This window comes from Jaculus jaculus, chromosome 12 (genome assembly GCF_020740685.1).
Source record: "Jaculus jaculus isolate mJacJac1 chromosome 12, mJacJac1.mat.Y.cur, whole genome shotgun sequence".
In the NCBI taxonomy this organism is placed as follows: domain Eukaryota; kingdom Metazoa; phylum Chordata; class Mammalia; order Rodentia; family Dipodidae; genus Jaculus; species Jaculus jaculus.
The window spans coordinates 4812054-4883795 of NC_059113.1; the positions used below are offsets into that span (position 1 = coordinate 4812054).

The window sequence follows — 71742 nt, forward strand, 5'->3', positions numbered from 1 at the left end:
GGGGGGGCTGCGTAGGAAAGGGGGCGCTGCGAAAGGACTCGCGATCAGGAGAGGCCCTGCGGGGGAAAGCGGGAAAGCACGTGCGTAAAGCTGTGGGGGGCTGCGTAGGAAAGGGGGGCGCCGCAGAGGACTCGCGATCAGGAGAGGCCCTGCGGGGGAAAGCGGGAAAGCACGTGCGTAAAGCTGTGGGGGGCTGCGTAGGAAAGGGGGCGCTGCAGAGGACTCGCGATCGGGAGAGGCCCTGCGGGGGAAAGCGGGAAAGCACGTGCGTAAAGCTGTGGGGGGCTGCGTAGGAAAGGGGGCGCCGCAGAGGACTCGCGATCAGGAGAGGCCCTGCGGGGGAAAGCGGGAAAGCACGTGCGTAAAGCTGTGGGGGGGCTGCGTAGGAAAGGGGGCGCTGCGAAAGGACTCGCGATCAGGAGAGGCCCTGCGGGGGAAAGCGGGAAAGCACGTGCGTAAAGCTGTGGGGGGCTGCGTAGGAAAGGGGGCGCCGCAGAGGACTCGCGATCAGGAGAGGCCCTGCGGGGGAAAGCGGGAAAGCACGTGCGTAAAGCTGTGGGGGGCTGCGTAGGAAAGGGGGCGCTGCAGAGGACTCGCGATCAGGAGATTCCCTGCGGGGGGAAAGCACGAAAGCACGTGCGAAAAAGCTGTGGGGGGCTGCGTAGGAAAGGGGGCGCTGCAGAGGACTCGCGATCAGGAGATTCCCTGCGGGGGGAAAGCACGAAAGCACGTGCGAAAAAGCTGTGGGGGGCTGCGTAGGAAAGGGGGCGCTGCAGAGGACTCGCGATCGGGAGAGGCCCTGCGGGGGAAAGCGGGAAAGCACGTGCTTAAAGCTGTGGGGGGCTGCGTAGGAAAGGGGGCGCAGCAGAGGACTTGAGATCGGGAGAGGCCCTGCGGGGGAAAGCGGGAAAGCACGTGCTTAAAGCTGTGGGGGGGCTGCGTATGAAAGGGGGCGCTGCAGAGGACTTGAGATCAGGAGAGGCCCTGCAGGGGTAAGCAAGAAAGCACGTGCTTAAAGCTGTGGGGGGGCCTGCGTAGGAAAGGGGGCGCTGCAGAGGACTCGAGATCGGGAGAGGCCCTGCGGGGGGAAAGCGGGAAAGCACGTGCTTAAAGCTATGGGGGGCTGCGTAGGAAAGGGGGCGCTGCAGAGGACTCGCGATCGGGAGAGGCCCTGCGGGGGAAAGCGGGAAAGCACGTGCTTAAAGCTGTGGGGGGCTGCGTAGGAAAGGGGGCGCAGCAGAGGACTTGAGATCGGGAGAGGCCCTGCGGGGGAAAGCGGGAAAGCACGTGCTTAAAGCTGTGGGGGGCTGCGTAGGAAAGGGGGCGCTGCGAAAGGACTCGCGATCAGGAGAGGCCCTGCGGGGAAAGCAGGAAAGCACGTGCTTAAAGCTGTGGGGGGGCTGCGTAGGAAAGGGGGCGCTGCAGAGGACTTGAGATCAGGAGAGGCCCTGCAGGGGTAAGCAGGAAAGCACGTGCTTAAAGCTGTGGGGGGCCTGCGTAGGAAAGGGGGCGCTGCAGAGGACTCGCGATCAGGAGAGGCCCTGCAGGGGTAAGCAGGAAAGCACGTGCTTAAAGCTGTGGGGGGCTGCGTAGGAAAGGGGGCGCTGCAGAGGACTCGAGATCGGGAGAGGCCCTGTGGGGAAAGCAGGAAAGCACGTGCTTAAAGCTGTGGGGGGCTGCGTAGGAAAGGGGGCGCTGCAGAGGACTCGCGATCGGGAGAGGCCCTGCGGGGGAAAGCGGGAAAGCACGTGCGTAAAGCTGTGGGGGGCTGCGTAGGAAAGGGGGCGCTGCAGAGGACTCGCGATCGGGAGAGGCCCTGCGGGGGAAAGCGGGAAAGCACGTGCGTAAAGCTGTGGGGGGCTGCGTAGGAAAGGGGGCGCCGCAGAGGACTCGCGATCGGGAGAGGCCCTGCGGGGGAAAGCGGGAAAGCACGTGCGTAAAGCTGTGGGGGGCTGCGTAGGAAAGGGGGCGCTGCAGAGGACTCGCGATCGGGAGAGGCCCTGCGGGGGGAAAGCGGGAAAGCACGTGCGTAAAGCTGTGGGGGGCTGCGTAGGAAAGGGGGCGCTGCAGAGGACTCGCGATCGGGAGAGGCCCTGCAGGGGGAAAGCGGGAAAGCACGTGCGTAAAGCTGTGGGGGGCTGCGTAGGAAAGGGGGCGCTGCAGAGGACTCGCGATCGGGAGAGGCCCTGCGGGGGAAAGCGGGAAAGCACGTGCGTAAAGCTGTGGGGGGCTGCGTAGGAAAGGGGGCGCTGCAGAGGACTCGCGATCGGGAGAGGCCCTGCGGGAAGGCGCGTGCTTAAAGCTGCGCGGTTCGTTCCGCACGTCGCCCCGCTGCAGTCGTCGTCTCCAGCGTCTTCCCGAGTGGGAACCGGCAAGTCGCACAGCCCGCCCGGCACCTGTGCCTACGGAAAGCTGCGTCCTGGGAAGAAACGGAGCTCCGGCTCGCCTTGCCGCGGTCCGCGTCCTCCCTCCTGGCACACGGGCCCCGCGTCTGCCCCGCGTCTGCCCCGCGCTCCTCTCTCCCGGAGACGCTCAGCACTCCCGCTCACGGCCAGCCCAGAGCCTCCCGTGTTATCCCCACCGTACGTGGGTTTTCTTCCCTCGTGCTAGAAGGGATGTGAAATTGCTTTACCGTTTTCTGGATCTGAGTGCCTCAACTATTTGGAAAATACCATATTTTTTTTTAGTGGAAGTCGGAAATGATTGGCCTAAGGAAAGAAAAAAAAAAAAAAGATAACAACCAGAGCAAGTAACGTGCATGATACTTTTCTTTCTGCTGTGACAGACCACCGGGCAGAAACAAATTATGACGGGAAGAGTTAACTTTGGTTCACAGCTTCAGAGTCTGTCGGGGATGACAGAAATGAGGGTTATCCACCAAGCTGGCAAGAGCCTTTGTGTGTTGTGGATGGCAAGACTGTCTGGGGTGAAGCTACCTAAACATTTGGGAACTCGGATCATGACCGCACGTGCCACCAAGGACAAACACAGACACCAGGACTGAATGTTGGCCTGCCTGGGCTTCGATCTTGCTTCAGTGCCACTTCTGTTTTCTGTGCCCTCTTTTGGAATGGGAACATTTACTCTGTGTCATTGTATCTTCAGAGTATGTAATGCGCTTTTGGATTTTTACGGGAGCACGCAGCTAATAGTTTGCCTGGAGACTCAGAAGTAATTTCGAACTTGAGTCGTATTGGAGCTGTTGTGAGGACTCCAAGAATTGGACTAAGTATAGTTTTCGTCATGAAATGGACATGATCTTTTAGAAGAAAAGAGAAAAATATTATGGCTTGACTATGAAATAGCCCCCACAAGGATCAAGTGTTAAAGCCTAGGTTTCCACCTGGTGGTTCTATTTTGGAAGGTTCTAGAAACTTTAGGAGGTGGGGGCCATCTAGAGGAAGGGGATAGTTAGGGAAATATCTTTTCCCTGGTCATTTCTTGCCTTTTTTCTTGGCTTTCTAGGTACCAAGAATGTAACTGTGCTTCTCTATTAACACCGCCTTGCCTTGCTGGTCTGATGCCTCTGAAACAGTGAGCCAAAATAATCTTTCATTCTTCTTAGTTGCTCTGTCTGCTATTTAGGTCACAGTTGCAATAGTACCTCTCGCAGAGAAATATCTGGAGCATGGACCACTTACGTTTTGTCCCAGTGAAAAGAGAAGTCTTGGCAGTGGGGAGTAGACTGCATGAAGAGGTCACAGGCAGCAGAAGTTTCAAAGAAGGGAAGTACTGAAGGCAAACTTACTGCCTGTTAAATTATCCAACAACAGGTCATGGCCTTTGTTCACCCTAGCCCGGTCCTTTAAGGTAGTTGTGTTGATGTCTCTCTGTGTTTTTAGAACTGTGTGGGGCTGCTTAGGAAGCCCTATCAAAATTCTAATTGTGATTAAAAACATATCTGTACTTTCATAGATGTTTAATTTTCAGTGAATACCTCATTTAGAAGTATGATAGCATTTACCAATTCATATTACAAGTATTCTCAAACTGGGCATGGCGGCACACACCTTTAATCCCAGAAGCAGAGATAGGAGGAACACCTTGAGTTTGAGGCCACCTGAGACTACATAGTGAATTCCAGGTCAGCCTGGGCTAGAGTGAGACCCTACCTTGAAAAAAAAATTACAAGTATTCTCAAAGAGAGAAATATAACTTTTAGTATGGACAAATGAGTGAGACAAGATGATGAGGCTATTAATGACAAAAGTCAGTTACCAAATCGACTACATTTGTACATTTATTACTATTTTTAAATACTTTATTTATTTAAGAGAAAGAGGGGCAGATAGGAAGACAGAGAATGGGCACACCAGGAACTCCAGTCACTGCAAATGAACACTCCACATTGCCTGTGCCACACTGTGCATCTGGCTGACATGGGTACTGGCGAATCGATCCTGGGTCCTTAGGTTTCACAGGCACGTGCCTTAGCCACTGAGCCATGTCTCCAACCCTGTTTATTATTATTTTTAAAACAAGTATATCATGTCAGAATCAGTTCTTTGTTTAAGGATATCAAAGGCAACACTGTCTTAGCAAAACATTGAAAATCTGCAAATTGAATTTAAACACATTGCAAATGGCTATGAAAAGTGTATGATCCAGTGTTTCTTCATTATATGTTCTAGTCACAATATTATCTAGTTGTCTCTTAGTGAAGCAAGCAGTAGATGGGGCCATTCTCCCTTGTGGATTTGAGATTAAGATGAAATTCTGTTGGTCTTACCTCACGGCACATGGGTGTGTTTTGTGTTAGTTGTGTTGTTACCATCGCAAATTACTACAAACTTAGTGGCTTATCCAGCACACATGTTCTTACACATCTGTGAGCTAAGTTCAACCCTGGATTCACTGGACTGAACAAGGTGTTGGGGCTGCATTCGTTCTTTTTCGGTACTTGGGAGAGAATCTGTTTCCTTCTTTATTTCATGTTTTGGGGGTAATTTGGCTCCTTGTAGATGTGGGAATGGGGCTCCAGGTTTTTGGTTTTGTTTCTGGCCATAAGCTGGGGCCCCCTTAGCCACTACGGGCCTTAGTCTTTGCGTATGGCTCCTTACAGCTCAAAACTAGCCATGGGGTATTAAATCCCTTTTATGCTTCATCTATCTCACCCATCTTCTTCTGCATTCTACCTTTGCTATGCTTTTTTGTTTTTATGAGAGAGAGAGAGAGAGAGAATTGGCACACCAGGGCTTCTAGCCACTGCAATCCAATTCCAGACACGTGTGCCACCTTGAGCGCATGTGTGACCTTGTGAGATCATATCACCTTCTACACCTGGGTCACGTAGGACCTGGAGCTGGACATGGCTCCTTAGGCTTCGCAGGCAAGCACCTTTGCTGCTAAGCCATCTCTCCAACCCTCCCTTTGCTATTCGTTTTTATTTTATTTTTTCAGGCAAGCCCAGTAGACTGGCATATTTGGGGTTTTTTTATGTGAGAGAGAGAATTGGCATGCCAGGGCCTCCAGACACTGTAATCAACTCCACACGCATGTGCTACCTTACACACTTGCATCACCTTGTATGTCTGGCTCACATGAGACCTGGAGAGTCAAACATGGGTCCTTAGGCTTCACAGGCAAATGCATTAACCACTAAACCATCTCTCCAGCCCCTTTGCTATTCTTGAGAGGCTTATGTGATTAGACTTATGCCACCAGCATAGTCCAGGGTAATCTTTCCATCTCAGGGTCCATCACCACCTGAGTCACATCTGCAAAGTCCCTCTTGTCATCTCTAAAAGAACATATCCATTGGCTTCAGAGACCAACATGAACTTTTTTTAAAAAAAAAGATTTATTTTTATTTATTTATTATTAGAGAAAGACAAAAAGAATGGGCACACCAGGGCCTCTAGCCACTGCAAGTGAACTCCAGACGTGTGTTCCACCTTGTTCACCTGGCTGATGTGGGACCTGGAGAATCTAACCTGGGTCCTTAGGCTTCACAGGCATATGCCTTAACCACTAAGCCATCTCTGCAGCCCAACAACATGAACATTTTTGAATGTCATTACATTACTTAACACTCGCTACCTAAAAGGTACCTTGACCTGAAACCTCCTCTCATGATGCACAGGCCAGTTCTTACATTCTCACTGACAGATGAGCTTATTATACTCAGGGAAGCTTATCCTTGTATGTCCATTAAGTAGAAATGAAAGGCATTGTCAGACACATAGTGGAATTTGGGGCCCCAGCACTCTCTAACATCTCCATCTTCCTCTTTTACCCAGAAGGATAACAGCTGTAATTTACATCTTCCAAATGCAACCTTAGAGGGACGTCAGAACTGAGTTTACACAGGTGTAGAGAACATAAGATTTTATTATATTTTGTCTTTGAGGGTATCTATTTCAGTATCTTTCTAACAATTTGGAAAAAAAGAAAAAAAAAAAAACTGAGAGAAAAGGTGCACCATCCCGCAATGCCTTAGCAGCTTTCCTGTGATCTCTCTAAACAGCCAATCTGGCCGATGCCGGAAATCCAAGTGGTTTTTGTTTATGCTGCTGCTTCCAAGGGCAGGAAAACCTCATTTTTCATCTCTTGCCATGGAGAGAAGGAGGGCCAACTGTTTGTGTGAGCCAGACACTGAATCAGTATGAAAGTCACAGGGACAAGGGAGGGTGGACTATTGCCAGAGGACATTTGAAAGGACCTCTCAGGACTGGGGAAGGAAAGGGCGGAACTTCCTGCCCCAACATCATATGGGAGTCAAGCCATACTGATTGGTTTTTAGACACAATGCTGTTAATGTTCGAAGCAGACAAATACAGAAAGACCAAGGTCTGTTTTCAGGAGTAGAGGATTTGGGATTTCTATTGTCTCTTCCTTGCTTAACAGCTTTAACTCTCGATAATGGCTGCCCCTCTCTCTCTCTCTCTCTCTTTCTCTCTCTCTCTCTTTCAAATAAAGAGACTCAAACCAATGTTCCTGAAACCAAAGCAACACCACAGAAAACCAGTATGAGGCCTTACCTGGAAATACTATAAAAATCATAAGGCTGGGGCTGGAGGGATGGCTAAGCAATTAAGGCGCTTGCCTATGAAGCCTAAGAACCCAGGTTCAATTCCCCAGTACCCATGTAGGCCAGATGCACAAAGTGGTGCACGTGTCTGGAGTTCATTTGCAGCATCTGGAGGCCCTGGCATGCCCATTCTCTCTCTGTCTGCCTCTCTCTCTCTCCCTCCCTCCCTCCCTCTGAAATAAATAAATAAAATAAAAATATTTTGCAAAAAAAACCCATAAGACTGCCTGAAGAACCCCCATAATGTGGCTAAAAGATTTGCATGTTTATACACGACAGGAGATGCCCCCTTACTGGAACGCAGTGTTTTCTCTTCATCTGGTAGGACATGCTCTGAAACTCTGGTGCAAATTCAACATGTAAATGAACAGCAAGAAATCTGGAGATCCTCCCATAACCTCAGCCAGAGGAAGAGCCAATCACAGTTTGTCCAGTGCTAGACAATGAGTGGAGAAGGACCCCCCCCCCCAGTGCTCTGACGACATCACATCCCACACCAGTAGCTGCCTGGGCTAATGGGGAGTTTCAAGTACCTTCATCGAGGGTCTATTCTTATCATATAGGAGAATATCTACATGAATTGGTTTGGGTTTTGGTTTTTCAAAGTAGGGTCTCACTCTAGCCCAGGCTGACCGGAATTCACCATGTATTCTCAGGGTGACCTCGAACTCAGAGCGATCCTCCCACCTCTGCCCCCCCCCCCAGTGCTGGGATTAAAGGCGTTCACCACCACACTCAGCCTGAGAACTGTTTTAAGGTTAAAACTCGTGACTCATGGAAGTGCCAACCATTACTAAAGAAACTACTTCTTTTTGAGGATTAACAAAGACCCTCACAGCTGTGAACTGTCTGGGGGAGAGAAAGAGAGATCTGGTAAACTCACTTCTATTCATGGGGAGACTTTGATCATTGGTCTTCATCACAGACCAGAATTCAGGGTTGATGTCATCACAACCGAGCTTGCTCCATGTATAATTCCATGACAGCCAGCTGAGAGCCAAATGAGGGCAGGCCCTACGAGGAGTGCCCGGTCAGCAGGTCAGCACCTTGGTGGGTTTCAAGCGGTTGACAGCTCTCCTAGGATGTGATGGCTCCAGGGGGACCCTCTCTCCTCCAACCACTTCGCAAACCCATGGACTTAAGAGACAAGTGACGATGCTTCTGTGAACCTCTTCATGGCTCTGAAGTGTGACTCGTTTCAAAGCTGACACCAAAATTTTGGCTATGTCTCCCCTGAAAACATTCTTTCCAGAATATCACAGCAAAATATCAAATGCATCTATTGAAGCTCCTGACACAATATACTTCAAAGCTTTATTTTCCCCAGTCTAAGGTAAACCCAGAACAGCAGCAGACCCACATGCATGCCAAGACGCTCATCTGCCTCAGGTACTAGATGGTGTGCAAGATTTCCCACACTTGTCGGGTCATTTATGTCAGCATGGGTAATCTTATTAATGATGGTTTCTGTCATAACCAGCAAAAGATACCTGTCCTTGGCTGGCCTCCTTCCTGTTTCTTCACTTAGGCTCAGTGTGCCCGCCAGAGCTAGCTGCTTAGTCTGAATAGCGGCACCACAGTAGGTAAAAGTAGCATAATTTTATCTGCCTGTAAGGCAGAGGTAAGATGAACATAAACACATGCATGTAGAGCACCTAGCACAGGGTCCCGCCACCAGGACACCCAACGCATGTTAGATGCACTCATCGTTTTGGTTAACAAAGCAGAACTAAGCCATTAACAATGGGTCATTAAATGCCAATATTTTCCACAAGATCCTTTTTTGAGGATATCTACATGCCTTATTTTTTTTTGTTGTTTTTTTGTTTTTCAAGGTAGGGTTTCACTCTAGCCCAGGCTGACCTAGAATTCACTCTGTAGTCTCAGGATGGCCTTGAGCTCACAGCGATCCTTCTACCTCTGCCTCCTGAGTGCTGGGGTTAAAGATGTGTGCCACCATGCCCAGCCTACATGCTTTTTTTAAAAGTTCAACCTCTTGCTTCCTTGGAAAAGACAGAAGGAAATAAAACCAGAATGATTAGCCCAGTTACCCTAGCCCAACCCTGGATAATAAATAGATGCATGACCAAAATATTAGGTTGAAGGTATCTGCCTGTAGAATTTGGAGTTGACGGGGCTGTGTAAGGTCACGGATACAATGATTGCAGGAACCCAGTGGATCCAGCATGGCCTTGGAATTGGGCCCTATAAGGAACAAAGATCTCAAGCAAGACTGCTGGGCATCCAGGCAAGCCACACTGCGTGGGGGAGCAGAACTTCCCTGTGAGGAGGAGCAGCGCCCTGGGTCTGGCCTCCTCCCAGGACAGTCCTGCCTGGATGGAAACACGCTGAAGGACTGGGAGCGACACGTTCACAAGCCATGTACTGTACACGGCCTGGGCAGGGAGGCACTGCGTCTCCTGGCAGGCTTTTAGACCTCAACAATGAAACACCTATAAAACTGTGCAAGGGCATAGCAAGCTCTTGCTGGACCCCTACCAGAGGAAGGAGCTAGCCTCCACCCATGTTGACAAATTGGATGGCAGCAGTCTCCTGACACATGAGGCTGGCACTGGCTAGGAACTACCTCTGAATCCTTGCTTGCCTTTGGAAAGGGCCTGTGAGTTTGACATGGGTGCGCTGTTCGACAGTCGCAGCCCCGTTACCCCTGTGTGTGCTGCAGAATGAACCCAGAGAGAAAAGAAGGGTCCCATTCAGTGCAACGGGAACGTGGGCCTGTGTCCCACCGGGCAGACAGGGAGAAATCCAGCCCAGCTCTTCGTGGCACCTCAAGCTGCCGAAGCCTCTACTTGCTGGACAATAGTACTAACTGCCAAGCACAAACCTTGCTCAGGAAAAGAGAAAACTGGCAGCGATCGGCTCAGAAATTTCCTTGAGACAAAAAATGCCAGTTCTGATAAGAAGCAGTCTGCTTGTAATCCGCCCCACTCAAGTGTGAAATGCCCCCCCTGGGCCTGAGCCCCAAGCCCTGCCTTGCGCCCATCCTGCACGCAGCACCACCTCCCCGCCCTGACCGTCAGCTCCAGCTTTTCTGCGCTCTCCCCCACCTCGTTTTTCTCCTTCCCCCACCTCGTTTTTCTCCTTCCCCCTATGCCCCAGTCTTCTTCGAGGGGATTGATTCCTGTAACACTTCAGTGCAGAGGAAAGGGCTTTACTTGGGGGCTTTGGGTTTACAAGATCGCTGGTGGACAATCAGTCTGTCTGGCAGGAAGGTGCGCCCACAAACGTTGCAGGGAACCAGCTGGCTCTGGGCACTAGTCCAAGCAGCTTCGTTTAAAGCATCCAGATCATAGAACCCTTTGGCTGGAAAGTTGGAGAAAAAAAAGAAGGAAGGGGAAAGGGAGGGGAGAAAAAGGTAAAATGGATTAGTTTTCATCCCGGAGAACCATAGTCTACTTTTATATGGAAAGTATTTTCAGGAAATACCTGTTGACTGAGGTTTTTAAGTCAATCATATGACTTTTGCCAAAAGCAAATTAATGAATAATAAATAGGGCTGCCTTATCTTGCAGGAGCTGAGTCACTATCTACAAACCAGAGCTAACTCTGGATTTTAAAGGGGGAAGCCATGCTTCTGCGTGTTAGGACATGCATTCTTCACTAATTATTAACATCTTTGCTTACACACTAATATCTTGCAAGTATAACTTTTGGCTTTCTTTCAATTGGTTCCAATTATAAGTGTACAGGGAAAGAACACACATCTGTGTTTTCCTCTCTGTAATCCGCCAGTGGGATGTTTGTAGACGCTCAGGCTGACAGCTGAGTGTGAATTTAAGAAGACTTGTGTCCTAGAAACTCATCATTTCTTCATAGTCATGAACTCAGAGATTCTTTAAGTAATTAAAGCGAAGACTGCAAATAAAATAATCTGATGGAAAGAAGTGCCCTTACGAAAACAAAACAGCTGAGAAGTGCATTGACCTCTGTTGGCAGAGTGGAGGGAAAGAGGCATGTGGCTTTATTTTAGAGAAACAATGCAGGATTTGGCTTTAATAAGCCTTATTTAAATAGAACACCTTCAGTACATTAAATTGACTATGTCTTAGAGTCACTCAAAACAGGCCCTAAAATGTATGCAGGCACTTAAAAACGTATTGCTTGGTTTTTATCATTGGCACAGAGTATACGACTTCATTAAACACTGGAAAATGCTCACATAATTTCAAGATAATGGCTCACATAACCATAACAAACCTCAGATTCTTAAGATGCCTGCTTCTAATAGGAATTTAAACCCTTCAACAACTTAGAGTTTCTCCTTTACATAAAGCAAGTATCAACTGTATGTATGTGGGCTGTGCTCTTGTGTTTTGAGGGCTTTGAAAACTATAGAGGAAAGAGCATCACTGGCTTTTTTATTTTATTGGTCTTAGGAGTTTTAATACAGATTTTAAAATGCCAGTGTAGACACTGACTCCTTGGAAGGTGACTCATGACATTTCTAAATGCTTTTCAAAGGGCCTTGGCTTTGGATCAGGGCTGAGGATTATGAACCCTGTACCTGCACTGTGTGAGAGAGAATCACAAGGGGAATTGTATTTGCTTAGAGAAGAAGGGCACCTTCAGAGATCAGTATTATGAAGCCAAGAGAAAGACAGTCCAGTTATAGGAGTCTCCTTTTCCCATTGTAAGCATGACAAAGCAGTGACGACCTCTCACTCAAGGCTATCAAAGTCCTTTCTTCTCTCACTACTAGTCTTATTTTTTTTTTATTTATTTATGAGTGAGAGAAATGAATATATATGTGTATATGTATATAATGTGTGTGTTTGTGTGTGTGTGCATGTATAGAAAGAGAGAGAGAAGGAGCACACTAGGTCCTCCAGCCACTGCAACTGAAATCCAGACACATGCGCCACCTTGTGCATCTGGCTTACGTGGGTCCTGAGGAATCAAACCTGGATCCTGTGGCTTTAACCACTAACCCATCTCTCCAGCCCACTACTAGCTTTGTGATGGCTATGATCAATAAGTGACAGAAATTAGAAAGAAAGAACCAGAGTTGTGACAACAAAGGAGAACTTGTAGGAAGACAGTTTCAGTGAAGCAGGCGACCTCTCTTGGGACAAATACTGTGATTTTTAAAAGGAAATGTCTTCATCTAGAGCTCTTTTTTTTTTTTTTAACCTATATGCAAAGTCCCCTCCTTGCTGGAGAATATGAGCAGTTAGGCTTCAACAGCATCTAGAACTTTCTTACGACAATCTAGATTTAAGTCTATTTGTTGTCTTCAGTTCTCCTTGGATTATATCTTTAAGAGTCCTTTGAACTGACATTAAATGGCCTGCACAGAAACTGGTTCCACACGGAAAATGAATTCAAGGATGCTCCTTTTAAAAATCCAAATTTCCCTTTGAAGGAATGAGGAAATCAACTGAGAGAATGTCAATGGTAGAAATATGAGAAGTGAGTCTGAGCTTGCATGGCCAAAATATTCTCTTAATTATTTTTGCATTGAGTCAGCGAAAGGCTCTGACAGTCACATGTGGCAGTGTAGCCCCAGTGGCATTTGGATCGTACATTGCTTTATAAATTATTGATCGCAAAAGATATAAATCTGGACATTTTATACAGATGTCTAGATTTCTGGTTTCGTATGTATTACTGAAAGGTATGGCTGCCTTGGGCTGAATTTCCTAATGACAGCACCAGCTGGACCTGGGCAATTGCTACTTCCTTTAGAGAGACCTGCTGTATTCCAAGTTACCACTGTCCCTACCTTCCCTTTTTTCACACATAAAAAAAGTTTGTTCAATTTTGTAACCTATAAGAATTTGAGTTTGGTATCCCTGCTACGTGAGAATATCGTGACAAATTTATAATTGAAAACAAGGGTCTGTATGTCTCCAAAGGATTTTTAACATTCATCTTTTAAAGTATGACGCTTGATAAAATTTGAAAATAACTTTTGGGAAATACGGTAAATCCCCGCGGGTCCTTCTCAAGAAGACTTGTCAGGACATAGTGTCTTTATGTCTCAGCAACTGCAGACAACACTGAGCAGGCATGGTGGAACTTCGCACTTCTTTTCCAACTTAGGTGCATTCAAGACAGTCACGTCCCCTCGTGTACTCAAGTCTTTTTTTCTAAGAACTCACCGGTAATGGTTCTGACTTCTGGTTTTTTAGGTTCTGGCCTCCTCAGTTCTTTAGGCAACAAGTTGTTTTCGTTATGCCATTTTTTCAGACATTGTGGTTCATGGATACTAATCGATTTTGTTCCATACTCACGACCACAGATGTAACAAACAACTGTTGGTGGACGCCTTATCATTGTGGCTGCAAGTAAAATAAAATATCTATTAGATAGAGTTTAGATGTGGAACTGATATTCAAAATTATATTGCATTCAAAAAGACAGAAAATCGGTGCGGTGTTAAGTAACCACTTCCCCATATCCCTGCTCATCCTACTGGGAGGCACGCTAAGGGAAACAAGCTGATGGCTGGCGCTCCTTGGGGGCAACAAAACAGGACAGAATGTATGTATCTGAGCATCAGCCTGTTTTAACTTTGACTACTGAAATGGAGAAAACACAGAACAAAATCACAATCAGAAGAAAACAAACTTATGATTTCTACCTAACAGAAGTAAAATAAATTCTAGATGCTCAACTCCAAAATGAATACAGACCAATTAAAATTGAAATTGAGCTGGGCGTGGTGGCGCACGCCTTTAATCCCAGCACTCAGGAGGCAGAGGTAGGAGGATCATCGTGAGTTCAAGGCCACCCTGAAACTCCATAGTGAATTCCAGGTCAGCCTAGGCTAAAGTGAGACACTACCTCAAAAAACAAAAAAATGAAAAAACAAAAAAAAATTGAAATTTAAATGTTTTGAATATTGAGATATAATATTTTTTAAAACTTTATTTTTATCTATTTATTTGAGAGAGAGAGAAAGAGGCAGAGAGAGGGAGAGCCTCCAGCCACTGCAAACGAACTCCAGATACATGCACCCCCTTGTGCATCTGACTTACATGGGTTCTGAAGAATGGAACCCAGGTCCTTTGGTTTTGCAGGCAAACAACTTAACCACTAAGCCGTCTCTCCAGCCCCAAGATATAATATTTTTATTCTATACTAAATTATGCTAATGATTATCTATAGTCACCAAAATAATCAAATCGTTGTTTTGCCTTCAAAAGCCATGGAACAGGGTTTATCTAACATCTGAAAAATGACTAAAGGTATTTGGGGAATTCACGATTCAAGAGAAAGTATAAAACACAAGCAATAATTTTCAAGGCAGCCAAAAGCCCCCCTATTCTTTTTTTCATGGTTATTTACTTGAAAAGTGAATTAAATACAGGCTTTAGTTGAAAAATGCAACATTATCCTTTTATTTTGAGGATAATAAATTTATTAAGGTTTCATATGGAAATTCCAAGCCAAAGCCAGCATATAAGCAGAATAAATGCCATGGGTCATAAATGAAGACATTTCCCATCAATTTGTCAGAGTTACACACGCAGGGAAAGTTAGAGGCAAACAGGCAGTCGCAGGTCAGCAGACACTCCTAGAACAACTGAGAAGGATGCAGGAGAAAATTAACGCCACAAGATGGTGACGCCGGTCTACGTTCTATTTTCAGAAGCTTCCCCTGGGCTCTGCGCTGTTTTCCGTGTGGCTGAGCTGAGCTGAGCCTGCAGCCTAGTCCATGTTCTCAGGTTAGGACTGCTGACTGGTTACGCGGCGCTCTGGGGAAGTGCGAGCTCTGGCTGGGGAGAAGAAACAAATCCACCCCGGGATCTGAACAGAGACAAGACTACCGATTTTCATTGACTTCACAATGGTTACTCTGAAACTTTCGGCAACGGCTGGAGCAGCGGGGCTAGTGGTCACTGCCGCTGCCCACCTGCCAGGGACTCAGTTCTTGCCTCGGTGTTTTCAGGCAGAAGCAGCAACGGGGTGGGGGGAGGGATGAAGGGGACAGAAGAGACCCCACGCTGGCAGAGCCAGCACTGCGTGACCTGATGTGTTCTCGGTAACGTGGCATAATAGAGCAAGACAAGAGCAATGGGAAGTTGGCCCTAGGGTTATGTGAGGACAGTTACACCCATGTGGAGTTGCCAGGGCCAGCCAGCTGTGAACATGCCAAATCAAAGGAAGGCAAAGTGGAATTCTGCAACTCTGAACTATCTGCAGAGCAAAGGGTTAGAGCTTCGGTTTTCCTGTAACATTTCTGATCATGTGTGTGGCATGCTTTTTAATATTACTTTCTTTAAAAAAAAAAGTCAATCATTAAGTGTACATAAGCAGCGTTCCAATTTATAGGGGTCAGGGGAATGTCTGCCACGTATATCACATCTACCAGGGCTTATCACAGTTTTCTTCTGTTTCCTGGGCAAGTTAATTCAGGGCTGGATTTAGATAGAGGCACTCAAATACTTTAGGGGAAAGTTTGATATGTGTTCTTTTAACTTGAATCCACTAACTTTTCACGTGGCTTTAATCTTCCACTGGATGCTATTGGAATTATAACATTATTTTTCATAAGCATCTTTTTCTTTTTGTTAATGTCATTTTCAGAAACACCTCAAGTTCAGTGTTTTAGACGAAATCTGGTTAACACAAAGGGAAGTGAACTTTATCAGGTTTTCTAACAGTGTGGATATGAACTGCCATCCATCCATTAGTTTCTACACTGGAAACTCAGTAGCTGAGACAGCACCATGGAAATAAGAGGGAAGGGATGAAGGTGAGGGAAGGTTGGCTTGATGGAAAACCGTAACACAGGCCCTGATAGAAGGGCAATGGACACTTGTTTCAGGAAACCTAGAGAGGATACCCATGTCAAGTTGCTTTGACTATCTCTTGATGAGTCCTTAACAGCTCAGCCCACAGGAACCCATGGTGAAGCATGCAGTTTAATAGCTATAAGAGCATCCGCAGGAGATTTGAGAAAACAAGATCCAAATATGTAACTTCCTGGAGATGTTTTATGAGGTAGAAATTAATAAGTAATGTTTATGAAGTGATGGGCTCCTTTGCAAGTCTGATAAGTTTTATGGTCATTTCTGCAGAGAAATCATGAATTCAGAATTGTGGCTATGATTTCAGTTGATTGGTAGACTGCCTAAAACCCATCCGTCAGCCCCCGGGATTAAGCTACTGGCCCCTGAGATGGAGCCAAATGTTTCCTTCAAACAGATGAATCTTTGCTTCAGAAGCTACTTGCTACCATTTACATATTTCCAGAAGTATTAAGACAAAGCATGCAAAAAGTTAGGAAATAGACCACTTGTGGCTTTAAGGTGATCCTAAGTCCTGATTTGTAAAGAAGAGTCCTTGTTATAACTTTGTCCTGACTAAGTAGTTACAGCTCCTTCTCACACTTGTAAAAGTGTCTCTGTTTAGTCAATGAATTGAATCACCAGGCTAGAGAGATGGCTCAGTGGTTCTGCCTGCAAAGCCTAACAACGCAGGGTTGATTCCCCAGTACCCACATAAAGCCAGATGCACAGTGGTGCATGTGTCTGGAGTTCATTTGCAGAGGTTGGATGCCCTGGCACACCCATTCTCTCTCTCTCTCTCTCTCCTATCTCTCCCTGCTTGCAAATAAATAAATATATTTTAAAAAATAGAATCACCTGGCTAGAGAGATGGCTTAGCAGATAAGGCACTTAACTACAAAGCCTAAGGACCCATGTTCGACTCTCCAGATCCCACCTTAGCCAGACACAAAAAGGTGAGGTAAGCACAAGGTCATACATGCCCACTAGGTGCACAAGTGTCTGGAGTTCAACTGCAGTGGCTGAGGCCCTGGGGTGCCAGTTTTCTCCCCATCCCATCTCTGTCTCTTACTTTCTAATTTTTTTCTAAATAGAATCACCCTAGATCTGACTCTTTTAGAAAACATCAATGAATGAAAGCAATCAAAAGACAAACAATTTTTTAAAAAATCTTAAAAGAATACATGTATGCCAGGCACTGAGGCTCACACCTTTAATCCTAGCTTACAAGAGGCAGAGGTAGGAGGATCACCATGAGCTCAAGGCCAGCCTAAGACTACAGAGTAAGTTCCAGGTTAGCCTGGTCTAGAGTGAGACCCTACCTCAAAAAACAAAACAAACAAACAAAATAAAAAGATTGATATAACTAAAATACTGGCAGCAAATTCATTTAAAAGTAGATACAGCCAGGCATGGTGGTGCACGCCTTTAATCCCAGCATTAAGGAGGCAGAGGTAGGAGGATCGCCATGAGTTTGAGGCCACCTCAGGTCAGCCTGAGCTAAAGTGAGACCCTACCTTGAAAAACCAAAAACTAAAAAAAAGAAAAAAAAAATGTCAGCTTAGACAGGAAAAACTAAAAAGACTCCTGCATCTCAAATGTAAGTGTGCACTGTCAAAACCTTGTTAAGTACTGTGCATTACGTGTCCTCTGCGTTTTGTCTTTTTACCATATACAACTACATGAATAAAGTTATAAAACTAGTCATAAATTCAACTGACAACTTACAAATTCTTACAGAAGCCCTTTCCTCAATGCAATTGCTTGTAGATTATTACTGCCAAGTCTCTCTACACTTCTGAGTTCTAACTCTAAAGTGGAACTTTTTCTTTCCTCTTTTCTCTGTGCTTGAGATAATGGCCAAACTACTTAGCTAGCATGTTTTCCTTGACGGTCTAGACATTCTCTTTCTCTGGGGACAATACCCTTGCTGCTCTGTACAGACCTCCATTTTTGAACTTACCTCTTTATCCTTGGACCATAACTCAAAATGTGTGACTTTAGTGATTAAGGCGCTTGCCAGCAAAGGCAAAGGACCCAGGTTTAATTCCCCAGTACCCACATAAAGCCTGCTGCACAGGGTGGTGCATGAGTGTGGAGTTCATTTACAGTGACTAAAAGGCCTGGCGCACCCATTTTCTCTCTATATATATGCCTCTCTCTTTCTCTTTCTCAAATAATAATAAACAAAATATTTCATTAAAAATTCATGACAGCCAGATGAGGTGGTGCACTCCTTTAATCCTAGCACTCGAGAGGGAGAGGTAGGAAGATCACTGAGCTCAAAGCCACCCTGAGACTACCTGCCTCTCTCTCACTCTCTCTCTTAAATAGAAAGAAATAAAGAAGAAAGAGAGAGAGAGAAAGGAGGGAGGGAAGAAGGAAGAAAGGAAGGAAGAAGAGTGGGAAGGAAAGAGGGATAGAAAGGAAGGAAGGGAGAAAATATTTTTTGAAAGTTAGCTGAGTGGCATCCTCAGGGCTGTGGGTGGGACAAAGGAAAACAGGGAACTTAGAGGGATGGTGAGAATGTTCTCTATGTTATCATAGTGCTGGTACCACTGGTCTATCAAACCACTCTGAATTGTAATGTACACGGATACATCCCGCTGTGCTCAGTGTCTCTCAAGAGCGCTGGCGTAAGAGCGTCCGTGCTGGTGGAGCACCGGCGTATTGCGTTCGTGCGCTCATGCAGGCAGCCAGCAGCGCAACGCGCATCAAGTTCCAAAATCGATACTGCGTTTCAGAACCACTGTGCCAGGAATTAGGAGATATTTTAAAGGATGTAGATTCTACACTCCAGTTTGTCTCCCAAGAAGTTCTCTAGCTCACCAAACTTAAACACACACAGTTTAAAGAGGAAAAGACCTAGAGAAAATTAGAAAATAATGGTATTTTTCACAAGAAAGAGCACCTGTAACAAATGCCATTTACATATAATTTGACCAAGAAAAGCCAGATTTAGATGTGTTCCCTAAGTCAGCGAGGAATACCATGAAAACAGGACACACCGTGTCTCCTCTGCTGAAAATTCACTGACTGTTTTCTTGTCTTTCAGTATAAGGAGCTGTAATCTCTCTTCCCCCCACCCCTTTTTCTTTCTTTATTTGTGTGTGTGCGCACGTGTGTGTCTGCATGCACACGTTTTGTAAAAACAAAGTCAGTCTGTCACCAATTCAGTTAACTTTAGGAACTTAGAAAGGTTTGTCCCTTTGCTATAAACTATCCATTCCTTTACATTTTCCTTGTGTGTGTCTCTCCACCTCAAATTCTCTTCTTCAAGGTCAATTAGCTCAGGAAGAGAGAGCAGAGAACTTTGGCTCAGGAAAGTCACAGGAACAATGATCTATCCACAACCAGGGCATAAAAGAAGCCTCTCTCATACATACATGGCTTCTTATTACTAAATATGCATTCAATATTAAATGAAATGCCTGGTTTCTTCCCCTAGTATGCTTTATATGTTACTTGGAAATATTTGTAAAAATTTAAAATATTGGTCTGGAGAGATTGCTTAGTAGTTAAAGGCATTTGCTTGCAAATCCTGGTACCTGGGTTTGATTCTCCAATACACACATAAATCCGGGTATACAAAGTGGCACATGCATCTGGAGTTTATTGGCAGTGGCAAGAGGCCTTGGTGTGCCCACTATCAATTCTCTCTCCCTCTCTTCTCTTCCTTCTCTTCTCTCTACTAGCAAATAAATAAAAATATTTTTTAAATGCAAAAAGTTTTGTTTTTTTGTTGTTTGCATCTCAACTCCCTGTATCAAAACAGCCTCATTCCCTTTGTTCATGTGAGGTCATTCACCACCTCATAAATCAGACAGAGGGGCTGGAGAGATGGCTTAGAGATTAAGGTGCCTGCCTGCAAAGCCTAAGGACCCAAGTTCTATTCTCCAGATCCCATATAAGCCAGATGCACAAAGGTGAAGCAAGCGCAAGGTCAAATGTGCCCACAAGGTGGCACAAGCATCTGGAGTTCGATTTTAGTGGCTGAGGTCCTGGGGCCAATTCCCTCTATCTCTGTCTGTCTCTTGCTCTCTCTAAAATAAAAAAGTAGGGCTAGAGAGATGGTTTAGTGGTTAAGGTGCTTGCCTACAAAGCCAAAAGACCTCTGTTTGATTCCCCAGGACCCACATAAGCAAAATGCACAAGATGTTGCATGTGTCTGGAGTTAGTTGTGGCTTGAGGCCCTGGCGCACCCATTCTCTCTCTCTCCTTCTGTCTCTTTCTGTCAGACTCTGACTCTCTCAAATAAATAAATAAATAAAAATAAAATATTTTTAAGAGTAAAATAAAATAAAAATATTTTTAAAAGTCAGAGAGGACTCAGAGAATCCCAATGTGAAAAAGCATCTGAAAAAAGAAGCAGCCCATTGGCCTAAACCACAACTTCTAGCAAATTTGAAAACCAGCACACCCACTTTCTGATATTATAATCATTGATCTGTAATGACACCAGTCACAACATGTAAGTTTTAAAAATAAGTGGTGGCCATGGGAGAGGCAGACATGGCATTCCTTACCCTGTCTCACAAGTGGGCTGAGAACTGACACCCTATGTGAGTGTATGTTTTGTCTGTCAAATGGAGCAGGAACTGGTCATGGGCACAGCTAGTCTATGACTATGTGGGCCTAACCAGGTATTTTTCAGAAAGACAGTGGGGTTCTGGATGCAGCTGCGTTGTGAGCAGACACACAGCAGAGGCATCTGATGAAAGCACAGTGGAGGCCTGCACTAAAGCAAGCACGTCTCGAGTCCAGCGCCATCCCCCGGTGGGTGACTCCAGCGCAACTGAGAAGCTGTTGATCTGGAAGCGTGTTCTGATCAGTACCAGGCTATGTGCCAGGCGCTATTCTAGGGACAGAACCAAGAAGGAGCCCAGACACTGGCAATGGTTGCACACAACTCATCACCTTTATCTGGGACATATTTTAAAAGTTCTGTCTCTGGGAAAATAGCAGGCTGACAGGTCCCTACTTGGCATGTGCAGACAGAGCCCATGTCACATGGAATTATTCGTGAGGTTTAGGGAGCCAAGGATGAGACCAGGGACTGTTGGATGGAGGAAGCAGCTTCCTGACTTGTCTATCCATGACTGTGTAAACTCCAACTATTTATTTTGAGACCCATGTGCCATGGCCCAAGACTCTTCCTAAGATGTTGAAATTTTATGACTCTTTTAAAATTTCTCAAAAGATTTGGCTCCCAGCTTTCTGACTCACAAGAATGATTTCATGCTCTAGAGATTCCCATAGGTGATCCAAATAGTAGATGACAGCAAATGAGTCCCCTTCCCCCTGCACACACCCATGTGAACCCCGAGTCCATCAGTGTGCACAGTCAACTTCTCGGGACCCAGGCTGACCTCTCTGCAGCATCTCATCCTGGAGACCCTGTGGTGGGTTGGACATAAAACGTCTCCATGGCCTCCTGTGTTTATGATTGAGTGTCTCAATGACTACCACCTGCTGGAGTCTTGCTGGCGAAGGTGTGTCAGTGGGGCCGGGCTTGGGACCTTATAGTTCAGCATCTCGCCAGTGCCAGTGAGCTCACTCTTGCCGCTGACTCTCTGAAACTGTGGCAAGACACGGGGTGCTGGTTCCGCCATATTCTCCCTGCAGTGACAAAATGTCCCCTTGACACTGTAAGCCAGAATAAACCCTTCCCCGTGGGCTGCTGCTGGCCAGGTATCGTGTCCCAGCAATGGCGTGACAACTGCTACGGTCCTCGTAGAACGGCCTCCTCTAGGCCTCTTAGCCTGGACCGGAGGTTGTAAACTGATGAACCAGCACACAGTCCTTTCAGAGAGCAGCGTGTTTTTAGGTTTGGGGGCGGGGGGCCGGATTCTTGTCGGGGGTTTTGCTTGTTGGTTTGTTTTTCTTTTGATTTTTGAGGTAGGGCCTTGTTCTAGCCTAGGCTGACCTGGAATTCACCACGTAATCTCAGTGTTCCCGAACGTTTCACACATGAGAATCTGCAGGTTTCCCAGATGCCACAGGTTCCGATTCTCATCATTGCTCTCCAGCTGCTCCCCCACCCCCAAGTGTATGAGGCTTCAAGCCCTCCAGAGCCCTAAGATGTCTGCTTTACAGCTCATTTCTACATGAGCCATCACTTTAATGTTGCACTGGCTTTACAAGGCTGTTACTTGAGGCTGGGGAGATGGCTCGGTGGTTAAGGAGCTTTCCTGCAAAGCCTAAGGACCCAGGTTCAATTCCACAGTACCCAGGTTAACCCAGATGCACAAAGTGATGCATGCATATGCATTTGGAGTTCATTGGCAGTGACTGGAGGCCCTGGTGTACCCATCCTTTCTGTCTCTTTTCTCCCTCTCTCTCTCTCTCTCTCTCTCTCCCCCCTACAAATAAATAAATATTTTTTTAAGTTTGTTTCTTGTCAAGTGATCTATACCTTACCCAGAACCTCATATTGTCGGGCTTTAATTCAAACGACCAGGTCTCTGACTATAGGATTAAGACAACAAACAAGCCAAAGCAACACAGCAAACTCCAAAGTTTGCCAGGTAGAAGAGGAGACATGTCAGAGCGGAAATGGGCCAGTGACACTTTCGAGATCAACGTGCTGGCTCGCCCACTCTCTGAATTTAATGTGAGTATAATCATAATGGATGATGATGGAGGTTTGAAAGCCGATCACTGCGCAAAGGGAGCTGCAGCATGGACGGGGGGCGAGTTCCCAAGTCCACGTGCTCACACTGACCACAGGTCAAGCCATTGACTTTCTGAGGATTTTTGTTTGCTCCATTCCCAGCTGGATCCCAGGCTGTCAAAAACAGGGCACATCTTGCCAAGGTCCGAGCAACTTGTGTGATTGTGCAGCTATTTGAATGAATGTCATTCCATTAATGAGTGTTTCTCTGTCTGCATGACAAAATTCAACATAAAGGATGTGGGTCTTAGCCACTGGTTTAGATTTTCCACACTTCGGATCCTTTCCATGAGGCCAAGTAATTGAGCTGTCTGTTGTAAGTACACAGGATACAGTCATTGTAGCATGCAAAGAGTTTGGAGGAAATAAAGTAAGAGGGAAAGTCCCACCTGACTGCTCCCCCCCCCAAGCTCCTGCCATCTAAGAAAGAATAAATGAGGAAAACCTTTTTGGGGATATCCTAGTGTGTATTGCAATATTAAAAATATCTAAGTATAGCTGGAGAGGTGGCTTAGTGGTTAAGGCACTTGCCTTGTAAAGCCTAAGGACCCAGGTTCAATTCTCCAGGTCCCACATAAGCCAGATGCACAAGGTGGCCCATGGGTCTGGAGTTCATTTGCAGTGGTTAGAGGCCCTGGCATGCCCATTTTCTCCTTCTCTCTCTCTCTCTCCTCCCCCATCCTTAATTAATTAATTAAAATTAAAAACGTATCTAAGTGGCATAAAAGAAGTCAACAATTAGCAAGATTTACCAAACAACAGACCTGGTCCTCTGCATTTTAGATGTTTTATTCATTTGTTCTTGTAACAACCCTCTGGACAAGACTGAGTACCCATGCTTTGTAAGTCAGGAAAAGGAAGCCCATAGTGGCTGGCTTTCCTCCAGACTTTGAGTTTTTCTGGCCCTGACGTCATGCATACTACACTGTGGAGGGAGGTGGGAGCCGATGGAAGACCCTGCCAGGAACCATCAAGGTCCTTTGCAGGCATCTGTCACGTGGGCTTCTCACAGGAGGGGAATTCAATACTGAGCTCAAAGGCAAGGGATTTTGTTGAGCATCTGAGCTCCAAATCCAAGTGTGATCTCACTGTCAGCGGTCAGGAGAGTAGCACACTCTGCCTTCTGTGGCCACTGAGCCAGTCAGGCTTTGAGAGAACCCAGCAAAACACCTGCTTTCACAGCTGCCTCAAAAGTTTATTCCTAGGCCGGGCGTGGTGGCGCACGCCTTTAATCCCAGCATTCGGGAGGCAGAGGTAGGTGGATTGCCGTGAGTTCAAGGCCACCCTGAGACTACATAGTGAATTCCAGGTCAGCCTGGACTAGAGTGAGACCTTACCTCAAAAAACCTAAAAAAACAAAATTTTTTAAAACAGTTTATTTCTCCAGGCTAAATATTGCTTGCTCCCAGGTCACCTTTCAGAATGCAAAGTCTTAAGACAGACTTTTTTTTTTTTTTTATCGGATTCCATCAGCCACCCTTCCCAGAATCGTGGTGGAACGGTGGCAGGGTTGGTAGGCTGCAGGAGGCACTGGGTGAAGCGACAACTGAGGCCAGGGCACCATGACTCCTCTCCCAGAGTCAGAATTTTTTACCTGATGCCACTTACAATAGTGAGACGGGGTATGCACAGTGAAGTTTCCATTTCTCCCAGTGTGCCTTACACATGTGGACAAAATGCTAAAAGTACTTTGATATACAGGGGTAACACATATAGATCAGTTCAGACCTCAACTAATGTAGAATTTGGTTGTCTACAAACAACTTGTATTTCACACTCAATTCTGGAGTTTTCAAAGAATTCTACCCAAATGTCACATCTGGAAGGATCGTTATTTGAAATTACATTGTTTTTGGAAATCACTGAATTCCACATAAAGGAATTTTCCAATCTAGACTGTTAGCCAGCTATAAGAGAGTCTGTTCCTTATAATTTAGAGTTTTGCTTCTTTTAACAAGAAGGCTTTACCTGTTCATTTGGAAATATTAATACTAAAGCATAGGCATGTGTTTAATTTTTTAAGGAAAATAAACATTGGAATGTTGGATACATATTTGACATTTTAGTCACTTTTCCTGAGATATAAATATGAAAAAAAATACAACTGAAAGAACTAACTCCAAATTTAAGCTCATGTTCCTAAAAGGAATTGTTTCTTAGTTGATTTTTTTCCATTTTTTTTCTTTTTTCATTTGTGATAAAACTGCATTGGCTGATTAAATTTCAAACCAAATTCTTGACAAAAAATAATGACTTTCCATGAAGAAAATGGATAGAAGCTGGGCATGGGGGTGCACGCCTTTAATCCTAGCACTCAGGAGACAGAGGTAGGAGGATCACCATGAGTTCAAGGCCACCCTGAGACTACATAGTGAATTCCAGGTCAGCCTGGGCTAGAGTGAGACCCTACCTTGAAAAAAATAAAACAGATAGAGTTACTCGTGTTTGGTTCCTGTACTCATCAGTTAGACCATAGGCCTGACCCTATAGTCAGGTGGCTTCTAGGTCACAGAGAAAAGTGACCAAAGAGCAGTGGGAATGACAAGAAAAATTGTGGACTGAGACCGCCACATGGCTTAGCCAGAGTCCACAGTGGAAACAAGCAAAGCCCAGGCAATGTCACCAAACTTAGGGCATTAGGCTGTAAGTTCTGAGCTTGATTTGTCTGTGGTGCAGATGGCTAAAGTGCCCCCAAACACAGCTCAAGCGTGAAGTTCAAGGACTGGAGTCGTCCATGAAAAAATGAAGGCTATTGTGTCCTGTCCTATTTGACCTCAGGACCTCCTCAGTTTTGCTCTGTAACTTATGCCTTCTTTTTCCCAAAGTTCAAACTCTGGACCAATGAAAGCCTTTTGTTTTTAATTTCTTTTTTTTTTTTAAGAGAGAGAGAGAGAGAATTGCCACACCAGGGCATAAGCCACTGCAATTGAACACTTGGTCCACGTAGAGGGCCTGGGCGACCTTGAGCTTGCCTCACCTTTGTGTGTCTGGCTTTTGTGTATTGGGAGAGCTGAACATGGGTCCTTAGGCTTTGTAGGCAAGCAGTAATTGCCAAGCCATCTCTCCAGCCAGAAAGCTTTTTTTTTTAATTTTTATTTATTTTTTTATTTAACTTTCTCTGCTTAAAAGTAGCCTGAAATGTGTGAACTGCTTTGGGACTGTAAGACGCGATCATGGCAATTGGGGAGGGTGCTTGGAGCATAGTTCCTGTGTTTATTGGGTTCCTCTTCCGTTTGCAGGGCATTTTGTTATGTAAGACAACATGATAGAAGCAAACGCAAGGCAGGGCTATGTGGAGAAGAGGAGGAAGCACTCTATGGCATCAACGGAGATTAAGAGACGAGGTCTCAAGTTCTCTAAGTTCCCCCAGCCTAGTCAATATAAATAAATAAATGCCCCACTTTGATTCATGACATTTACTTACTTTTATATTTGCATGTGTGAGTATGTGTACACATGAACACACACACACGTGCATGGGCATGCCAGTGCCCCCTCCCCCCCGCTGCAGATGAATGTCAGCCATTTGTGCCACCCTTTGCACCCTGCCTACGTGAGGAATTTGGGGACTGACCCAGGGCTGGCAGGCCCCTCAAGCAAGCATCCCCAGCCACTGAGCAATCCTCCCAGCCCTTGATTAATGACAGTTTTTGTTCACTAGAAAATCACCCAAGTTTTAATAAGGACTCCTTCCAGGTTAAGTTAAACTGCTTTTGCTGAAGTTCTAAGAATTTGGGGGAGGGTGTTAGGGCTGATGGTGGAGTTGGGATTTGCAGAAAGCATTTGTGCAGCCATTAGTCATTGGCGGTTCACCAGGGTCTCTCTTTGGGAAATACAAATGAAAGTTTTGGAACTGGAAGTGGGGAGATGAGGTTGATAGAGAGAAATGGGATTTTTGAAAACATATAAAATCATCTAAGATAAACTAACTTTTAAAGTTACATTCATATTATAGTTTGGTTGATTTTGTGCCTGAATAATATTTGGTTTGTAAAAATGACCCTTCCCTCTCACAGAGCTTACGACTAATATGTGTCTTTCTCTAGAAACAGAGTGCCACATTTGTAAGACCAGTGCAAAATTCTGAAAGAGATTCAAAATATTTATCATAATCTCTCTAACCCCTGGTATTTGCTGTATAATTATAATTTGAGGCAGAATGTTTTAAAAAAAATAGCTATATCAGGTTGCCATTCATACAGTTATTATCCTAAATTTTATATAAAAGCATTATATACTGGGTTTGAGAAATGGCTCAGTAGTTAAGGCACTTGCCTGCAAAGCCCAATGACCTATGTTCAACTCCCCAGATCCCACATTAGCCAGGCATACAAAGGTGAGGCAAGTGCAAGATAGCTCATGCCCACTGAGTGGCACAAGCATCTTGAGTTTGATTTCAGGGGCAGAGGCCCTGGCACAGCAATTCTCTGTTTGTGTGTATCTCTCTCTCTCCCTCACTCTCTGTAACTATCTCTCTAAAATTAAAAAAACATACCAATTACACTGTTGATGCTATTCTAAAATGTATAAACTCCTCCTATCCCCCACATACTTCTTACCACAGACCCGCAGAGCTGGCTTTTAGGGCCAGTAGTATAAAAAAGGATTTATATTGCTACCTTACTATTGCTGGAACACCTGAGAGCCACGGAATCCTAGAATGCTGCCCTGATATTCAGGCATGGTTGGCCCCAAGGAAAGATGAAATAAATGGCACATGGACTTGGACATGGGTGGCCCAGCTGGCAGCATCATCAAAGAGCATTTGTGAGGTCAAGCTGGTTTCATGACATCAGCACGGCTGAGCAGATGAATGAGGGCCACTGCACGTGATTCAGAGGGTAAGAACCACAAGTAGGATCCCACTGGATGTTTTATCCACCATTTCTACAAAGCCCCAAGTTACTCCTGAATTCTGGGGATCATAGAACAAACTGTTGCAACAGTTTGGTCTCCCAAAAAAAAAAGAAGAAGAGGAGGAGGAGCCAGGTGTGGTGGTGCACGCCTTTACTCCCAGCACCGGGGAAGCAGAGGTAGGAGGATCGCCGTGAGTTCAAGGCCACCCTGAGACTACATAGTGAATTCCAGGTCAGCCTGAGCTAGAGTGAAACCCTACCTCAAAAAAAAAAAAAAAAAAAAAAGTTTGGTCTTGACTTTAGCAAGTCATTTTAACAGAAGGCATGAAGAGAGGAAGGATTCAGAAGACTGAAAATTCACCTGCTCTTTCTCACAGGCTTGATAACAGAATAAACTTGCCTCATATTCCATTGAGTAAATGTAGGAGGTAAACTGATTACAGCTCCTACATCTTGCGACTGCCAATGTACAAACTTGGTATCTGTGTCCAACGTCCCCCTGAGGTAGAAGGGTGCCCTCCCACCAGAGCTTTCCCTACACACAGTGAGGCTTCTCTCAGTGGTGCCAGCTGCCCCCTCCAGATTTGTTAACCTTCCCTGATTACTTCTGATGTTCACTGGACCCCCTCTGTACCTACTCATTCAAATATAGAAACCTTGTAAATCAAAATCTCTACTTCTAATCGAGCCACTGTTTCTCTCCCGGGCTACAGAGTAAATTCACCGCGTAATGCGCTGCAGCCGCGCCTTCTGCCCGAGGTTAGCACCTAGATCCACATGGCCAAATCAAATGTTTTGCAGACCTCACTCAACTCAGACTCTGGTATGCCACACTGATGGCCCCAGTCTCTAGGACGGCCTCATCTCAAGTTCCACAGCAGCACTTCTCTCGTGTGGCCAGATGCTCAACCTCCAGCCTTGGGGGGATAAGCCTGGGCCTGTTTTTCCTAATCCCATACTCACGCTAACATCTTTATGAATGTGGCCATGAGCCACAAAGGGGCATCTCAGCCCAATCTTCCCTTCTTAGTTTGACATTCACATAGCCCAGCCTAACATGTAAAAGAAGCACTTTGAAAGCCGAGCGTGGTGGTGCACGCCTTTAATCCCAGCACTCGGGAGGCATAGGTAGGAGGATAGCAGTGAGTTCAAGGCCAGCCTGAGACTACATAGTGAATTCCAGGTCAGCCTGGGCTAGGGCAAGGCCCTACCTTGAAAAACCAACCAAAAAAGAACAAGAAGGAGGAGGAGGAGGAAGAAGAAGGGCAAAGGAGAAGGAGAAGAAAGAAGCACCTCGAATATGACATTTGCAGAGTGGAGCCATTGGCCCTAGTGCCACAGGGCCTCCCATTCTCTCTTAGGAAACGGCCCAGTGGGAGCCGTTGCTCAAGCTAGAAATCTGCTCAGTTTTGGTCTCCTTCCTCTCACCACTCCACATCCCAGCTACCTCCAAGACTGCCCATCACACTTCATGTCCGCCTCTGCCGTCCACACCTTGGGCCAAGTCACCCTCAGCTTTCACTGGGTTCCTGAAACAACCTAACAACTGGTGTCCTGTTCTTTAGATTAACAATCCTGCTCCTGGTGCCACCCCTGCAGCCTTTCACCCCCATTAGGCGCTGACCACGTCCTTCTCGCCACAGGGGACATGATGCCCTTGGTCTGAATGTCTGTCCTTCTTATTACCCCCTCCCCACAACACCTCTTGCTAAAGCTCTCATACCTTCCATGTCTCTGCTGGAATTTCTCCTTCTTTGATGTTTTCTCCAGCCAAGATACAAAGGTTACCTCCTGCCATCACACACTGTTGTATCAAAATGTAAAACTGGGAACTTAGTGGTTAAGGTGCTTGTCTGCAAAGCCAAAGGACCTAGGTTCAATTCCCCAGGACCCACGTAAGCCAGATGCACAAGGTAACATCTGCATCTGGAGTTCATTTGCAGTGGCTAAAGGCCCTGGCATACCCATTTTCTATCTGCCATCTCTCTTTCTCTCTCTCAAGAAAATAAATGAATAATAAAAATTTTAAATGTAAAATTAGGGGCCAGAGATATGGTCAAGGTGCTTGCCTGTGAAGCCTAAGAACACTTATTCGAGTCTCCAGGTCCCCCATATAGCCAGATGGAGAAGTGATGCAAGTGTGCAATGTCAACATGTGCACAAGAGGGCACACACATCTGGAGTTCGTTCACAGTGGCTGAAAGGCCCTGCACACCCATTCTCTCTGGGTCTTTCTCTGTGTCTCTCTCTCAAAAAATTAAAAAAGAAAGTAAAATTGTAGGTTTCTATTTCTTATCATTTCCTCCATGACATTAAAAATTATATGCAGCCAAGAACCATGTGTGATTTTTAAGGACTATGTGTTTAGTTCTTAGGCCAGTGACTCATGACAAACACTGGTGAACAAACGTCTTTCCTCTTTGCATTATCTAACAAGTTTGTCAAGGCAGCCATGCATCCTCTAGGTGCTGGTAATGGAGCCCAGGGCCTCACACCCACAGGTGCTCTACCATTGAGCTACATCCCCATCCCTCAATATCCTTTCTTAAATATTCTTATGTGTCTTTAACAGTGGCATTAAAAGATGTGAGCCTTGGGCTAGAGAGATGGTTTAGTGGTTAAGGTGCTTACCTGTGAAGCCTAAGGACCCAGGTTCAATTCCCCAGTACCCATATAAGTCAGGTTCACAAGGTGGTTCATGAGTCTGGAGTTTGTTTGCAGTGGCTAGCCGACCTGGTGTGCTCATTCTCTCTCTCCTTTTCTCTCCCTCCCTTCCTCTTTCTCTCTCTCTCTATCTCTGCCTCTCATAAATAAATAGATAAGTATAAAAATATTTTTAAAAAGAGATGTGAGCCTTTAGATTTACACCTGGCTCTAACACTCACTTTTGAACTCACTGTGTAACTTTGGGTAATACCTTAACCTCAATCTTCTCACTGGAAATTTGGAAGGAAAATAGTTATCTGTTTTTAAGTTTTTATTTTTATTTATGAAAGAGAGAAAGCAGCAGATAAAGAATAGGTGTACCAAGGCCTTCAGCCACTGTAAACGAACTCCAGACACATGCACCACCTTGTGCATCTGGTTTACATGCATCCTGGAAAATTGAACCTGGGTCAGTTGGCTTCACAGGCAAGTGCCTTAACCACTAAGCCATCTCTCCAGCCCAGAAATATTTATCTTGTGGCATTATTATGAAGATTAGTGTTAGATTACACATAAAGTCATGGTGTAGATGATTATGTCCCCTCCAAAATTCATATTGAAATTGGGTGTGGTGGCACATGCCTCTAATCCCAGCACTTGGGAGGCAGAGATAGGAGAACTGCCATGAGTTCAAGGCCACCCTGAGACTACATAGTGAATTCCAGGTCACCCTGGGATAGAGCAAGACCCTACTTCGAAAAACTAAAATAAATAAATAAATAAATACTACAAAATTCATGTTGAAACTCAATCCCCAATGCAGGAAGATTTATTAAAAAGTTAAAGCCTTTGGAGGGGTGCAGAGATTGCTCAGTGGTTAGGATGCTTGCCAGAAAAGCCTAACAACCCGGGATTGAGTCCCCAGTAATCACATAAAGCTAGATGCACAAAGTGTCGCGTGCATTTGGAGTTCATTTGCAGCAGCTAGAAACCCTGGTGTGCCCTTTCTGTCTGTCTCTCTTCTCTGTCTCTGCTTGCAAATAAAGGCTCAAGCCTTTGTAAGGTGATTAAGCCTTGATGACTCCTCCCTAGTATAGAATTAGCTGCCTAGAAAAGGGTTCAGAGGAGAAGGGATCGCTTTCTTGCTCTTCTGTCTCTTCTGCCTGTGAGGTCAAGCTTTAATCCCCTCCAGAGGATGCAGCCAAAAAGTCTCATCTTGTACACAATGACCAGTTTCCTCTAAACACCAGTCTTGTTGGTACCTTGATCTTGAACTTTCTAACTTCAATAACTGTATGATATGAATCATCATTCTTTTAAATTACCTTGTCTCAGGCACATTGTTATAGCAAAACAAAGGCATAAAGGTGCTCAATAAAAAAATAATTCCTTTTCTTTCATTCCTTGCCTTAAAAAGTACAAATTCCTTTCACTTAACAAATATACTGTGCGCACACACACACAGACTATGAAAATATAAGAATATCTGTTCTACCTGATTGTGACCTTCCTACTGAAGGTTTTGCCTTCAAAGACTTAGATATTTCCCCAGAAAACAACATGTATGGGTCTAACTCAAATCTATAACTGTAATCCTAAACAACTGGGGTTTGTATTATAAAAAGCACCTTTTAAAACATTTAGGGCATAGAGAAAGGCTTGATCGTGTAGGAGGCTTTAAAGCAAACAGCAGATGGCAGCACTAGATGCCAGAGATGTTTCTGAGAGACTTAGTACAGGCCTGGACATCAGAGCTGCCAATAGGGTCTTAATGCTGCATTCAGAGAGACAGTCATTTGTAGAAAAGATAGCGTCCATTGGGGAAAATAAAGTCTATTTTACAGCATAGGACAGGAATTTTAGAGACTGTTTTTTATATGCTGCCAGCACATTAGAAAAAGGCTCTGGTTTGGTTTAAAATTTGTCCTAAAGTATGTTGCTATCAGCTTCTAGAAAACAGCCAAACAATTAAGTTATTCATTCATCTTAAAATATGGAATAATATTGACCTCGATAGTATCCCTCAGCAGATAGTTTAGAAAATTATTTACTGAAGAACATCAAACAATTTCACTGAAGATGAGGGGACATAGCTCAGTGAGGAAAGCGCTTGCTGTACAAGCCTGGGGACCCTGTGCTTGGAGTCCCAGCATCCACGTCAAATGCCAGGCATGGTGGTGTGTGTCTGCAGTCCCAGCTCAGGGGGAAAAGATGCCTGATGACTAGGGCTTGCTTGTGTGGCCACGGTTAATGAGGTCTGTCGTCTCAAAGAATAAGTTGGAGAGAAATGGAGAAACACACCTGACATCAGAAATACACCTGACATCTACCACTGGCATACACACTCATACATGACCATTCCCACATGTGCACACCCACACATGAATAAGCACACACACACACACACACACCATAATTTTTAATTTTTTTCATTTTGTTTTTTGAGGTAGGGTCTCACTCTAGCCCAGGCTGACCTGGAATTCACTACATAGTCTCAGGGTGGCCTCGAACTCCCTACCTCTGCCTCCCGAGTGCTGGGATTAAAAGTGTGCGCCATCACGCTCAGCTGATGCAATATTAAAATCTAAAATATTCTCTGATATTTCCATATTGCTCATCACAGTTTTATATGAAGTAATACCAGTATTTAAATCTTTCTAAGTTGGACGTGTCTCACCCAGATTTTTCTTCTTTTGCACGAAAGAAGCCCAGTGCTGCTCACTACATCTCACAGCGGCCGAGGAGCAGCCCCGGTTTGCACACCCTTAAAGGCACCACCACTCTGCAGTTCTATTCTTCTGAAATACTGCCAGCGCTTAGCACAACTTTCCCGCGAGATCAGAAACAGTAGATCCGGTACTACATTTCAACTCATAAGCAGCAGGACATGTTAAACCCATATTCGAGAGCAAGGCAAAGTGCCCCACTTAGATCTTGGAGGAGAACCTGCCTTTTTCTGGTGTTTAGTTATGTTCTATTTGATGGAAGAACAAAGGGAGCATCTATGCCATGAGAAAACTGAACTAATATGTGTTAGTGGAACATTCGGAGACAAGGGGGAGGCACTTTGCCTGCAGAGCCGTCCTTGTCACCCAAGTGGAGTGAACTGTGTCCAAGGACACAACTGTAATTGTGAAAATAACTCCCTCCCTGGAATTCAGGTTGACCATCTTGAGTACATCATGCAAGATAGCTGATTCTAATCCGCAGCCAGATCGAGAATGGGAAAAGCCAGCTGCTCTAACCGATAGGAGAAATGAAGCAGACATCTGAGTGGTAAAAGGAATGGGTGTGCACCCCAGTCAGCCAAAAGTCAGCCGTCACAGGCAGACACACTTCTGAAAGCTAATAATGTGTAGGACAGTGCTCTTTATGAAAACAAGTGATTCACTTCTGTAAGTGATATGAAGAAGGAAAGAACTTTGACAGGATCAAAACATAGTTAAACATGAAAACTCTACCAGAAAGAAAGGTTTTCTACCGAAACCACTGTGAAATGACAAATGCCTGATTGAGAGTGGGGATCAAGCCCAGTGCTTCAAAAGAACTTTTGCTTTACTGAGGCCCAGAACTGGTTCCATTAAAATTAACCCAAGCTTGTTTTCAATTTGGCAACTAATCCTGTGTTGGATGACCTTTCTATGCCCCCACTGCAGCCTGAATATTTCCCAAATGGGACAGCATACATCTAACCATGGTGGGTGCCAGTTTCCCACTGACACATGACAGCGGAGGCCTGAGAAAGGGCTGAGATACACTCTGACAAAGTCCCGTTCCCTAGGTGGCCTCCATGGAGTCATTAAGGGGCCACATGGGCCTCTCCCAACAAGTTTCCCCTCCAGACAACAGGGTGAGTCAGGAAGATGTCTTTCTGTGACACACTGGGTCCAGCCAGTCTCTTAGCAATCGTGACTGAGAGAACACGCTGCACCCAGCCTGCTGGCTCCAGTCTTGGAGCACAAAGTATGTGTTACCACAACAAGCTCAAGAATCCTGACCACACTCCTCCCTATCTCCAGATCTGCAATGAGAACATTTGAGGTAAATGCATACAATCAAGAAATGGGGCTGTAAGTCAGAAAGCTACAGGGGTTGCTGGTCTGTGGCCCCCCAGACACAGATCCTTTTACTCTGATTCCAGACCCCATACATTTTAGAAGAAAAGTGACAGCCAGAAGACGCAAAAACACAGTGTGTTTATGAGACCATGTTGGAGCCCATGCCACACCTAAGAGTCTGAGTTTTCATTAGGCAAAGAAATTAGCCACTTTTTTTTCTTCCATGTCCATTGGTAAACTTGCCCAGCATCTGTTAGTTTGACTCTTTGGGTATAGAAGCATTGTCTTTGAATCTTCAAACCCAGTAAGTCCATATTCATTTCATTTTAAACATGAAGTTTGGAAACAAGGACCAGACAGTTCCAAGTATTTTAAAAAAGGGATCAGAATAAAGGGTGTTCCCCTGTCTCTCTTTAATCTTTTACAATAGTTTGAGTAACCTTTGTTTCCCTAAAATAGTCCACTGAGAGACACACTATCTGCCTGAAGACTATGAGACCTTCTGCTTCCAAGAGGCTGTGGTTCGGGGGATTCCAGCAGGCTGAGAATCCAAGGAGCAAGGCTTAGGGTAAAAACCACCTCCTCATTCTCACAAGCTAGCATTCTGTAGGGTGCAGCAGGATGGTGTCTTAATTTAACGGCAGCAGGGCAATGAGCATGTGCCCAATCCTGGCTGACAGTGAGACCTTGAGTAAAAAGCCCAATAACTCTTTACCCTGAGAAACTGGTGACAGCTGAGTTCATGCTTGTTTAAAATGACTGAACTGGGGGGGAATGGCCCCATGAATGGATATCCCCATAAAGAGTGCGGACAAGCAGTAGGTTGAACACTTCCCCAGAGCGTTCCTGCACATCTAGTTGCTTCAGCTCCCATACAGGGGTTAATCCTCCACTTGTAATCATGCATGTTAAATGAAAGTATGCTGTGTGCACAGCGTGTGTATTTTCTGTTCCAGTGTTTAATTATTGCTAAAGTCATTTGGGGTTTTTGACATAGATTCTATTTTAGTAGGATAAACTCAGCCGAGGCCAGCATTGCCAAAAATGAATTCCTAAGGTAGATGACTAAAATAAACCAGCAATAAATATTGGCTGTTGGAATGAGAATTATATGTCTGTAACATAGACACAGCACTAATGATTCATTTTAGAGTAACAGTCTCTCCCAGGGTGTGAGAGATCAGGGGGCAAAAAACGAAGTACATGTCTTTTAGGCAGCAGGATTGAAGAGGAATAAGAACCCTCAAGACAAGAATGTTGTCAGATCCAGTTGGCCAAGCAAGACTGGGATTAGCAGAAGTAAGGCGTTGAAAGAAAGCAGCTCGGGGCCGAGCTGGTTCTGGGACCCGATCTCACTCCCCTGCAGCGATATTGGACCCCCCAGTCCACCTATTACACCTTGGCAGGAGTCGCCGTATCCGCGACACCAGGGGCTGCCCTGTCCCTTTGCAGCTTGGGGTCGGTGGATGGGTGTAGGCCGCCTTTCCTTCCTAAATTCGGATTGGGAGCCTCACAATTTCTCTGGAGAAGCAAAAGGCCATCAGGGGCACAGTGCCTGCTACAATTTGGGCAAGGCACACACGGAGCTTGCCTCGCCCCTTCTGGGCCCAGCCGTCCAGCCGGGAGGGGCTGTGGTCTCCGTGGAAGCGGCCGTCGGAGCTCCCCGGGGAGCTGTTCGGCCTCGACTCTCCACTTCTCCAGACATTCGAGCTCGTGCACAGGAAGGGACAGGGCGTCAAATTCTCCAGCACACAAACAGCAGACCAGAGTCCTTGGCCGAGCTGGGATGCCCCGGACAGCTTTCTTGAGCCCGCTGGCCGCGCTCGGCGCCGGGGGAGCGTCGTCAGCCTCGGGCCCGCAGCCGCTCCGGGGCGCGAACGCGCGCCCGCGGGAGTCCCGGGGCCGCGCCTGCGCCTGCGCGCTCCGAGGCGCCGTCTCATTGGCTGCCTGGCGCGCGGGGCCGCCGGCGCCCCCTAGCGGCGGAGGCCGGGAAGGCTCGGGCCTCCGCAGGCGCCGGGGCAGGTGGCTGTTGCGCACGCGCCACTTCTCCAGGCACTGGGGCTCGTGAATGGCGAGGGACCGGGACCCGAACTCGCGGCCGCAGATGTAGCATATCCGGAACCCCGGCCTGCGAGACGGGATCACGGGGGGCCTGGGCTGGCCCTCCGACGTGACGCGACTGGACCCTTCTGACAGTATCACTGTTCCGGGCCTGCTTTTCTGACCGCCTTTGTGTCCGGCGACATTGCCACGCGGGAGGGTCGACGGGGAGGCGCTAGGCGCGAGGGCCTGATCGATCAGGAAGGTAGGTTCTTTGGAGTGGTGGAAAGTTTGCTGCACCTGACTGGAAACCTTGTCCTTTCTCCCTTCCATGAACAGCGAAAAGCTTCCTGCAGCGCTTGCTCGGATCTCAGGCCAGGCTCATTCCGGGCTCCTGCGTAGAGCGAAGGGCAGTTAGCAAGGTTGGCCGTCCTGGGCTCCACATGGCTGCCAGGGCTTCAGGTCCAGAGACCAGTGACTCAGAGCTTCGTCGGAGAGAGCAGTCTGGAATGTTGGAAAGTCCCTGCGAAGCCTCAGATGTCTCCCAGATCTGTGCACGTGTGGAGACATAAATCAAGAAGTTACTAGACACACACCTTAGATAATAAACATTAAAAGCAGTATTCTTTAATTGGCCTCGTAGTCTTTTTGGCCAGCTTAGTAATCAGCACATCTGATATATTCAATAAACATTAGTATAGATATGAAAACTTCATTTATGAAGTGCAGTGTACTGGAATTAGTAGAGCCAAGTAATGTTCTGTTCAAAGAAAGACTGGCATTGCATCACAGCATAGACATGGGAGACACAGCTTAAGAGGCTGGGTACAGACGGTGGCACCATGCAAGAGAAAACTGAAAATTATTGAAACCAACAGATCATGTAAAAAGACTTGGAAACTTCCTACTTCAAAGATTCTTAACTCTTTTGAGCCATAGATCCCTTTGATAGTTCTGCAAAATCTATGGAAACCTCTATTTTTTTATTTTTTATTTATTTTTTTTTTTGAGAGCGACAGACACAGAGAGAAAGACAGATAGAGGGAGAGAGAGAGAATGGGCGCGCCAGGGCTTCCAGCCTCTGTAAACGAACTCCAGACGCGTGCGCCCCCTTGTGCATCTGGCTAACGTGGGACCTGGTTTACTGAGCCTCGAACCGGGGTCCTTATGCTTCACAGGCAAGCGCTTAACCGCTAAGCCCTCTCCAACCTGGATCCCTCTATTCTTAAAAACAAAATGAAATGTTCTAGGTGAAACAAATTTTGTTGGACTATGTCAGACATGTGTTGTCTCACTGTGCACTTTCTTTGAGATATAGTAGACTCATTGGCTGCTCGAGGATCTATGCACCGGAAAGAGCCTTAATGAGTTTTCTTCACATCTAGCCTGAGACTAACATGCTAAATGTTACTTGAAGCTTTTCTATTGGACATCATATTTATTTTCATATTTTATATATGGATGTTTACCAAATGCTTTTTATTTTAAAATATGTTTGTTGGTTTCCTCATATCAGAAGAAAGCACTGATAAAATGACTAAACTTTCTTTTGGGGGGGGGAGTTGTGGTTTTTCAAGGTAGGGTCTCACTCTAGCCCAGGCTGATCTGGAATTCACTATGGAGTCTCAGGGTGGCCTCAAACTCACGTGATCCTCCTACCACTGCCTCCTGAGTACTGGGGTTAAAGGCGTGCACTACCACACCCAAATTTTCAAGGCCTCATTTTGATCAGAGGCCTATGGGGTTTTTATCTTGGGGAAAATCATGAGCTTGTTTTACCATGGGTAAACAATCTACCCCATAAAAGATCATTTTCAAAAGCCTTGGAGTAGCTGGAGAGATGGCTTAGCAGTTAAGGTGCTTGCCTGTGAAGCCCAAGGACCCAGTTCCATTCCCCAGGACCCACGTAATTTGGAGTTTGTTTGCAGTGGCTAGAGACCCTGGCACCTGTTTTCTCTCTATCTCATAAATAAATAAAATATTTTTTAAAAAGCCTTGGAACTTTGTTGTTTCCCTGGGTGACCAGGCTGGGCTGGAGCCCTGAAGGCATCCATATAAACCCTAGTGGGAGACTCCACTCAGCCACTTTGGCAAACACTTGCGGTCAGGCAGAGCAAGGGCAGCCTTGCTGGTGATAAGGAAACGCCCACCGGGTGTGGGTTTATAAGGGACATAAAGAGCTGTGAGATCTGAGCTCAGTTCCGGAAGTTGGGGATCTTTGCATTTTAGAATGCCACATCGGGTCTGGCACGAAGAAATAGGGTTATTCTTCACTCTGACAGGTCCTGAGACAGCGATGTTAACGCGCGGCAGAAAGAATGTGTTGGCCTTAAGCAGAGCAGCCAGCACAGAAAATGAAACTCGGAAAAATTTATCACTTGATTTGTACGATACAGAAGAGAAAGTGGATCAGAGAACACAAGGAATAAGGTCAATATGTATATAATTTCACTAGGTTTTTGTCAGCACATGGGTACGATCACCTCCCAGCCTCTCTGAGTTCTAGCTTATGAATGACCTGACTTGGTGCTTCATTGTCCCTGAAGTTACAGACACTAAAAAGTAGGGTGGGGGAACTAGAAAAACCAATGCAATCAAATAACTCCCCTTTCCTTAAACTACCTCTCTGATTGTTTCTGTCTTTTACACACACACACACACACACACACACACACACACTCAATCCTGTTACCAGAAGACTTGTCCAAACAACTCCTTCATCTCCCTTCTCATGAAGTAAGAGAGTAAGTTTTAGTGAATGCCAATTATGTGCCCGATGCTGCACTAATGTCCACGTTCGGTTTTCTGAAATGATGATGAGGCAGATATTATTTCAATCTTATAAACAAACTGTGACCCAGAAACGACAAATAACTTGCCCAAGACAGTTTCCAAATGACAGAACTGGGACTCGTTGCCAGTTCCCCTTGGCTGCAGCGTGCAGCGTGGCCATCTTCATTCTGTCTGAATTCCCCCAACGGCGCCGCATTGGCTTCGCCTAGGCTTGAGTGTAGCGTTAGTGTGCCTCCTGGGAAAGCCACAAGTTCTCACCAGCCTTCACACTCCCTTCAGGGGAAGGAAGAGAGGAGAGGAGGGGGAGAAGGAACAGATGCAAAAAGCAGACGGGGTAGATTGGGATCCTGAAGGCAAGACATTTCCTTATGTGTTTCTGGAAGTTTCTTGTGAATGCAATATGGACCATTCATCTGATCTTACATCTATAGAACCAAGCAGAGGAGAGACTGGGCGAGGGACAAGGAGAGGCTCAGAAATGACATGTTTAGTCTGTCTTTACCACAGACAAGGCTACCTAAGAGGCCAGATAGTGGTCAGCCAGAAGCTGGTTCCCTATTTAAAATCCAATCACAAAGGATTGGGCATAGCAGATGCATTCTCTACAGCAAACATGATCCAATGTCTTAAATATCCCATTGGAATCTTCAGCTTTGTCACTTTCTGCCTGAAATTTCTTATCATGCATGAAGGTATCAAAGTGAGTGAAATTTTGTGGAGCTGAGGAGTTTATGATGTTCCTGCCCGTTAAAGGCAGTGTGCCAGGGCACAGCGTGCTTGGTTACTCTGCTCTATGAGTTAGGTTTAAAAAAAAATCAAGAGTGCTGTGAAATACTAAATATATACACTTAAGTTAAATCACTTAATAAATTATCCTGTTGCCCAGATACAACAAAAAGCAATTGTGGGGGCTGAAGAGATGGCTTAGCAGTTAAGCACTTGCCTGTGAAGCCTAAGGACCGCAGTTCAAGGCTCAATTTCCCCAGGACCTACGTAAACCAGATGCATAAGGGGGCACATGCATCTGGAGTTCATTTGCAGTGGCTGGAGGCCTTGATGCACCCATTTTCATCCATTTCTCTCTCTCTCTCTCTCTCTCTCTCTCTCTCCCTCCCTCTCTCTCTCTCTCTCTCTCTCTCTCTCTGCCTCTTTCTGTCTCTGTCGCTCTCAAATAAATAAAAATAAAACATTAAAAAAAAAAAAAAGCAATTGTGGGGCTGGAAAGATGGCTTAGCAGTTAAGGCACTTGCCTACAAAGCCAAAGGACCCAGGTTTAATTCCTCAGGACCCACGTAAACCAGATGCACAAGGTGGTAATGCATATGGAGTTTGTTTTTAGTAGCTGAATCCCCTGGCACACCCATCCTCCCTCCCCTTCCTCCCTCCTTCCCTCCCTCTCTTTGTCTCTTTCTCTCTTTCTCTCTCTCTCAAATAAATAAAAATAAAATATTTATTTTAAAAAGCAATGGTAGCCGGGCATGGTAGCACACACTTTTATCCCAACACTCAGGAAGCAGAGGCTGGAGGATTGTCATCAGTTCAAAGCCACCCTGAGACTACATAGTGAGTTCCACGTCAGCCTGAGCTAAAGCAAGACCCTACCTCAAAAAAAAAAAAAAAAAAAAAAAAAAGAAAGAAAGCAATGGTGCTAGTTTACAAAGAGAACTGCTTCTCAAAGCCAGCCAACCTCAACCCAGGTAACTGTGGAGGAATGTTCACTCGTGAATACTGAGCAGATTTACACATTGGACGTTCACAAATGTCTTAGACAGCTCACATTTTAACAACATAATGGCCCCTCTTCCCCTTGCCTATGGGGTTCACGAAAGGGAGAAGCAAGCAAAAATTATGAATGCAGTGACTGGAGATCCAGAACCCATTCTGACTTAAAAGGGGGTTCTCTAAAAAAAAAGGGCAAAGAATACAAGCAAGTGTGACCACATATTGCAAAATGTTGAGTCATTTGAAATGAAATAAAATCAATTAGGTAGAATAGAATCCAAATTCTTCACACGAACAAAAGCAGAGATAAGAAGGCATGGAGGCTGGTGCTGACTCAGAGCAACATTTCAACATGGGGAAGAAGGTTGAGTTTCCATTTCCTTCAGATGTCCCATTCAGCAGCCTCCACTTTCTTTAGCCTCATATATGAAAACAGCCTCCACACACGGTCTCTGACCTTTCTGACCACTGAAATCTTGCTTTCAGAAAGGACTAGATAGATGCACTCACACCAAGCGTTATGACAAGTGAGGTAAACTCCCTCCCAGAGTCTGGCAGAGATGGTTGCTTACTAATAGACATGTTGCTCAACTTCTAATTTTTAGCTGGGCACATGTTTCTCAGCTAAAAGTCTATGAGTTTCTTTGTAGCTAGTGGAAGTATTGATGGGAATTCTTTTTTTTTTTTCTTTTTCTGTTTTTTTTTTTTTTTTTAATTTTGAGGGAAGGTCTAACTCTAATCTAGTCTAAGGTAGAACTCACTCTGTAGCCCAGGCTGGCCTTGAACTCATGGTGATCTTGCTACTCCAGCTTCCCAAGTGCTGAGATTACAGGCATGAGCCACCATGCCCAGGTTCTTAAAAAAAAAAAAAATCAGGGTTTCAGTATGTAGCCCAGGATGAAGTCATAACTCTCCTGAGGTCTGGGACTATAGGAATGAGTCACTGATGCTTAGAACACAAATCTTGAGGCAGTTTAGAGGTGGTGAGGCACCAGAAGCTGAAGTAAAAGTGGCTTTAGAAGAGGAATGCCTTGAACCTGCAGGGGGAGACACTGACTGGGTCATCTTGTCTTTCTGTCTAAAGGAGTCTTGTAGCCTCCACTTGGCTGGAGGCCAGAAACGTCTGTCTGCTCTGTCCTAAAGGAGTGCCCCCCTTTCCTAGAAGAGACAACCAGCCCCTTCCAAGAAGAGCAGTTCCCTTGCCTGGAAATGTAAATGGATTGTTTTCCCTTTCCTGGAAACCTGGCAAATGCCTGGACTCCTGAGATGGGGGCTGGACTGGCCTACTCAGCTCCCATCCAGTAAACTCCCACAGGAGACTCCAACCAGGGTCTCCAGGTGAGCTTTCCCGCTTCAGGAGCCCCCCTCTTGGGATCTCTACCTGATTTTCTTTTCTTAAGCTCAATAATAAAATCTTGCTAAATTTTATCCTCTGCTCTGTGGACTTCGTTCATCAAAATTCATGAGACAAGAAGCCAGAGGCCCCTGACGCAGTGGAAACGTGTCTCTGTGAACATCTTAATCTTAACTCCTGAGTTACTGCCCAGCTAAGAGCTGAGAAAGGTTCATTGCTTTCAATTCAGAATTTGAAGCCCCACTGTCATTTTGAGGTTTGGAACCCAAGCAACCGTCTTCGACTAGCTTACATCTATGAAATGCCTGGTGTGATGGAACAGAAACCTGGATAAAGTTCTGCCCCTGGTAAATATAGTCCCACTACATAAGCTAAATTTCTAAGTTTTCACACTTCTGCTTCTTCCCTTTGACTGCCCAGTCCTAAGAATGGTATCTGTCGCCTGCCTTAGACTTTATGCACATGATACAAATACCTCTTTGTATTTTAGCTACTTATGAAAGCTAAGTAGTAATTGAGATTAATCAGTATTGTAACCATGGCCTCACCTTAGCCTTAGTACAAAATGAATCCTAATAGTGATGCTTAAAATTTCAAGATGTGAGAAGCCAGACATGGTGGCACACACCTTTAATCCCAGCACTCGGGAGGCAGAGGTAGGAGGATCACCAAGAGTTCGAGGCTACCCTGAGACTGCATAGAGAATTCCAGGTCAGCCTGGGCTAGAGCAAGACCTTACCTCAAAAATTTTTTTTTTTAATTTCAAGATCTTCCTTCTTAATAAGAAAATTCCTTTTGTGAGGTGGCGCCTGTCCAGGAAAAAGCTGACTTACTAAAATACATACGTTTTCCTGAATATCAGATATAAACTACTCAGAAGTATGAATACCATCTCAATGATTCAAAAAACAAAAAATCACATTGCTGCTTTTCCCAGAAAAATTTTTTAAAGTTTTAATGCCATATTTTTCTTCAAGAAAATAAGCTTATTTTTTTCCATGAGCGTTTTAGAGAATAATGAGGGGCAATTAACGTGCCACTCGTGGCCGTATCAGCTGTGCTCCCTACTCGGCTGAGCCGCCGCTGCGGCGGGACGAGCAGGCGCTGCGCTGCCGGGGAGAAGGCCCGGCTGCGGGAGGAAGAGCGGGCTCGCTCCGGGATGGCTTCTCATCTGCGGAGGACAACGCCGCAGCCGCGGTGGATCCACTTCAACCTTTCCGCCAGCGTGCACTTCCTCCTTGGACATAGGGCTGTCAGCTCCCTGGGCACCACTAAGTCTCTTACGTTCCCGTAACTTAGGTCTCTCTTCCCTGCGGTCCTCCTTGTCAGCACCCTTATTTTGTTCCTTTGTGCTGTTACTTAGGAAATGACCTCATGCTTAGTTATAACACTCAATATTCTCTCTGTTTCAGTAATCAGCGTGGTTTCAGTCTCCCCGTGGGTACAGCTATACTCAGAATATACTAATAAAAAATTGGTGTTATTCGAGACACATACCATTTTACTACTGCAAGTAATATAAATGAAGAGGAATTCTTTTATAATATGTTAGCAAATACGATGCCTACCTTAACATTGAAACTCATTTCAGATACAAAAAGTGTATTTTTATAATTGTAATATCATCGCCATACTTTAAGAGCTAGAAAACATTGCCTCGCCACTTGTCACTTAGAGAATTAAATCATAAGGGAAATCTGTCACTGTAGTTCTATTTTCTTCAGCTTTATGACACTCTTTCCCATGAGCCACCCAACCATAGGCCACTGCTGCCACAAGAAGCCAAAGTGAAGCCATTCCACTCAGGGACAAGGAGCAGCAGGAGGGCAGGCGGGAGCCGGCCTGGCTCAGATCCTTCTTCAGCAGGCCGCTGGTGCCTGAGCAGAGCTGCTGTGTGTGAACAAAACCCGCCGAGAGCCGGAAGCGGAGGTGCTGTGCTCTGAGGCATACAGGGACGGTATTTGGAATGGGAAAACTAGGAACACTTCAAGGAGAGCCACTGAGCCTTAGGCAGGGCTTTGAAGGAATATTGGCATTTCCAGACTGGACTTAAATCCCTATTTTTTTTTTCTTTTTCCTTGTCTTTCCTTCATTATGAAATTGAACCCAAAAGTTACTTTACTTTCATTTAATCTGACTATCAGGTATAGACGTAATACTGTGGGGAATTAGAAAACCTAGGATGAAGGGGGAGAAAAAGACTTTTTACGCCTCTAAGTAGAACCTTCTGCATGGACACTTTATGCTATCAAGGCTCATAATGTCACCCTGTGAAAGCTATTATTAGATCCAGTCTGTACTTTATGGTCTAAATTGAGTATCCAAATCACAGAGTACAGGGCCATGAACGCCACACAGGTACGACCATGCAATTGTAATACTAACATTTGGAGTGGTAAAGAACAGGCTATGGAAACCATCGGTGTAATCACATTAGAGGCCTATAATGTCTAAAACTCCACAGATAGGGACAAGAAAAAGAGAGAGAAGATGTGGGAGCCATTAGTGATTTAGGTATGTCCCTTGCATGAATTTGTTTGCTTTCTCATGAAGTAGCGGCGTATCTGACCACAGAGAGGCCCGTTCCGTGTGCTCAGCACCAGGAGAAGCTGTGGGAAGGCTGCGCTCACAGGTCACAGGGCCAGGCTTCCCTCTCCCAAAGTTCTCACTGTGTTAATTTATAATTTATGCTTCCTCCTCAGGGCATTTGACTTTGTGAGACTGTTTTTGACCCTGGCTTGGCCATGTCCCTTTCTCACATTTTTTCCTCGTAATTAGATATTTGAAAACCACTTCAAGGAACTGGAAATCCCACCCTTCAGAAACGAGGAATCCAGTTGAAGATATCTTATCTTTTCTGGAAGATGTTAGTACTAACCCCATGAAATGCTTATTAATAAAAATGTATGAGGAGGGCTGGGGAGATGGCTTGGTGGTTTAAGGTGTTTGCCTGCAAAGCCAAAGGACCCAGGTTTGATTCCCCAGGACCCGCGTAAGCGAGACGCACAAGGGGGCGCACGCGTCTGGAGTTCATTTGCAGTGGCTGGAGGCCCTGGCGTGCCCACTCTCTCTCTCTCCCTCTCTCTCTCTCTGTCTCTCTCATAAATGAATAAATAAGATATATATATCTTCCAAATTAAAATAGATTAAAGATGAAGTGCATGGTTTGAGGAGTGAGGGGACAATTCAAGGAGAAAAGAAAAAACAAGACAGTAATCTAAGAAGAAATGTTCACAAGTTACTAGTGTGTCATAAGAAATGTGTGTCATTCCAAAGAGAAAGAAAAAGGACAAGTGACCAATGTTTAGAACATCTATAGCAGGGAGAATAGAAGAGAGAAAGGGGGAAACACTAACAGACTAAAAAAAAGGAAAGAGAAAAATGTGTTTTCTGGATCATCTGAGTGTTGTGAAACCATTGCCACAATTCTAAATTGATAAAGAGCTACTTTTCTATTTCAGCCAGTGGACCTTGCTTTCTAGCTCAGGGTTTTTCCTTTATCCTTAGTTTTAGAAGGAATCAGTCAATAAAAGAATCACAAACAGGGCTGGGGAGGTGTCTGAGTGGTTAAGGAGCTTGCCTGAAAAGCCTATGACCCAGGTTCAATTCCCCAGTACCCATGTTAAGCCAGATGCACATGGTGGAGCATGCATCTGGAGTTCCTTTGCAGTGGCTAGAGGCCCTGGCGTGCTCATTTTCTCTCTACCTGCCTTTCTCTCAAATAAATAACCAAAAAAAAAAAATCTTGTTTAAAAAAAAGCACAGGGCTAGAGGGATAGCTTAGCGGTTAAGCACTTGCCTGTGAAGCCTAAGGACCCTGGTTCGAGGCTCGATTCCCCAGGACCCACGTTAGCCAGATGCACAAAGGGGCACACACGTCTGGAGTTCGTTTACAGTGGCTAGAAGCCCTGGCGCGCCCATTCTCTCTCTTGCTTTCTGCCTCTTTCTCTCTCTCTCTGTCACTCTCAAATAAATAAAAATAAACAAACAAAAAAGATTTTTTAAACTAGCCTCCATTTGTGAACAATAGCTGACAGTATAAGCTACTGCTGGATTCTCAGTAGTTTGTCTGGAAATATTTTACTAGCAAATGTTGGTTCTTTGAGAGTATTGTGGAATCTGGTATCTCTTTCCTTTTGCCAAGCTGAACATGATGTCATCAAATACCTATAAATTCATGTGAACTGGAAATGTGTAAGAACAGTAAAGTAATTCCTTCTAAACCTAGAAGGAACTCTCTTAAATCTATCAAGTATCTAAAATTGATTATGACCACAAAAGGGAAAAGCAGATGCTCACAGTTAAGCACTTCAAATCAGCGCGTGTGTGTACTAGCCCCATTACGGGACGTGCTTGACAGAGCTCCACTGTTGTCGCTCTCCTGATGCCCTGTCACTCAGTGCAACTTTTCAGCGCTGACTGCCAAGCCGCAGCGTGCCAGCAGCGGGAGGGGCTGCCACTGGACTAGTGTGTCCAGGTAAAAAGCAACACAATCAGGAATGCAGCTGCCCTTGGCCAGGACGGACGGGGAAGAAAGATGGCTCTCACTGGATCCTGGAGGAACTCTAACCACATCCCCCACTGCTCCAATAACAATCGCAGACTTGTGCCTCAGCTCAATCTTCCTCAGGGAGGTCAGCGCCTCCCAGAGCCTGGCTAACTCTTACAGTGATCATTAGTCCTGTTCGTTGCAGTCACCAGCCCCGTCGTTAACAATGCTCTCTTTACACAAACCTGAGGAAAGTCCCCGGGCAGAAAGTCAAGAACACAGTGCTCACAGTGCAAGCTGGGTTTCTCCTGTGCGAAGCGGCCTCTAGGTCTGCTGTGCTCACCATGCGTCCATGGGCAATGACTAGAGCCCTGGTGCCTGAGTGTGCCCACAAGCTGAATGCCCGCTCTCAGCATGGTTTTCTTTGTTGCTGTTGTCCCTGTAGCTCTGATCCTGCTATGTAAACCGGTCATCAAAAAGTGAATGCTACTGGGCGTGGGGGCGCATGCCTTGAATCCCAGCCCTAGGGAGGCAGAGGGAGGAGAATAGCCATGAGGTCGAGGCCACCCTGAGACTACACAGTGAATTCCAGGTCAGCCTGAGCTAGAGTGAGACCCGACCCTGAAAACAACAACAACAACAAAAAGTGAATGTTACCCAGGTGTGGTGGCACACGCCTTTAATCCCAGCACTCAGGAGGCCAAGATAGGAAGACCACTGTGAGTTTGAGGCCACCCTAAGACTGCATAGTGAATTCCAGGTCAGCCTGGGCTAGAGCGAGATCTACCTTTAAAAAAAAAAAAAAAAAAAAAAAAAAAAAAAAAAAACCACCATCAACAACAATAAAAGATTCAAAAGGTGGCCAGGAATGGTGGCACACACCTTTAATCCCAGCACTTGGGAGGCCAAGATAGGGGGATCGCCATGAGTTTGAGGCCACCCCGAGACTCCATAGTGAACGATTCCCAGGGCTTTGCTCAGTTTTGTTCAGTCACTCTTCTTAAAACTTCCTACGTAGCCGGGAGTGGTGGTGCACGCCTTTAATCCCAGCATTAAGGAGGCAGAGGTAGGAGGATCTCCATGAGTTTGAGGCCACCCTGAGACTCCATAGTGAATTCCAGGTCAGCCTGGGCTAGAGCAAGACCCTACCTCAAAAAAGAAAAAAAAAAATTTAAGATTAAAAAAATGAATGTCAGACTAGAGAAATGGCTTTGTGGTTAAGGTGTTTGCCTGCAGAGCCAAAGAACTCAGATTCAATATCCCAGAACCCACATAAGCCATACAAGGTGGCACAGGCATCTGGAGTTCATTTGTGTGGCTGGAGGCCCTGGCATGCCCATTCTCTCTATCTGCCTCTTTCACTCTCTATCACTAATAAACAAATAAAAATAATTTTTTAAGTGAAAGTTAGTCTTTGTCAACAGTGGATCCTGCAAACAAGGCATTCTTTCACAGGCCATGGGGTTAGGCTCACTGATGACTCAGAATGCTCCACTTAACACCTTTTACCTTCTTAGGGAAACACACAGGAAGGTTCTCTGTTGGAGAAAATCACTTAGAATGAATCCCCTGGGGAACAGAAGGAGCTCATTCATCCTGTGTCCCAAGAGCCCAAGCAAAGCTTAAAATGTGTGGTCAGCTCTTAAAAACTTCATAGCTGAAAGTTTAAATTCTTTGTGATTTAAAAGTTACTGAAAGCTTCCTTCCACAAACACCGTGGGTACTAGTGAGAATGTCACCTGTCTTGTTCTGTTTTCCTGCAGTACACAAGGGAAGAGCTATGTATACATTTTAAATTCCACATAAATTTAGAAAGTGTGAGAGCTGGAGAGATGGCTCAACAGTTAAGCTGCTTGCTTGCAAAGCCTGGTGACCTGGGTTTGATTTCCCAGGACCCACATAGAGCCAGATGCACAAAACGTACATTCTTCTAGAGTTTGTAGTATCAAGAGGTCCTGGTGAGCCCAGTCATTGCTCACTCCCTCTTTCTCTCTGTCTGTCTCTGTCTCTGTGTCTCTCTCCCTCTCCCCCCCATCCTGTCCCCTTGAAAATAAACAAAAATAATTTTTTAATAATTCACATTGTTCTAACATGAGGTTTTTTTAAACTTTATCTTTTTAATTTATTTATTTGAGAAAGATGTAGAGGCAGAGAGAGAGAAAATGGGTGTTCCAGGGCCTCCAGCCACTGCAAACAAACTGCAGATGCATGCACCCCCTTGTGCATCTGGCTTACGTCGGTCCTGGGGAATGGAACTGAGTCCTTTGGCTTTGCAAGCAAACGCCTTAACCACTAAGCCATCTCTCCAGCCCCAATAAAAATATTTTTTAAAAGTTTTGGAAAGGCTGGGATGTTTGGAAGAATTCAGCTACCCATCAGCTTTAAGAATAACAATTTTCCCACCTTTCTTGTGTTTTCTGCAGGCTTTTCCTACCTGTTCTGTTTGCTGTCACTTTGTTTTATTGTTTCTCTACTGTCGCTCTCCACTACAAGTCTGGGACCACGTAACACAGTAAGAGCAAGAAGGAGAAAATGAGGCATCCTGTGGCTGATCCCATCACTAACGTGTTCTGGATTTTCCATTTGGCTCAAGGGGCAAAGGCAGTGCTCACCAGGTCACAAGCAGAAACGTGTGGTTTGTGTTTTGACTCAAGTATGTTCTAAAGAAAGCAAAATGTCGCATATTAGAGGCGATGGGTTCAAATCCAGTCACAAGTGTAGGCAGCTTTGCCCTGGCATACCCATTCTCATTCTATCTGCCTCTTTTTTCTCTCTCACTCTCTTTCTCAAATAAATAAATAAAATATTTTTTAAAGATTATTCAATTGTGAATATGCTACAAAGAAACCTATTTTATTTAGGCAAGGAATGGATAGTATCCATTTAATTAATTCTAATTTAAAGCATCACACTATTATTTATCACTATGTTTCTCCAAGAAGTCTCTGTGGGCAATGTTATTTGGGAACTTATCACCCAGACATGCCCCAATAGTTAGGATAATTAAATTCCTCTTGATATGATATTTTACATAGAAAGGCTGACTGATGAGGAAAATGTGGTTTGAATTTTTGTTTATTGAATGTCATGTGTTTCATATATAAGATAGTTCACTTGGAAATACACAGATAATGCGATTCAAGATTTATGCATCTATAATGCTACATAATCACTTTTTTCAAGAAAATGCCATGAACTAATTTAAGCAATATGTTAGCTTTTTATGACATATTAGAATGAATAGTCTTTTACTATGTATGTGTGTATTTATGTCTTCTAATGAATACATATGACTAAGCAATAAAGTAGAATTTTACCAGTTATATTTCTTATATCTCACCGTGCACTTCATTGTCTTTCCCTAAATACATACACACATACATACATATATGTACATATTCGCATGAATACACATGCACATCCATACCTCTCTTTGCATACTTCTAAGTGAAGGGAATAATCCTCATAATCTTCATTTACCAATTCACCCACTCCAGGATGCCTCTTGATCTAACTCTTCTTTGGCCATGATATGCCAGATTGTAATAGGACAGTGTGGTGCTAATGAGGACAACCGCTGGATGAAAATCTAACTGAAAATTGAGTTCAGGGCTTTTTTTTCCCAATTCCCTTGTCTGTGTACCTCCAGCCCTTGCTATCTCCCATTTTCTTTGTGCATTTCACAAGCATTTACTAAGCCATCCTTTTGACCATATCTTTGAACTTGACAGAAGATGCTTTCCTTTGCCCTTGCTCTCCAACTAGATTCCCAGAATTCTAGTAGCTTGCATATGAGATGGAGGGACAAGAAGAACAAAGGAGAAAAAATTAAAGGCATTACACCTTCCATAAATATGTACTAGACCCTGTGATACCTGCTAAGCTCACAGAGAAGAGAATATCATAACTTACTGTAGTTACATTTTTTTCATGTACTTTCTGTCTCCTTTCTAGTATTCTGTTCTTCCTGAATTAAAAATATATATTTGAGCTGGGTATGGTGGTGCATGCCTTTAATCCCAGCACTCGGGAGGCAGAGGTAGAAGGATTACTGTGAGCTCAAGGCCACCCTGAGACTACAGAGTGAATTCCAGGTCAGTGTGGGCTAGAGTGAAACCCTATCTCAAAAAAAAAGAGCCAGATGTGGTGGCACACACCTTTAATCCCAGCACTCAGGAGGTCGAAGGGACAGTGGAGGAGATTATGATCATGGAATATTGTCCTTCCTTATGGAAGTTTTCAATAAAAGCATATATGTACACACACACCAAAGGCTGGAGGGTATATGTTAGACTTCAAATTGTAGGGAGATAAGGGAGATTATGCAGTATTTGTCTTTCTGTGTCTGGCTTCACTTAGCATAATGTCTTCTAGGTTCATCCTACTGCCACAAATGGCAGGATTCCTTGATTTTGAAAACTGAACAATATTTCTTTATATACCATACATAATGTTTATATATTATATATTATATTCCATAGTTACTCTATCCATTCATCTGTTAATGGACACTAAGGTTGGTTTCTGTTTTGGCTATTGAGTAATACTGCACTGACTATGGGAATGCAACACACTGATTGAAATTCCTTTGGTTAATATAAGAAATTGGATTTCTGGTTTTGTAGTGTTTTCTTCCCCCACCCTCCAGAAATGTACATATACTTTTCCATAATGGCTACAAAAATTCACAGTCTCACTAACAGTGTGCAAGAATTCCCTTGCCATCTTTTTGATAATAGCCATTCTAGCATATATGAGGTAGCTTTGATCTACATCTCCTTGATGACTAGTGATGTTGACCTCTTTTCATGTATCTTCACCGTTTAAACAGAATGGAAGTTACCAGTGACTGAACCTGAGGGTAAAGTGAAAATAAGGATTAGAATATCCAAACATGTAGCTACAAAATAATTATTGGAGATCATATATTCACTATGGTGGCAAATGTTAATAATAATGTCATTTTTAATTTTTTAATATTTTATTTATTTATAGGCAAAGAGAGAGAGAAAATGAGCATGCCAGTGCTTCTTACAACTGCAAACAAACTCCAGTTGCATGCACTATTTTGTGTAACTGACTCTTCATGGGTACTGGGGAATTGAACCTGGGCTCTCAGACTTTTCTAGCAAGTTCCTTAAGTGCTGAACCATCTCTTTGGCCCCAATAATGTAGTTTTTACTTTAATTTTCTAAGATAGGAAACACTGGTGGTCTAACTGCAAAAAATAATAATAATGATGATAAAAACAAAGTAGCTGTATAAGGTGATGATTACTTGGATTAGCTTGACTGTGGTAATCAATTCAATCTATACAAACATAAAACATTTTGCTCTAAATTTATGGATATTTCCTCAGTTGAACTCAGTAAAACTGGAAAAATTAAACAACAAATTGGGGAATAGAAAAGACTTGTGCAAAAGTGTTTACAATTGCTTAGCTACAGAAAGTCCAAACTGGAAAGAAACCAAACACCAAGCAACAGATTAGCTAAAGAAATACAAAACAATCACAAGATGCCATTATGCTCACATGAAAGCACAGAACCACTGAGGTACCAAGGAACAACCTAGAAAGCATTCCTCCCAGCCAGTCAGAAACAATGATGTGCAGTGCATGGTGCTGGAGGTGTGAAGTCAGAAACTGGGGCGTGCAGTGCATGGCACTGGAGGTGTGAAGTCAGAAACTGGGGCGTGCAGTGCATGGCGCCGGAGGTGTGAAGTCAGAAATGGGTGTGCAGTGTATGGCACCGGAGGTGTGAAGTCAGAAACTGGAGTGTGCAGTACATGGCGCCGGAGGTGTAAAGTCAGAAACTGGGGCGTGCAGTGCACAGTACTGGAGGTGTAAAGTCAGAAACTGGGGCATGCAGTGCACAGTGCTGGAGGTGTAAAGTCAGAAACTGGGGCGTGCAGTGCACAGTGCTGGAGGTGTGAAGTGAGAAACAGGAACGTGCAATGCACGGTGCCTGAGGTGTGAAGTCAGGAAACAGGGATGTGCAGTGCACAGTGCCTGAGGTGTGAAGTTGGGAAACAGGGATGTGCAGTGCCCGGCGCCAGACATGCAGTGCATGGTGCTGTGTGTGTAAAGTCCATGGAGGGCCAAAATATGTTTTGGTTGACTGAAATCAGCACAGTGGAGGGAAGACAGACAGGAAGGGGGTGATGAAATTAATTTTCTAGAGCTGTAGAAATGACCTCATCTACATGAAGAGGATTGTTATATTGTTGAATATATGTGCTAAACTTAATTATTTTAGGAAGTTGAAATCTAGAACTCAGATTTGGTTACATTTCACTCTTTGTAGATTTTTCTATCAATTAAAAAAATCCATAAATTCACTGAGTAACTATGGCTTTCATTGCCCTGTTTCATTTATGGATAATTAGACTAAATACATAACACTAGGTAAATGTTAAAAACATGTTTTAGTGCCAGGTATAGTGGTGCATGCCTTTAGTCCCAGAACTTGGGAAGCTGAAGTAGGAGGATCACTGTGAGCTTGAGGTCAGCCTGAGACTAGTGAATTCCAGGTCAGCCTGGGCTAGAACATGACCATACCTTGAAAAAAAAAATTCTATAATTTGAAAATATTTAAAATAGTTTCTCTTTAGATGAAATTTGGTTGTCTTTTAGCCATCACAATATTGAATTCAGTGCTGGAGAGATGGCTCAGATAAGATGCTTACCTGCAATGCCTAACAACCTGGGTTCAATTCCCCAGTACCCACATAAAGCCAGATGCACAAGGTAGCTCATGCATTTGGAGTTTGTTTGCAGTGGCTGGAGGCCCTGGTGTGCCCATTCTCTCTCTCTCTCTCTCTCTCTCTCTCTCTCTCTCTCTCTCTCTCTCTCTTCTCTCTCTCTCTCTCTCTTTCTCTCTCTCTCTTTTTCTCTTAATCCTTTTCCCTTCTCCCTCTCCTTCTCCCCCCCTGCCTCTTTCTCTCTCTCTAGCTTCCTCTTTCTCACTCTCTCTCTTCAATAAATAAATAAACAACACTTAATTCATAGTTCATCACCAACATTACCTAATGAAAGAATGAGAGAAAACATTATTTTGAACTATATTATTATTGAAGACTATTTTTATTGGGATTTCTATAATCAGCAATCTTTCATAGCATACTGATGAAAAGAAAGTGGAAGAAACAAAAACTATCTAAACTAAGGCATGGCTAGTTGAAAGGAAAGGTGTGAGATTAAGGTGCTATTAGACAAGAATAAAAGCACACCCTCTGAGAGCCTTACCTTGCAATATTTCTTCTTTATCTTGCTGTTTCGGCCTTTGCTATGGCTTGCCAAGCCCCTTTGAGAATCCAAGGAGGAAGGTGGTAAGCATGAGTGCCACAATTCACATGCCTTCTTGGGGTGTTTATGTTAGCAGGTGAGGTTGCTGGGCAAGAACTCCAGCTTTTGTTGCCTGGATATATCCTGGCAACCACCAACAAAAGGGATGGGACTGAGTTCTCTAGTAACCAATCAGAAAACAGTGAAAAGCAAGGTGTGAAGGAAGCAGAAGTAGACAGGAAAGTTGGTAGGGAAAGACAGATGACTTAGCTGTGGTTCTCCTGGGTGTGGAAATACACCCTACTTCTTTTTTTTTTATTATTTTTTGGTTTATTTTTATTTACTTATTTGAGAGCGACAGACAGAGAAAGAGGCAGAGAGAATGGGCGCGCCAGGGCCTCCAGCCACTGCAGATGAATTCCAGATGCGTGCGCCCCCTTGTGCATCTAGCTAACGTGGGACCTGGGGAATCAAGCCTCGAACCGGGGTCCTTAGACTTCACAGGCCAGCGCTTAACCACTAAGCCATCTCTCCAGCCCTACACCCTACTTCTTAAGGGATTTAAAAAAAAAAAAAAAAACTATCACTTCCTAGTTATACTGTTCATCTTTTCTGCTAGGAGCTTTAAAAAGTGTTCTCTAGAGTTTTTTTTTTATGTTTTTCTATAATAGGAGTAGCATGCTGTGTCTGGCTCTCAAAGGATGTTCCATGCTTCAGGTCTGAAAGTTTCCCAGAACCCACATAAAGCCAGATGCACAACGTGGCACATGCATCTGGAGTTCATTTACAGCGGCTGGAAGTCCTGGTGCGCCCATTCTCTCTATCTGTCTCTCTTCTCTCTATCTCTCCATGCTTGCAAATAACTGAATAAATAAAATATATATATGAAGTGATTATTTTGAAATTATATATATATGCTTTGAGCCATTGAGATAATTGTGGTACAGATTGTGCAGTGCTCTGCCGGCATTAGCTCATGAGGCAGACGTTTATTACCATGGGAGAAAGTTCTGACATTGCTGAAGACTGTGTGTGCATGCATGTTCTTGTGTGTGCATGAGCAGGTGGATGCACGCACACACTTAATTCAAATACACGTGCCAACGTGTCAGTACTGGTTGCTGTTAGTGGCAAGATAAAGGGATATATTATTGTTTCATGGGTTTAGAGGTTAGGAAATAAACTCTTAATCTCTTCTACTCCAAATCCCTGCCTCTGCCCCCTAGATAACTGAATTAGAGTAATAATGATTGGGAGCCACGTATCTCAAATTGTAGGCAATTGAGTCATGGTCACAGGCCCTTAGGGAGAGACATGGTTCTGCTACACACCTGACACTGACTTGTCAGGACACCAGCTGACCACCTGCTCTTGCCTGTTCTTCCCATTTGCCTGCACCCACTTCCTTAGAATTTTGGCAGGCTCCCTTTGAGCCAGGGCAATGTCATCTTCCCTCTTGACCAGAGATTCCCCAGATGCATCTGTGTAGACCTATCATGATCTGCACCCGTCCAATGCCTAATTTCCGTAGAGTCGTCGCTCTGCCTCATTTTAAACCTATAAAAGCTACTGTAGTCCCAAGTGCTGATGGCAACTTTGCGTCCCCTCCCTGTCTCTTCCTGGAGCGTTGCCCTATCTCTTCAGGTGATCTGGCTTGCACACCCTTCTTTGCATGCCCTCCTGTGCCCCTGATCGTCTTGCTATGTGGTTGGGAAACAAAGCACTTGAGAGCCACTGGCTTGGAGGAATTTTAGTGCCCAGCGCTCACACCTAAGCCACTCCCACCGAGATCCAAGAGAGGCCCTGATGCTATCAATGCCCAGAACAAGAGTGTTTCTGTGACTCAGGACTCTTCATTCATTCTGTGGAAGTGACTTCAGACTGTGCGGGTTCTCCACATCTAACCTTATGCATTGCTACAAACGCGAGCAGAGACAGCCTCCACAGTTAGTTAAATTGATTCACCTGCACTATCACCTAATGTACCTAATTTGGGAGCTTTTGTCTTAAATCATCTGTAAGATGCCACATAAAAATGACAATGCAGGCCAGAAATGAGGTAAAATCTGCTAAGGTGTTAGTGACTAAATGCTAGGATGGATAGGAAAACAGCCTTCTATTTAGCATTTTACTGATTTGTGGGTACTTAACATATTTCACACATTACACAGAGCACATGCTATTATTGGCCGTATTATGACCTAAATGAGATCTCTAAAGAAATCACCCAATAAAACACATACCATGCTAAGTGCATCGGAGAACCCTGTTCTATGGATGTCTACAGCAGAAACAGGATACGCTAGCCCACGACACCAGGATGACCTCCAGAAACATGACAAGAGCTGACAAAGAATAACGAGTTCTTTAGCCTGATGGGGGGCGGGCACCATTCTCCAGAGACCGGAGGGTCAAAGCCTCTGGCTGCAGGTAGCTGAGTGGCCAACTGTGTTCCCGCCCTCTCCTCCCTGATGTGGTTGAAGGAGCTGCTACGTGCTTTTGGTGTGTGCACTGAAACTGCTTTTGAAACTGTATGGAGAAGAGCCTGTGCTTTCTATCCAAGTTTTGGACTCATTTGACATTCTTGGGTTTGTAGTTTCAGCTGAAATTGAACTTTCTGGTGTTCAAGTTTGTTTCATCTTGGCACAACAGGCCTTTCCAGGTTCTTTTCCCCTCACCCTCTCCCTCATTTTCTCTCTTTCTTTGGGGTCTTTTTTAAAGAGACCAAAGCCTTTGAGTTACTTACAATTGGGGGGAGGGAGGACAAGCAGATTCAAAAGGCATCTTGGACACCAAACAGCTCTTACAACACACAGCCTTTGGATTACTTAAGTGTAAGTGAAGCAGAAACATATGGATTCTATTTCACATAAATCACATACAGTTCTAGAAAGCATCAGTGGAGAATGTGCTCACATGATGTGCTCTGTTTGGGTGAACTCAAAACATCTGAGGAGTACTTGGAGGCTGATGAATCCAAAATATTTACCCGTTCCTGTTTATAACATTGGCTCGTGGGGGAGGGGAAAGCCTTTGATTGATGGCGACAGTTAAACTGCTCACATCTGCGGAGTGGGGGGACCAGCAACCAGCGTGAGCGTCAAGATAACAGGGTTCCTTCTTCTGCCCCAGTCCCAGGTACTGAACGTGAGCTCAGGTCAAAGTCACTAATGCTTTCAAACAGAACTATTTGGTTTATTACTGCTTGATAATTTCTAACCCCCAAAAAACTTTTGTTATCTCAGTTTACCTGATAATCATGTTTGTGTCAATGTGGGACGATGCCAACCTCCACCAATAATCTAGATCTGACCTCTTGTGGTAACAACCCTGCCATAAGGAATGCTGGCTCATGTGCCCCTCATAAGCCAAGCTGTTGTGCCTTCACATGCCTGACTTCCTCATTAAAAGAATAAATCAAAAAAAATCAAAAAAAAAAGAAGGAATCATGGTGATTTTTATAGAACAGGGGAAATGCTTCTTGCTGGTATTTCTGCCCATCTCCTTGTATTTTCATTGATGTGAACCCTGAATTTTATTTGGGAAAACTATTGATAAGTCTTGTACATTTGTTTACATTTAACAGGCTATATTCTACATGTGAGGATTGTTTTTATAATGGCTGCATCAGGAATGCAAACAGGATGTTTGTGAAGTCTGGAAAATTAGTTCCACTGGGTGTCTTGCTGTAGTCTGTCCAACTACATTTTCTTTCCTCTACTTCCTCCTTCTCCTGCTCTCCCTCCTTTTTGAGATAGAACCCTGCTCTGTATCCCGGGCTGGCCTCAAACTCATGGTAATCCTCCTGTCTCAGCCTCTCATTTGTTTCATTTTTATAGCTTAACTCAAAACACTAAGTACCAGTCCCCTCACATCCATTGTCAAAAATCCTATACCAACCCACAAGGATAGGCTTTAGTAACTGTGGGGGCTTGAATTAGCTCTCCCCCCATAAACACATATGAAACATGCTGAAGGAAGTGTGTTGTTGGAGGCGGGCTTAAGGGTATTATAGCCAGTTCCCTCTTTCTAGAGCTCTGCTCACTCTTCTGCTACTGTTTTCCACCTGCTGTTGGCAAGATTATGTCCAACCTTTGCTCATGCCATACTTTCCCCTGCCATCATGGAGCTTCCACTCAGGACTGCAAGCCAAAATAAATACTTCCCTCCCATCAGCTGCTTTTGGTAACCACAACAGAAAATTGGTATAAGAGGAGGAGAATCATTACTGCTAGAACCCTGACTGTGTGGCTTTTGGCCTTTTGGGATTTATTTGCAGGAAGAATATGGAAGGATTTGAAACCTTGGCCTAAGAAATGCCTTGCAGTGCTATAAGCAGAGTCTGATGAACAATTTTGGTCAGAATTTGACAGACCTAAATGAAGTGAAAAACCATGGAGTGTGAGGTTTGGCTTATGAGGGGAAGAAAGCTTTGTCTAGACTAGACTAGAGGCAGTTTGTATGAGAGGCTTACTGCATTCTTCCCATATCCTGGGAACTTGTGCAGGGTTACATTGCTTAAAAATGGACAGGTGTGAGCAACACAATTTGACATAGAAAGTAATGAAAATTTGAGCGGAAGACTACAGCTATTTCAACTGCAGTTTAAGAGATTACCACCATTTAGATTGGGACAGCTGTTCTGCATTGGGACAACAGAAAAAATGCTACCTTTTAAAAGTAGAGAGCCTGAATCCTGAAAGAGTGCCATGCTCTTCAAAGTGGTCTTTATCCCCCCCTCCCCGATTAACAAATTTGGTAGCCCACCTGGTACTATGGAGTATAATAAATGCAAGAAACTACCACTGAGCGATGTGAAACAGACTTATTGGAGTTCCTGCATAGAGGCTGGAGAGATGGCTCAGCAGTTAAAAGCACTTGTTTGCAAAGCCTGGGTTCAATTCCCCAGTACCCATGTAAAGCCAGACGTGTAAAATGGCATATGTGTCTGGAATTCATTTGCAGTGGAATCCCTATATGGAAGCCCAATGGAGCCATGAGGATGAACCATGGGTTGCAGTGGAGTCCCTTGGACTTTTAAAAAATATTTGTTTGTTTGTTTGTTTGTTTGTCTGTTTAAGAGAGAGGGAGAGTGGGCACAGCAGGGCGTCTAACTACTGCAAACAGACTCCAGATGCATGCACCACCATGTACATCTGGCTTACATAGGTTCTAATGAGTTGAACCTAGGTCCTTGGCTTCACAGGAAAGTGCCTTAACCACTACGCCATCTCTCCAGCCTGACCCTTGTACTTTTTAAGATGCCAATACTGTGGGGCGGCTACCGAGGAGAGCTGTCAGCTCAGGATGGATTTCCCCTAGGCTGTGTGCAGCGCAGCTGGAGCGCAGACTTGACACTCTAGAGACGTCGTCCCTGGTTACGGATGTCAGACTTGGAGCTGGACTTGATGTTTTCCCTGCTTGTTTTAGATCTTGCACTGATTGGATTTTTTTGGGGGGGGGGGCAATGTCATTTTTTGTAGCATGAATGTTTACTCTATGCCATTATTTGTTTTTGGTTTCATAGCTCACAGCTAAGAGAACTTGCACTTTGGGGGGGGGGTGTTTGAACAGTGTTGGGATTGCTAAAGATTATGGGGACTTTTAAAGTTGAACTAAAAGCATTGTATTTTAGATCATGGATGATCTGCCAGGGGTAGAATGTTGTGGTTTGAATTAGACGTCTCCCATAAACTCATGTGATTTGAAGGCTTGATTCCCAGCAGATGGAAATTTGGGAAGTGGGGTCTTGCTGGAGGAGGTATGTTGTTGGGGGCTGGCTTAGGGGTGTTGTAGCCAGTGCCCCCTTGCCAGAGCTCAGCTCACTTTCCTGCTGCTGCTTTCAGTGCTGTGGCAGAGGCAATGCCCACTCTCTCTGTTCATGCCATGTTTTCCCTGCCATCATGAAGCTTCCCATCAAGGCTGTAAGCCAAAACAAACAACTTTCCTCCCATCAGCTGCTTTTGTTCAGGTGTTTGTCCCAGCAATGCAAAAGTAGCAACAACAGTATCCACACTTAATGAATGAAGACACTGGTGTTCTCGAGTGATAACAAGCATTCCACTGACTACATCAGGGATGGCATGTGAGTCTTTCTCTAACATGCTGACTTCCCTTCCACAGCCTCCCACAAGATTTCAAGCTGTCACATAGGGTGGTGGTTGGATTCAGGTGTCCCCCATAAACTTAGGTGTTCTAAATGCTAGGTTCCCAGCTGATGGAGATTTGGGAATTGACACCTCCTGGAGGGAGTGTATTGTTGGCGACGGGCTTATGGGTATTATAGCCAGTTTCCCCTTGCTAGTGTTTGGCACACTTTCCTGTTGCTATTGTCCCCCTGATGTTGGCCAGGGGGTGATGTCCACCCTCTGCTAATGCCATTGTTTTCCTTGCCATCATGGAGCTTCCCCTCAAGCCTGTAAGCCAAAATAAACCCTTTTTTCCCAAAAGCTGCTCTTGGTCAGGTGATTTCTGCCAACAGTGCGAACCTGACTGCAACAGATAGCTACATAGAAAACTCTGACCTAACAGGGAAAGGTGGTTTTGCCAAAAATGTTTTTGTTATAAGAGCATATCTTAAATATCTTGAGTTTTAGATACTACGTTGAATTTGAAAAATATCTAAATTTAAATGTCCTGGGATTGGAGACAGTTAAGAGGGGTTATATCAGTGGTTAAAGGCACTTGCTTGCTAAGTCTGTTGGCCTATGTTCAATTCCCCAGCCACACACACACATACACATACACATACACGCAAATTTTTTAATTTTTTTAAAAATTTAATAAATAAATGAATTTAAATGTCCTCTGGTAGGTTAGAAGAGTAGGAAAGGATACACTTTAAATAGAAATTTCTAAAAACATAATTATATTTGTGACATCAGAATACTGCCTCACATAACCTAGGGCCTTGAGGAGTCCTTTCCATAGAGTGATGTGTCTCAACTTTGCTTTTGATTATTGTCCCTGCTCTCCAGGAAACATTAGTTTTTAATATTTTATATTTATTTTATTATTTATTTGAGGGAGGCAAAAAGGCAGAGTGAGAGAGAGAAAAGAGAAAGAAAAATGGGCACACCAGGGCTTCCAGCCACTGCAAATGCATACGTCACCTTGGGCATCTGGCTTAAGTGGCTCCTGGGGAATTGAACCAAGGTCCTTTGGCTTTTCAGGCAAGCACCTTAACTGCTAAGCCATCTCTCCAGCCCCGAGACATATTGAATTTTTTTATTAATCTTCCTGTCCCCATCATAGAATTTTAATAGTACAGATTTGCTTCATATCTGTTTATGCGCTGTGGCGCATTAATGAGCCACAAACTAATACCATATCCATGAGTACATCACACATCCCTACAGGGAGCGCATGCAGCTGTGGCTCGATTGTGAAACACCCCTAGATGTTCATGTGTTCATGTGCTTGAATACTTCATCCATAGCTAGTGGTACTCTTTGGGAAGGTTGTGGAATCTTTGGGAGAAAGAACTTTCTGGAGGAAGCGGGTCACCAGGAGTGGGCCTTGGGGCTTTATAGCTCAGCCCTACTTTTTGCTGTTTGCTCTCTGCTTCTGACTGTAGTCGCAATGTACCCAGCTGGCCTTCTGCTTCTGCTGCCACGTCTTACCTGCTAAGATGAACTGCATCCCCCAGGACTTTAAATTTAAATAAACCCTTCCTTCCTCCTTACACTAGCTATTATAAGATATTTGGCTACAGTAATGACTAAAGTAACTAATACAGAAAATTCAGACTAAGAAGTGGGGCTGTGGCTGTCATGAACTCGACCATGTGGCGTGAAGGTTTGTGGGAAGAATGGGGAAAGAGTTTGAAACTTTGGGCTAGAAACACCAGAGTGCTGTAATCAGAGCCCAGTGAGTCATTCTGGTGGGAGTTTGGAAGACCAAACTGTCAAGAAAAATGCGGACTGTGTCAGTCTAGTCGTTGACAGGAACAAGGACTCTATAGGAAATTGTGCTAGAGGCTTATATTCTGGCAAAGAATATGTCTGCATTCTGTCCCTGTCCTCAGAAATTGAGCAAGGCTAAATTTAAAAGCAACGGGCTAATGTGTTTGCCAGAGGAAATTTCAAGGCAGGATGACATTGAGTCTGTGTTGTGGTTATTACTCACTGCTCTTATTCAGGCCTACGGGGAAAGAGAGCAAAAAGGTATGAAAAAAAAAAGTGAAGTTTAGAGTGGGAAGGATTCTGAGCAAGTTTAAAGTTCTGGACAAGCAGACTGCAGCTAACAAAAACACGTGTGACTGTTACAAAGATTAAAGAGACTGGTAAGATTAAAGAGAAACCTCAGTCTTTTTACTGGAGCAGTGGGAAAGGTGTTCAGAGGGCATGACCGTGTCCACTAAAGACTCTCCCTTGTAAGAATACAAACTCTTTTGAAAGGAGAAAGCCTGAAGAGAATGTCACAGAAGGGATTCCCTACTCAAAAACAACTGCCTAAGAAAGTGTTTCTATAGACTCAGCAACCAAGGCACACAGAAGTCATTTCAGCTTTGATCCAAGGTGGGCCAAGGTTCAAAAGGAGCTACAAATTGGCAGCATTGTCTAAACGGTACTGGTTTTGTGGGCATGAACAGTACAAGATTAAGGGCATTGTGGTATCTTCCTCTAAGCTTTCAGGGCCCCAGAGGCTGAGCAATGTGAGTACGTGAGGGCCTTGCAAGAAGGCCCTGAGAGGCCCGCATGCGAAGGGGTGAAGATGAGGTACAAGTTGGAATGGAGAGTCCTCTCCCCTCTGCCCACCCCACACCAGGATGTTGGAGATGCCAGGCCTGTGGTACCCTTCCCCTTGTCTAGTCTTTGTGTGCTTCTCTCACTGAAGTATCTACTTCCTCATCAGTGACTTCCAGCCCGTCTGTCCACGAGTTTTTCCCACAATGGCTTTGCTAGACTTACTGCTCTGACCCACTAGAAATAATCTCTCCCATTGACTACCCCACTGTGGGAGCCTGAGGAAGGAGTAATAATTCTTCAGATCAGATTTAATTCAAGACTTGATAAATGCGTGATCCGTCCAAGAAGTAAGAAATTCGAGTGAGTGCCGCAGGGTCAGTGGGTTAGTTGGGAATGCTATTTTCTGAGACCTGGAGACAGAAGACAGGTTTTTGTTCATTTGCTATGAAGTCATGTGCCAGGCAATATGCTACCGGGATCTCCCTTTTCTATGACAGGATTTGTTTTTTTTTTTTCACTTTCTGATTTCCCACAGGCCTTTGCTAAGTTAGAAACTAGGTCACGGTGGATCACATATGAAAGTTTACCAAAGAGAAAGTCAACACCAGCAAGAGTAAGCTTGCCTCAGACTCCAGCCTACACTGCCTGTGTGTGCACCACGGCGAGGCTTTAGGAAAATCACCCTCTGGATCAGCTGTTCTCAAGCGGTGGCTTCTCAACCTTCAGAGCCATTTGGCAATGACTAGAGGCATTTTGTATTATATATCACAGAGGCGAGTGTGACTCAGGGGCCAAGTCCAAAGATGTTGCTAAACCGTCTTAAAAGTACAATTTACCCTTGAACAAGTGATTTTTCCAGTCTGTGGTGACAAGGGGGGCCAAGGCTGAACCTCTGTGCTCTGCAGTTCTATGGAATGGGCCGTGAGCGAGGAAGCTTTGTTTCTAGAATAAGGCGAGCCAAACAGATTCATCCCAAGCTCACGGTGCTTAAGTCAGAGCTGCCATTGCAAATGAAGCAGCAGCAGTTAAGCAACTTGCCCGAATGTCTGGGCCAGCCTGACCGTGGAAGGAAAGCCCTGGGGCTCTGGTTACACCGCCCTCCCCGGGCAGTTGTGGGTGCGTGACAGCCCATCACTCTGCGTCACGAAAGTCGGGTAGAGGAAGCGCAGGGACAGAAACCGAAACCAAGGCCCCCTCGCGAGAGCCACGGTGGGCAGGAACGGAGGTGGGGGCTCCGGGTGAGAATCGCAGACTCCCGCGAGTCACAGCCGAGCGGCGGCGCGGGAAAGCGGGAGCGCGGGTCCGCCGCACGCACGCAGGGCCGCCGCGCGCAGGTCAGCCAGCATCTACCCAAAGCCCAGACGGGCAGGGCCGCTGTATGTGGGCACTAGCGCAGCCCTGTGCACCTGGTCTTCACAGAATCCAGCCCTGCACGTGCCTTAGTTACCGTCTCTCTGGGCTTTGGATGTCTCAGCCCTGCAGGTTTCTCATCCCCTTCCTTTCCCCTAATGCTCCTTTCCATAGCAGCTATCTAGCCAGGCGTTGGTGGCTCACGTCTTTAATCCCAGCACTCAGGAGGCACAGGTAGGGGGATTGCCGTGAGTTCGAGGCCACCATGAGACTCCATAGTGAATTCCAGGTCAGCCTGAGCTAGAGTGAGACCCTATCTTGAAAGAAAAAAAAAAATCATAGCAGCTATCCAATAAAAAGCCATAGGATTTTTAACATGTTGGCTAGTAAGATTCTATTTATACTTCCCACTGTTATTAGTAATGATATCTTCCCAGTGTCAGACTCAGAATAAATAAGATTGATTACTATAATTACAGTTTCTGTTTTAAGAAATGCTAGCTCTTAAGGGAGGGAGGAGAGGGGAGGACTTAAGGGGATGGTATTGCGCATATGTAAAAGGATGAACAGATTACTGTGGGGGAATGAACTAAGAGGTCAGGGGAAGAGATGGAGTAAAAGAAGGGTGGGATGGTTAATCAAAACTCAAGATGTTATGAATAAGTCATATGAAAACCAGTTTTTTCGATAATGGCGCACCCAGAAGCCATAGACTGTTACTAGAAAAATTTAAGTTCCAGGGATGGGATACATTCCAGTGAAATGTTGGCCAGAGAGGTCCTTGATGTCCCCAAAACATTACAGGCCATTGCCAAGGCTATTGGCTTCCCACCAGAAATAGATGATAAGACCCTATTGCTGAAGACTCCACAGAAAAGTGCTGATGTCACTAGGCAATCAAGCTGGAGCAGAGCACTTCCTCCCTGCACAGCAGCTGACAGAAAGCTAGAAAAGCTACGCTGCACGCATTCCCATGGGACAGAGAAGGCATCAGTGGAGATAAGCGGCAGTGGACACTGCAAGCCTTAAGTTTGGCCAGCCAGGCCAAATGAACCAAGGAAGCAATCATGGCACGTCTGTTATGGGAGAAGCCAACCACCCTCTAATTGGACTGAAGGTCTGTCCATGGGAGGGAATACATCCCTGATACTGAAAACCTAGTCAGAAGTCTATGGCAGAAGAGGTCATGAGCCCTAGAGGTGTAAAGCCTCTTTTTGTCTGGCTAAATGCAGATATTATGCTCACTAAACTGCCCTGTAAACTCTTTTCTTAATGTTCATACCAATATATTAATGCTATTCTCACTTCTTTTAAAAAAATTTTGTTCATTTTTATTTATTTATTTATTTGAGAGTGACAGAAAGAGAAAGAGGCAGATAGAGAGAGAGAGAGGGAGAGAATGGGCGCGCCAGGGCTTCCAGCCACTGCAAACGAACTCCAGACGCGTGCGCCCCCTTGTGCAGCTGGCTAACATGGGTCCTGGAGAACCAAACCTCGAACTGGCGTCTTTAGGCTTCACAGGTAAGCGCTTAACCACTAAGCCATCTCTCCAGCCCGCTGCTCTCACTTTTAGCTTCTCTTTTCAGATGGTGGTGACCACTGGGATGACCAAAAGGAACCATGGTGCTGAGAAGTGACATAGGAGTGCTTAACTGAAACATCTCTATTGCACCTTCCAAGGCTCAGGGTCCATTACTGAAGAGGTGACGGAAAGAACGTAAAAGCCAAAGGAAGGATAGGACTGGTTACAATGCAATTGTTCAGACACAAATTGGCCTGGATATCCATGACCTTACAGTGCCTGGCACTACCTACACAAGACCTTCATAATAGGAGGAAAAGATGATAACATCAAAATAAAAAAGTCTAATTGAGAGAGGGAGAGGATATGATGGAGAGTGGATTTGTGAAGGCGAAAGTGGGGGAGGGGAGGGAATTATCATGGGTTTTTTTTTACCTATAATTACAGAAGTTGTCAATAAAAAAGTTTTTAAAAATAAATAAATACTAGCCCTTTTCTGCTCTACTCCACCTTATTTTAGACAAGAAGCAACTGAAGACCAGAGGGAGAAAAATATCTCAAGTGGAGGGAACAAAATACTTTTTTTTTTCATCAGGTGTAGTGGTGCACACCTTTGATCCCAGCACTCAGGAGGCAGAGGTAGGAAGATCACCGTGAGTTCAAGGCCACCCTGAGACTACATAGTTAATTCCAGGTCAGCCTGGACCAGAGTGAAACCCTACCTTAAATATATATATATATATATATACACACACATTTTTTCATTTTGTCTTCTGTTTTCGTTGTTTATTTTCTTGAATGGACTATCATCTATTTGTTGGTCTGTCTGACTACCTATCTATCTAGCAAACAACATCCATACTACAAATGTGAGAAATGAAAGGACAAGTTCTCACTCAACCCTTACTCACTAGGTTGCTGTTATAGAGCCCTATCCCAGCAGTAACTTCTACTACCAGTCCATACATATTCTTCCAGAAAGATCTATGCAGTTATGGATACATAACTAAGCATGGATATTGCCTCCTGACCTGCAGGCCAGTCTCCTACCCACCTCTCTTTGTGGGTGCCACAGATTCCATTGCTTCGGATGAGACATGACAAAACAGATGACACATCTGTGCTGTTGAAGGAAAATTCAGTGACTCAGACACAGATTGTTCCATGCACCTTTCATCCTCATTACCAAGTCCCTGTGCCAAAGTCAAGTGATGACATTCTGATTTACCACTTAACTGAATGCGTACAATAAGAATCTGAAATACAAACACCAAAAGGCAAAATAAATTGCTTAAGGTTTCTTCCTTCTTAATCAAACTTGCTTTTCTGGTGTGTCTTGACTATTAATTTCTTTTGCTTCAGTGGATGCTATCTAAAAAAATAAATAAATAAATAAAGTGGGATTTCTCCCAAATCACCAATTTATCACCAAATCTTTAAATTTAAGATCAGATTTCGTCAAATGTATGAAGTCTCTGGGTAATGCTTTGTAGCAGTGGGCCAAGAAGTTTCATTGTTTTTGCTGGCTGAATGAGGCTGAATCCCATCCAGGTCCAGGTATGAAATGAAGGCTGTCTCGGCATGGCTTTGCCATCTACAAGAGTAGTATTCGAATAAATAAGAGATACATTTCTCTTGGCTCTTACAAAAGCCTTTAAACAGTGACTCTAGTCCTCCTAAAGTTTTTGTCCGCGTTGCCTGAAAGTGGGCAATTTTCACAAGTTTGCTTTGGCACCCATGACCTGGATTTTTATTGAAAGTCACAGTTGTTTTAGTGGGCACCACAGTCTGCCAGCAGATCTCAGTAGGGGCCTTCTAGCCAATTCCATGAGAACTGTGTGCACCCAAAACATGCCAAGCAGAATAAAGTGTCCTGCCCCCCACCCAAGTCTTTGCACCCCAGCACACAGCTACCGTCTCCCCACGCTGACTCTAAGGGCACACGAGTGCGGGCGCCTGCAGCATCCCGGAAGTCAAACGGCTGCTTATATATTGACGTCTCTTGGGCATTTTCTCTGTACACATGTCAGTGCTCCTGGACTTACATCCATTTGGTAAGGCAACAATAATTATCACATCAAGTTGGTAAGACGGTCATATGATAGGTTTACTAAAATGATGTATTTTCCAGGGATGAAACAAATGAGTAGAGTGAGGAAAGGTAACACTGTAAACGAAGTTTGCATCTCAAAATGGTCTTAAATAACCAGCAGGGCTGATTATTGCTGAAAACTATCCTAAACAAATGGGCTGATGAAATGTCACCACCAGGCAGAAATCGTCACATAGTCACCAGCAAGTAAAGCTAAGATTAGCTTAAATTGGGTTTTATAAGATTCTTATCCCAAGACTAAACATGGAGCATTTTCCTTTATTTTATTTTTTTTTCATGTCATTTTGCTTTATTACTATATATGACTAGAAAGCTTGTCACAGTTGTTCTTTATGAAACACTTAGGACTTAGCTCAACCTTGAAACAGTATAATTCTGATCTTTAAAATTAATCTAAAATCCTCTAAGCTAGTTATTTCATATTTTAATGCAACCTTCTTAGTGAACTTTTGTAATAATTCCAGGCAACTAATGCATAACCAAGGAAAAAAATGTACATGAGAATAAATTTTATTAACTGTTTGTGAAAGAAAAAAAAGTTTCATACCAACCATAGCTAAAAAGAAACCTGCTATTTTACAATCTTCACCTTCCCTTCAATTATGCCAGTTTTAATGTTTTTGCTTTGAATTCCCCTGGGTCAGGCAGTGCTCTTAAACCCCAAGATTAGAAAAACAAGAAACATTTCCAAAATCACATGTCTAAAGCCTCAACCTGCTCTGAAAAATATTGCTCACGAGACCAGGCTTCATTCTCTGAGCAGCTCTCAGAGGCTGAGAGAGTCATGGTGAAGCCCACTGAAGAAGGGTGTTTGGTGCCACTCTGCCCATGGAAAACACCAGGGCAGACTGGGAATTACCAACCCCACAGCGCTACCCTGGCTCGTTGGTCCTTCCCTGCTTCCACTGAAGAAGCCGAGAAAGAAAGATTACTTTCCCATCTCCCTTTCAACTCAAGGATAACCCTGTGACCAGCGGATATGCATAGGAAACGATCAGCAGAGTATCTGGTTAAAATGAAGCTTATGAGCAGCCAGTCAGGGTAGGGCCTGAACATCGTATATGGGTAAGTTCGCAGGTGATGGATGCAGATCTGGGGATCACCCCGTCTGAGCAGTGACATGTTCAACGACTCTTGGCAAAGGCCTTCTCCTGAGAGTTGGGCAGCAGTGTGCCAGACCAAGTCCCTGTCCTGCCCCCAGCTTCAGGCTCATGGACAGGATGGAAGAAGGCTAGGCAGAGAACTGTCAGGATCCTGTAGCTGAAGGAGGAGGATTGGAGCATCACGGAAGAACAGACGATTGGAAAGGCTCCTGGTCTCTGAGGAGGAAACTCACTGACGTTGGAATCCTTGGGCCTCCTACTTCTATACTTCTTGTTCTAATGGGACATTAAATATCATGACGGTGTGAGTCACCACTTGTCATATTTTTCATACATGCAACCAGTAATTCTTATGTATTACACAAAGTATGCAGATCTGGTCAAAACTAGGATTGTGAGCAATCAGCCTGCTTTTTAGTTTGGAAAAAAAATTATATTTTTTTCATTTTTGACATTTTCACACATGTATGTGATACATATTTTGATCTTATTCTCCCCAATTACACTCTCTTATCCACCTTCCCCTCCCATTACCACTCACCTTCTCCATTAGTTCCCATCTTATTTTGATGCCTCTTTTTATCCCTTGAGTTAAGGTTGCTTGCATGATCATGAGTAAAAGGTTACTGACCATAGAATGAGCAATTTACCAATTGCTCCACCACCAATGTCCCTGACTCTCCTCTCCCAGCACCCATTAGGTGCCATTAGCTCCTTAGGAGGTGTGGGGTCCTCCTCACCTTTGCCCATGGGTGGACATGTGTTGGCAAGCTCGGTCTTGTGCAGGGAGACCACAGCTGCCGTGAGTTCCTGAGCCTAACAGTCATGTTGTTGCCAGCCCTCCTCCCCATTTCCTGTTCTCCTCTCTCTGCTCCCCCTTCCATAAGGTTCTTTGATCCTGTTTCTGCCTCCCAAGTACTTGGATTACAGACATGTACCACCATGTCCTGTCTACGTGGTTCTGGGGGTTGAATCCAGAGCCATATGAACGTTAGAAAATCACTCAACAACAACTGTCCTACACTTGCCAACCCACCTTAGCCTTCTTCCAAAGTTTTGGTTTTTTGTTGTTCTTGTTTTTGGTTTTTTGTTTGTTTGTTTGTTGTTTGTTGAGGTAGGGTCTTACTCTAGCCCAGGCTGACCTGGAATTCACTACGTAGTCTCAGGGTAGCCTCGAACTCACGGCGATCCCCCTACCTCTGCCTCCTGAGTGCTGAGATTAAAGGCGTGCGCCGCCACGCACTGCTCTTCCCAAGTATTTTATAGAGGAGCACCCAACCTGAGCCTAACTAATGATGACCCTAAGAGACTGACATGTCCAGAGAAATGCTATGCTGAGTCCATTAAGTTTCTATGTGCAAGAGGGTCTGAGGAGACATTTAACAGACAATCTGAAGGGAAGAAGGGATCTTCTAGATGCATTGTTTCATTGGGAGCACTGAAGATCAACACAGAACTAATGATTATTCTGAGCATATCCACTTCAGTCTGTCACTCTGACCTAGCCACAGTGACTTCATATTTGAACTCACATAAAAAGGACTATGATGAACCAGGCACGGTGGTGCATGCCTTTAGTCCTAGCACTCGGGGGTCAGAGGTAGGAGGATCATCATGAGTTCAAGGCCAGACCAAGACTATGTAGTTAATTCCAGGTCAGCCTGGGCTAGAACGAAACCCCACCTTTAAAAAAAAGAACTATGATGAAAATACAAAGAATTAAAACAGCCAGGGGCTAGAGTGATTACTGAGTGGTTAAGGCACTTGCCTGTGAAGCCTAAGTACCCAGATTCAATTCCCCAGTATCCACGTAAGCCAGACACACAAGGTGGTGCATGTGTCTGGAGTTCCTTTGCAGTGACTGAGGCCCTGGTGAGCCCACCTACACCTGGTGAGAAAGCTCTCTCTCTCTCTCTCTCTCTCTCTCTCTCTGTCTCTCTCAAATAAATAAATAGATATCTAAAAAAGAACAAGGGTGCATTAAGATGCTTGCCTGCAAAGCCAAAGGACCCAGGTTCTATTCCCCAAGACCCACATAAGCCAGATGCACAATGTGGCACATTTGTCTGCATTTGTTTGCAGTGGCTGGAGGCCCTGGTTACGCCCATTCTCTCTCTCTCTCTCTCTCTCTGTCAAATATATAAATAATTTTTAAGAAAAAAAAAACAACAAAAAAGCAGCTGGGCATGGCGGTGCACACTTTTAATCCATTTAGAAGGCAAAGGTAGGAGAATCACTGCGCATTCTAGGCCAGCCTGAGAATACATAGTGAATTTCAGTTTAGCCTGGGCTAAAGCAAGACCTGACCTAAAAAAAAAAAAAAAAAAAAAAAAAAAAAAAAAAAAAAAACAGAATAAAAACAAATGCAAAGGAGACATTTGAGATTATACAGAAGTGCTATATTTGTGCTAATGCTTCCACAGTGATATGAAGGGACATTCTTATTACATGTGACAATATAACCTGTGGTCTAGGATCATTGTACTTGGCATCTGGCCTGCCATTTGGGCTCAGCAATAATAGGTCCAGTGGCACGGTCACCCTGGGAGATATCACTGCTGCTGCTCTGTGGATTATCACACCAACAGTGGCGTGGAGTATAGAGAAGAGAAGATTTGGCTGCAAAACTTTCCTGGGAACATTCAGGACTACTTTGGAAGCATTTCAGGATTTTTGGCTTGTCTACAATGCAGATGGAGTGTATCCAGGAAAGGCTAATTTATAACTGTGCATATTCCCTCTTGCTGTGATTTTTAAGGCATTCTTCTGCAGTCTCTCATGTCCTCATGACTACATTTTCTACTGACTGATGAGTGGGTGTCCATCAAAGAAAGTCCATATGATTTTATCCACCACAGGCTATTGCCTCACTCTTTCCTTCTCTGCTCATTCTCTAAAACAAACCACAACTTGAAGGAAGGTGAGGAATGGACAGAACTCAGTAGGAGAATCAGACTGTTTCTAAAAGGCCAAATAACTACCAAGGGAGTGAATTATAAATGCCATAGGGTAAGACTAGAATTATTAGCATGATTCTGTAATGAGGGCTGGACAGATGGCTTAGCAGTTAAGGTGTTTGCCTGCAAAGCCTAAGGACCCAGGATTGATTTCCCAGAACCCATGTAAGCCAGATGCACAAGGTGGCGCATGTGTCTGAACTTTGTTTGCAATAGCTAGAGGACCTGGCACACTCATTCATTCTCTCTCTCTCTCTCTCTTTCTTCTGCTTCTTTCTTGCTCTCTCACAAATAAATAAATAAAC

At 44.7% G+C, this 71742-nt stretch overlaps 2 protein-coding genes across 2 annotated transcripts; both read right to left on the bottom strand.

Moving 5' to 3' along the window:
* Positions 1–10202: 10202 nt before the first annotated feature.
* Positions 10203–13327, bottom strand: LOC101617864 (zinc finger protein 474). Its single transcript, XM_004669160.2, has 2 exons — positions 13153–13327; positions 10203–10354 (listed from the first exon to the last, which is right to left on the bottom strand). Exons 1-2 carry the CDS (start codon positions 13325–13327, stop codon positions 10203–10205), a joined length of 327 nt encoding a protein of 108 aa, XP_004669217.2.
* Positions 13328–34510: 21183 nt separating this feature from the next.
* LOC123453770 (zinc finger protein 474-like) lies at positions 34511–53775 on the bottom strand. Its single transcript, XM_045131806.1, has 2 exons — positions 53664–53775; positions 34511–36609 (listed from the first exon to the last, which is right to left on the bottom strand). Exon 2 carries the CDS (start codon positions 36390–36392, stop codon positions 35412–35414), a length of 981 nt encoding a protein of 326 aa, XP_044987741.1. The 5' UTR covers positions 36393–36609; positions 53664–53775; the 3' UTR covers positions 34511–35411.
* Positions 53776–71742: the final 17967 nt, after the last annotated feature.

Excerpts from the sequence above, each read along its gene's own strand:
- LOC123453770 (XM_045131806.1), bottom strand. The coding sequence starts at position 36,392 with ATGGAAGGGAGAAAGGACAAGGTTTCCAGTCAGGTGCAGCAAACTTTC.
- LOC101617864 (XM_004669160.2), bottom strand. The coding sequence starts at position 13,327 with ATGATAAGGCGTCCACCAACAGTTGTTTGTTACATCTGTGGTCGTGAG. Across the intron at positions 10,355-13,152 it reads AGAAGTCAGAACCATTACCG|CCAAAGGGTTCTATGATCTG; the intron begins GTGAGTTCTTAG and ends CCAACTTTCCAG.